General features: G+C 38.7%; 3 protein-coding genes across 4 annotated transcripts; 1 reads left to right on the top strand and 2 right to left on the bottom strand.

Moving 5' to 3' along the window:
• Positions 1-16,053: 16,053 nt before the first annotated feature.
• Positions 16,054-24,425, bottom strand: brms1lb (BRMS1 like transcriptional repressor b). 2 transcript variants are annotated; one of them, XM_038285087.1, is made up of 10 exons: positions 24,131-24,425; positions 23,865-23,955; positions 20,750-20,877; positions 20,596-20,675; positions 20,366-20,462; positions 18,994-19,083; positions 18,848-18,912; positions 18,721-18,760; positions 18,472-18,604; positions 16,054-16,183 (listed from the first exon to the last, which is right to left on the bottom strand). In XM_038285087.1, the coding sequence occupies exons 1-10, from the start codon at positions 24,264-24,266 to the stop codon at positions 16,066-16,068; spliced, it is 978 nt and encodes a 325-aa protein (XP_038141015.1). In that variant the 5' UTR covers positions 24,267-24,425; the 3' UTR covers positions 16,054-16,065. The 2 variants fall into 2 exon arrangements, with proteins under 2 accessions (XP_038141015.1, XP_038141016.1); XM_038285088.1 differs by having other exon boundaries at positions 18,472-18,601; positions 24,131-24,423.
• A 25,513-nt stretch (positions 24,426-49,938) lies between these two features.
• On the top strand, positions 49,939-52,188 carry LOC119783503 (NF-kappa-B inhibitor alpha-like). Its single transcript, XM_038285065.1, has 6 exons — positions 49,939-50,218; positions 50,714-50,819; positions 50,910-51,117; positions 51,217-51,305; positions 51,422-51,676; positions 51,789-52,188. The coding sequence occupies exons 1-6, from the start codon at positions 49,992-49,994 to the stop codon at positions 51,816-51,818; spliced, it is 915 nt and encodes a 304-aa protein (XP_038140993.1). The 5' UTR covers positions 49,939-49,991; the 3' UTR covers positions 51,819-52,188.
• Positions 52,189-53,179: 991 nt separating this feature from the next.
• On the bottom strand, positions 53,180-59,511 carry LOC119783504 (proteasome subunit alpha type-6). Its single transcript, XM_038285066.1, has 7 exons — positions 59,325-59,511; positions 58,612-58,706; positions 58,441-58,522; positions 55,161-55,316; positions 54,893-55,071; positions 54,569-54,663; positions 53,180-53,402 (listed from the first exon to the last, which is right to left on the bottom strand). Exons 1-7 carry the CDS (start codon positions 59,398-59,400, stop codon positions 53,345-53,347), a joined length of 741 nt encoding a protein of 246 aa, XP_038140994.1. The 5' UTR covers positions 59,401-59,511; the 3' UTR covers positions 53,180-53,344.
• Positions 59,512-72,089: the final 12,578 nt, after the last annotated feature.

Here is a 72,089-nt window from a genome sequence, read left to right as displayed (position 1 = left end):
TTAATGTCATCAGTCCCAGCTAATACTGTATTACCTGTAATACTAATACTGGTATTACCTGACCTCCTTCAACAAGAAACTAAGTGCTAACTGAACGGAGTCAATTTACAGGCAAATTGGAAGCTAGGTTGATTCCAACCAAATAGATAAATGGAATTACTGTAAAAGTGCAATGAGTGGTCAGTATGACTGGAAATTTTCTATATCTAAAGGTTCAGTCCTTTAATCCTAACCTCCTTAGCCCAGAAAATGGGATTTATTGGCAATAATTTCATAAATAAATTTCCAAAAATCAGTGTGTTGTTTCTGATTTTTTTTTTATCCAATGGAAACAAACTGTCCATATTTTCAGGTTTAGATGACAAGGAAGTAAATAAACAATCAATTTCTTTCAACCAACCATCCCGACTTGAATGGATTGCAATGGCAGCTTCAGGATGTAGCAATGCTGCAACTAATAGTGTCGACAGAAAATTGTTATAGTATGAATTTGCATTTCTGTAAAAAAAAAAAAACACATCCTGAAGAGCGAGTCTGAGTGTAACCAAAAACAGAGGGCTGCACAATAACCACAGGGAAAACCCCAGTCTACCTGTTAGCACTGCCGGAACTACAGACCAATGCAGAGATGTGAAGGCTGCCTGCTGAGTGTGTGGATGGCTGCCTTTCACATTATGTAAGAGGTATAGAAAAGTATTAGAAACCTTAAATAAGCAGCACATCACTGGCATTTTCTACATATCATATTATTGCATTCACATTTCGGAGCTGGAGAAAGAAAGCTCCCAGCAGGAGGACAGTGATGTAACATCAAAGAGCTGGTTTGAGTGGACTGGAGAACAACAACAGACTGTACTTTAAGAAGTAGGATCATTCCCCGATGGGCCCAACATTCATCTGCTTCTTCTTTGCACTTAGCCCCCCCCCCCCCCCCCCCCCCCCCCCCCCCCCCCCCCGTCCGTTTAAAGGAATTAAGAATGCTTCAGCTGATTTCTAAGGTGTGCCTCCCCCCATGGCTCTTAAACATTTGTCTATTTATTGATGTTTTTTGAGAAATTTCCTTGAAAGAAGCTCAGAGTTCTCATCTTAGGGAACACAACACATCTTAACATTATTTATCACACTTAACTTTCTACTGTACCTTCAATATGCAAACTTAGACAGCAACATGCTTCTCTTGAACTGACTGAAAAGATATTTAGCTGGGCACCAGGAGGAAACAAATGATGGGGCTTCACTCACTAATGCATTCAGATTAAGGTGAATGAATGCATTTTGGACCCACTGAGAATCAATCCCAAAGAGTCTGAAAGTTTTATTTGAGTGTAAAAAGAACAACTAGATATACACTGCCTTGGATACATATTCCTCCCTCTTTACCTTATATGTTGCAGTCACAGCTGCAGGTCTTTTGCCATATCTTTCTTTGCACATCTTGTGAAAACAATTTCCTGTTCGTTTAAGTCATTCTGCCACATGAATATGCAGCTGCATGTTCTGAACCAATCATTCGAAGCACTCATTTTATGTTTAGGGTCGTCTTGCTCAAAGTTGACTCTCCGGCCCTTTGTTTCAAATCTTTTTGGAGCTTTTTTTTACGGAGTTATGCTTTTACTTCGATGACTGATGGCCAGAGGAACCCATCCTCACACCGGGATGCTGCCACCACATCCCACAGGTGTGATCAGGCTGGTTAGGGTTTTTATTTCTTCCAGATCAGCTTCTTTAACATTTGCTGTCTTACATACATATTTTTTCTGTAGTGAATTGGTTAGGGTTTTTCCTTCTTCTCCTCTTACTGTGGAACTCTGCAGCTCCTCAAGAGTAACCATGAGTCAATTGTCTGCTTCTCTGAATAATACCCTCCTTGCCTGTCCAGTTAACTTAAAAAGGATGGACATTTTGACGTTCTGCCAAACCTCTTTTAAAGCTAATTGATCAATTGAACAAGGACCAATTAGATGTCCAGAGCTTTGATTGTTGTTTCATAACCACTTTAAGCTTCTAAGCAACCGTTTTCTGATCTGTCATCTGTGTTCCTTGGTCTTTAAAAAACACTATTATATCTAACAAACCTCTGAGGCCTTCCAAGAAGATCAGGAACCAGATGGTTGGACTAGATTTTATTCATTTGAATACATATGAATATTTCAGTTTGTAAAGAAATCAAAATTTGAAAATAATTAAAACAATGCATCATTCCAAATCAAAATGATGACCTATGCAGATATGCAGGTAGATCATGAACAATTAAAACAAATTACATTAATTGATTTCATGCAAAATCTGAACAAGTTTAATGGGATGAATACTTTTCCAAAGGACTATACATAGATGGCCTTATTCACTCAAAAGCACAACATCTCTTTTATATATTGGTCTAGACCGTTGTTAACCAAAACGCTTCATTACCCTTCCCATACATGGCTGATTGAGTACATCACTTACACACTTCTGGCTGCAAGGCACACGCTGTAATGTAGCCTTACATAAAGTGTACATTATGGGAAGAATCTGAAAGCGGTTTTCAGTTTAGTCCAAGCATTTACGGAAAACAGGACTAGAGACAGAGGCAAAAGGACACTGTAGTGATATTATTGGGAACCATCAAAAAAACACCCAGAGGCAAAATAAAATGGTCTGTATGTGGATCCTTTCCGATCTTAGTCATGTTTCCTGCGCTTCCTCCTAACCTTTCAGATTATCTCTGTCCATCAAATGATCTCCACCACTTTGTTACCTCACGGATTCAAGAATGCTATTATAATGAGTGTTGCTTTTAGATTCCAGCATGACTGTTTTCATCCTGCTAAAGAAGTAGGCTGATGGATGATTAGCAGCTGAAACCTCAATGTGGTCAGAAGTATTTGGAGGCTTCATGTGCAAAACAGTTTAAAGAGTGTTTTTGAATTCAGTGTATTTTTAAGTAAAAAAAATGCTACTCAGAGGGCTTTTATTTCTAAATAGCATTAATCTAAAACAATTTTAACATTCTTTAAATTCTAAAATTTCTTGCCCCTAATTTCAGAATTATTTTTTTTTTTACAAATAGTTAAATATTATGATATATGACTTCATGCAATGTTTATGATTAAAGGAAAATTCCGGTTTTTAACACTTTTAGCCCGTTTTCTGTAGTGTCCAGGATGAAATCGAATGATCGACACCAAAATGTTGACAATTGCTCCTGTCTCTGCTATTTGGCTCATGCAGAATCCCCCCCTGGCTGCTTCAGAATGGCTTCCATTGTGCATGTCTGATAATGTCCTTAAAACAACCTTAAACGCTCTTTTTTTAAAATATGCTACTCACTGGGTCGTCAGCGCTGTTCAATGACGTTCCAAAAAAAGTTTCGTAAAGAAAAAACGTTCCTGTAGTGTTTTATTTAGCATTTTGTAAATCCCATTGAGTTCTGTTGGAATAGTCAATATCCCTCCGCCACCGGAAACGGAAATGGGGCCGGTTTACGCTTAGTTGTAGTAGGGCTGGGCGATATAGAAAAAAAGCTTATCGATAAAAAAAAAATGCATATTGATCGATATCGATAATTATTGAAAAGATTTGAAACCATATTTTATGTGCAGCTCTGCCTGGACTTTTTATAAAATTGCTAAATGATTTAATTTTAATAAAAAATACAAACACAGACTTCGAATTAAATCTTTATTTAACCAACTTTTTTAACCATAACAGAATTGTTTTAAAGAAAAATAACTTAAGAGACCTGAGTTATGTTATTAAATACTGACAAAGAATAAACTAAAGTGACCAAAATAAATATAACAAATAAATAAATGCCCCGCCGCCGCCGCCGCCCCCGTTTCCTGCTTTAACCTGAGTTATTACTTTGAAGTTTCTGGCCCCTCGGCATTTTTATGTCAATTGTTAGAACTACGTGGGAAACTGCCCAGAACTGAAAATATATATATATTTTCCGAAGATTCCTCGGAGGAGAGCCGCACCGGGGCCTGACGACCCGGTGAGTAGCATATTTTAAAAAAAGAACGTTTAAGGTTGTTTTAAGGACATTATCGGACATGCACAATGGAAGCCATTCTGAAGAAGCCAGGGGGGGATTCTGCATGAGCCAAATAGCAGAGACAGGACCAATCGTCAAAATTTTGGTGTCGATCATTCGATTTCATCCTGGACACTACAGAAAATGGGCTAAAAGTGTTAAAAACCGGAATTTTCCTTTAAGCCTCAAAGGTGCATTGTGTAATAATTATAGGGATTTACTGACATAAATGTGATCCACTATCTATATGTATGTTATTTATTATGACCTGTAAATCTGAATGTCTATGTTTGCCTTACCATAGAAATTAATATTATAGGAGACGGTTCCTATTTGTGGAGGCAGACATCTTTGCACTGCATCAGTCAGCTCCGGCTGATGCTGATGCAAACTAGTGGCAATAAAGAATGCCATTATGCTCAACTGGGACAGTTGTATATATATATATATATATATATATATATATATATATATATATATATATATATATATATATATATATATATATATATACATATATATATATATGTATATATATATATTTTTTTATTTTTTATTCATTTCATTTTCATATTCAATTTGCATTTTTTATTAATTATTTATTCATTTCAAAAGTACCTTATCAATCCCAAAGGGAAGTTAAATGTTGCAGTATCTCAATGTGACAACTATGTTCTAAGCTCTCTAAATTACATTTAAAGTCTGACATCACTGTTTTACTAAACTATTATTCAATGACCGGCAAATAATACATTAAGAGTGTGTTTGCAGGGTTCTATGCTGACAAAAGACACACTGCAAAAATGGTTTAAAATTGTGTAAAAATTGTTCTTGAAATATGTGTATTTTACCATAATTTCAGCATTTTTATATAATTATCTGCCAATGAAATGAGTACATTGGTCCCCTGAAATAGGAGCAATATTTACTTTGCACATGTTTTTATTCTAGGTGCAAATTGTGTAAATTAGAGACTTAACTGCAAATAAAAAAAAAATTAAAACATATTTTCTTACTTTTACTTTTTAGCCTATGTTAATGATCATAAACAGCAATATGCTAATTAAGTATTTTTGTCCCTAGAATAAGACAACTGGGTACTTTACAATTGAAAACAGATTGTGGATTTTTTTTTCTTCTATTTTAAACTGAAGTTGACATATTTAATCGGCAAATTGTCTTACCAGCTACCTAAATGCTTAATTTGGGACATTTAAAAAAAAAGGGAAAATGGTCCAAATTATGAACTACTCACAACCAAAACAAGGGACCTAACTGTAATATTTCAGCACAGAGGCACTTCATTAGAGCTGGCCTTTCTCCAACCTCTTTTCTATGTCAATTTTTTCAAAATGCTAACTGGATCCACTTAAGTATTTTTTATTTTTTTTTATTCCTGAAAGTGAGTAGATCAGATTTCTCTGATGCATGTTTTTATAAACCCCAGTGGAAAGAAACAGAGGGAGACCAAAGCTGCCTGTGCCGTGTGCTTTGTCAGCAACCTGTCAACAGACACACTGCCAATTAGGACTGCGGCCAAATGGCTGGCTGATTTTCTCCCTCCACTGATTTCCAAACCAAGCATACTTTTCTGGACGTATGAAGAATGACATAACAGCAACAAAAGCCTGACAAGCAATCAAGTGGAAATACAGCACAAACAGTGCCGTTGCACACGTGTGCTTCAGGTGTAAAATCACAAGATTTAAAGGAGGGAAGCTCCAAGGGGAGTCCTGACTGTGCAGAGCGTCTGCATTCAAGTCGTCCCAAGCGACGGTTGACCATTTGAATGCATTTCCATATTGGATCTGGCAGTGAGCAGATCCTCCCAGGGCTGGATAAGATGAGCCCATCTATCTGTGCAGGGAGATGATGCAGAACTGGATGTAAACTTCATGGAAAATCTCTGACCTGTTGTCTTGGCATCCCCCTTGGAGGCCATTCAGGATGGGAAGTCAGAGAACAGGAAAGGGCACATACTATCCCCTGTTTCTCCTGTCTCCGCCACACAACAGCAGCTCCTGGAATCCCTTTGTATATCAGACCTGACATAATGAGGAGATACTGTTCAGTGTCTGAGGACAGTGGGTGTGGGGCTGGAAGGTGATACTGCTACTACGTCTGGTCAGCTAAACAAGCCTGACTCAGAGGCCTGCCACCCTGTTTGGGAACTCCTCAGATCCAGGCCGTCGATCAAAACCTCAGACAAGAGAGATGGCTGCAACAGACAAGAACCACTTGTCTGAGGAAGGAAACTTGTCTTAAAACGTTTGTTTTCCGGAAACATTCAGTTGGAACTCCTACAAAACTTTTTTATTAATTTTGAACTCTCAAATTCAGTCACATGTCTAAAATAATTTCAAAATCTTATAAATTAATAAAAGCCTTTCCTGCTCTTGTACCCTTTTCAGAATATGTCTCCGCTTTACACACCTAGAGACAGCACCCCTCACCCATTCCTCTTTGCAAAACAGCTTAAGCTCAGTCAGATTTGATGGAGTCTATAAACAGCTATTTCCAATTCTAGCCACACATTGTAAGTTGGATGAAGATCAATACTTTTACTAGGCCAATAAAACATATAGTGTAATATTTTTTGGGGGGAAAAAAGAAACAGATAGAATAAAAAAAACAGATTGAATAAAAATGTCAGTAATTATATCGTTACACACAATTATATAGCTGATATACACCCAAGTAAATAATGGTGTGTAATGGTGGGATTTTCTGAATTGGTTTGGTCATTTCTTTTAAAAATCTATTTTTGCATAATAAAACTCATATACTGACATATGATTAGGTAAAAGTTGATTCTCTAACAGATTGTTTAATTCTTCCAATTTCACTGAAAACCCAATGCCTCATTATATTAGTCTGACATTTAATGCCCACTCATCTGGGGCAAATCATCTGATTAAAGCTGATTAATAACAATGTAATGTGTCACCACATATTTTTGTAAAAAAAAAAAAACATCCATCTTCTCCCACTTATTCTGTTATGGTTGCAGTGGAGCCATTGCCCATCTCCAAGTCTATATGCAAGAGGCGGGTTACACCCCGGACACAGAGACAGACAAAGACTTACAACAGATTGTCAGAGCTTAGAACAGAGAACCCAGTATCCAGACAGACAGTATGATGTCTCAAAAAGTGTTTATTAAAAACAACGTATGTGTAGTGAGCAGCTAGGGCTTCTAAGGCAGGAACCTCTGCAGGAAGAAAACACAGGTTGGTGACCACTTCAATCTGGCGGAGGATCATTACAAACGTCTAAGTCACTAATCTTGTTTTAAAGTTCAGTCTGTCCTCAGAGGAAGATGTAGATTCCAGTCGGTCGACTGTAAACAAGACGCGCGGAGAGTCCCACATCTTGAAGCCCCAATGACTGAAGAACAGGCAGCAGATCAGATCAGAGCAGACAAAGGAAGGCAGGACAATCCTAAGGGCGAAGCCAAAGCCGGTATCGAGGAGGTTCACATGAGTCCAGGCCAGAAGATTTATAGATCCAAAGAGGTACCGAAGGGAAATCCAGGTCAGTGTCAAGAAGCCCTTCCAGGTTCGGTAATCAGGCAGAAACCAGCAGGAGTCTGAAGACAGGTCAGGCAAACTGATCAGAACAGGAACAGGAAGGCTCAGAAGTCCAGAGGCAGAACAGGTCAGGATCAGACAATAAGAAAACACTACTGATCACCAGAAGACTCTCACCAAGAGCTTGAATGGTCTGGCACTGATGACTGGAAGAAGGCTGGTTGAATAGAGACTGGAGCAGGTGAAACAGATGAGAGGTAATGAGAAACTGAAGCTAGGCAGGTAAATGGAATGAGCAATTAAGCCAGTCCTTAGCACCAGGATCATGACAGAGATGCCAATCTTCCTAACATATTTTTTGGACTGTGGAAGGAAGCCAGAGTACCCAGGGAGAACCCACACATGCACCGGGAGAACATGCAAAATCAATACAGAATGACCAGGGGCTCGGAATCAAACCCAGTACCTTCTTCCTACAAGGCAACAGTACTTCAAACTGTTTAACCGTGCAGCCCAGGAAAACAATAGCAATAATAATAAAGAATAATTAAATTGATTAAAAAACAAATATTGTATTGGTAACATGTTGTGACTGTACCTGGAGTCAGTTAAAACACGTGACTCTTTGGGTTCAAATGCAAACTATGAAAATCTGATTTTTTTATAATCTGGTATAAATGATTTTGACTTTTAACAGATACATTAATCCTACTGCTTGGACAAACACAAAAAGAGTTGCAGCCAGCCTTCTGTACAGCCAGTGGTAGAGCCTCAGGGGGTTCTGCTCAGAAGTTGGCCCAGAAAGTGATGCACATCACCCCAAAGCTTACGCATCACGTAGACAAGGCTATTTTGGTTTCCTCTGTCCTGTTGGAGCAAAATTGGAAAAGTCCTGAAACCACATCAGTGTGATCTTACACAACCTTTTGCTGCCTAGTCTCTAAAAAACTGTTTAGGTGGGAAAGAAAGAAAACCCTTGCTCTATGAAATGCTGCCACTGCCTGATGGATAATAGCTGCAGATGTGCCGACTGGAAGTGTAGACTAGGCCGTCTCAGTCTAAATTCAGAGGAGGGTGGTTAAAAATAAACCCCCTCCAAGCCCCTCATGACTAGAGGAGTTCAGTGATGCATACACCTCAGGAGCAGAATGTGACAGACGAGGAAAAAAATAAACACTTTCCTTTTCTTTGAGTTGTTCTGCTCCTAAAAGTGTAGAGGTTTTATCTTGTAGAGAGGATGAAGTGATGAATTCAGACCATATTTTCCAGCCAGACCTCTCAGAGGATCAGTTTGTGTTGTGATTTAGCCTCAGACAGCCTCTCTCAGCTGGAGCGCCAGTCACCCCAGCATGGGGTCAGGTCAGGTCCATGGCCGGGTGCCAAGCGCTCGTATCTGTTCCAAAGCCTGACTGACCCTATAGTGGCAGTGAATATCAACGACTGCTGTGATCCTTCAGAGCTTGGCTAGTATTGGTTTGCCATAAGTGGCCTTGAATCATGCCCACCTTGACCTGAGATCACCTACAACTGCTTGGAGTACTGTCACTTTAATTAAAATCATCCAGCTTTCCATTATAAACCCACTGTGGGTTCTTCCCTCAGGTAGATGTTTGTCTGCTTGACTGGCAGAAGAAGCAGTTTCAAAGTTCAATATGAATATTTTTATCATCAAGATGGATGGAAGACAAAATAATCTTAATCATATGAATCTTAAAAAAAGCAAACTCTGTTTTGTAAAGGTTAGGTTTTTTTTTTTTTTCTTCTATAACCATCAATCCAAACTCTGCTGTTAGGCTGTTCAAATATTATATTACGATCTATGGAAGCATGTTGCAATCACATAGAAAAAAAAAGAAACTGGTCTATTTTTTCTAATTAAACAGATAATTTTTACAGAAAAAAAAATTAATAAAAATGACGCTGCTGTACATTTTATAGAGGGTCTTCTGTTACTGCTGGCATTGGATATTTCTAAACAAGAGACGCATTTCCTTTAGAGAAACTTCAACTTGTCCCATTTGTTGAGTTTAACCTTTTTTTTTATTTCCCTTTTGAGATACTGGAATTTTTTATACATCACTTAGTTATGAAGATTCAATCACTATTAGTTTGTTGATTTTGCAGAGATCTGCATGTTGGGCGCTGCTCATGATATGGTTGTTTCCCTACTTCCTCTTCTTTTTGCAGTTTATCTTGATTCAGAAAAACAGGGTATTTTTATTTACGTTTTATAAAAATCCTCCAAAAAAACTAACATATTTCAATTTTTTCAGGTGAAGATTCTAATGATTTAATTGCATGGTCTGATGCTGCTTCCATTGTGGCCAAGAAGAAAAAAAAATCTCTTATAAAATGCCAACCTGGACAGCTGGAGAGCAAAATCTGTTGTTGAGGGAAGAAAAACTTACTTGGCTGGAAATCTGAAAACTGATTTAATGGATTTCTTAAATTAAGAAGTTGTTTAGGTCTTCTAATACTTAATTTTAGCCAAACTATTATAGGGTAAAATATCTGAAAAAAAGATGAAAATATGAAAAAAAGTAAACAATTTGGATAAAAAAGCAAGAACATGTGACCATAATGGAGTTTTTTTTGTTTTTTACTTTCTTGAAGATTTTTTTTCCTACATCCAACAGCGCTAGTCACTCTAAAGATCAAGGAACTGAGATTAAATCTTCAAGTTTATTTCTGTTCAAACAACTGAAGAGAAGTAAACTTTCTTAGAAAGATTTCCAATGTTCCGTTAACAGGAGGCCAACAAAGGCAGGTTTTTGGATATATTTTCTAGTCACTGTTTCACTTTAAGAATTCAAAAAAAAAAGTTAAAAGCAAACCACTGGACTTTGTTTTTAAAGTTTGAAGATGTTTCACTACCCATCCCAAAAGCTTTCTCAATTAGAAATGTCTGGAAGGGCATGAGGCTCCATGCTTTATGGAGTATCCCAGCAAAGCCTTGTTATGGTTTAGAAAACATGCAAATTGAACCTAAAAATAGGACTTCCCCTTTGTAATGAGGAGATGTAGGCAGAGGACAGAGGTATGGGCCAGTTTCAGGTTAATTTGCAGGCCACCAACTACCTTAACAACTCCCCATTACAAAGGGTTGGATCTATTTTTGGTTAAATTTGCATGTTTTCTAAGCCATAACAAGGCTTTTGTTGGGCTATTCTATAATGCCTGGAGTTCCATGCTACTCCAGACATTTTAAATTGAGAAAGCTTTCCGGATGGGAAAAGCGAAACGTCTTCAAACTTGGAAAAACAAAGACCAGTGGTTTCTTTTGAACATTTTTTTTTTTTTTATTATTATTATGTCCTGGATCACTGACTCTTCACCATTCTTCACTTTAAGAAAACATTTTTTATGGATGATGATATGGTTGATTACAAACCTGTCAATATTCGACTCCTACTCCATAAACCTTCAGTGTACATCTAATCATGTATACAGGTCACATGTGTAGATCCAGCTGTTTATAGGGCATTGAATGTTTGTTAGAGAACATTAGGGGATAAAAAAAGTATCATACATTATCATACAGTGCAAGCCATTTAAAATGGCCCTTCCCAGTCAAACGGCAGCCAAATGGCAGCCCACTTCCCTGCGACTCCAAGCAAAGTCCCCTCCAGCCACTGGCCTTCTTCTTGGAATGCATTTTTAACTCTGACTCCACCCTTTCACTGAACTACAGGGTCTGACCAGGAGATGATGCTTCTCTTTAGATCTTAATCTTAAATCATGACAGAAAGAATATTTTTGTACAAAGATTGATATTTAAAAAACGAATTGTAGGGAAGCAGCCAAGGACCCATCAAGGAAAGTGGGGAAATGTTGAATGACTACTACTGTAGGAACACAGCAAGCATGTTCAGGGGGGGAACTGTATTTCAAAATTAGTGCAATTATCTGGCAGTGCAGTAAGACTTCTTGTTTTGATATACACTATATTGCCAAAAGTATTTGCTCACCCATCCAAATTATTGGAATCAGGTGTTCCAATCACTTCCATGGCCACAGGTGTATAAATTCAAGCACCTAGGCATGCAGACTGTTTTTACAAACATTTGTGAAAGAATGGGTCGCTCTCAGGAGCTCAGTGAATTCCAGCATGGAACTGTGATAGGATGCCACCTGTGCAACAAATCCAGTCGTGAAATTTCCTCGCTCCTAAATATTCCACAGTCAACTGTCAGCTGTATTATAAGAAAATGGAAGTGTTTGGGAACGACAGCAACTCAGCCACGAAGTGGTAGGCCACGTAAACTGACGGAGCGGGGTCAGCGGATGCTGACGCGCATAGTGCGAAGAGGTCGCCAACTTTCTGCAGAGTCAATCACTACAGACCTCCAAACTTCATGTGGCCTTCAGATTAGCTCAAGAACAGTGCGCAGAGAGCTTCATGGAATGGGTTTCCATGGTCGAGCAGCTGCATCCAAGCCATACATCACCAAGTGCAATGCAAAGCGTCGGATGCGGTGGTGTAAAGCACGCCGCCACTGGACTCTAGAGCAGTGGAGACGCGTTCTCTGGAGTGACGAATCGCGCTTCTCCATCTGGCAATCTGATGGACGGGTCTGGGTTTGGCGGTTGCCAGGAGAACGGTACTTGTCTGACTGCATTGTGCCAAGTGTAAAGTTTGTTGGAGGGGGGATTATGGTGTGGGGTTGTTTTTCAGGAGCTGGGCTTGGCCCCTTAGTTCCAGTGAAAGGAACTCTGAATGCTTCAGCATCCCAAGACATTTTGGACAATTCCATGCTCCCAACTTTGTGGGAACAGTTTGGAGCTGGCCCCTTCCTCTTCCAACATGACTGTGCACCAGTGCACAAAGCAAGGTCCATAAAGACATGGATGACAGAGTCTGGTGTGGATGAACTTGACTGGCCTGCACAGAGTCCTGACCTCAACCCGATAGAACACCTTTGGGATGAATTAGAGCGGAGACTGAGAGCCAGGCCTTCTCGTCCAACATCAGTGTGCGACCTCACAAATGCGCTTCTGGAAGAATGGTCAAAAATTCCCATAAACACACTCCTAAACCTTGTGGACAGCCTTCCCAGAAGAGTTGAAGCTGTTCTAGCTGCAAAGGGTGGACCGACGTCATATTGAACCCTATGGATTAGGAACGGGATGTCACTTAAGCTCATATGTGAGTCAAGGCAGGTGAGCAAATACTTTTGGCAATATAGTGTATATCATAATTTCAAGAAGTCTTACCAAGTGCAATGGGCGGTTTGCACTTTTTTCGAGAAAAATCGTCTGAAAAAGAGCTCATTAATTAAACAGCATCTGCTCTTGCTTAGTATATTAATTTCAAAACAAAATCAAAAAGACTTTACGGTTGGATCTAAGACTTGATTAGATGGACAGTTTTTGCCGTGCACATTCTTGAGTGATTGTTGGAATTGAATATGTTCTAAGGGTTTAGCTGGTTCTACTAAATGTTTTTTTTAGGATGTAGTTCAAAGATTCCTTAAAAAAGCTATTTGATGCACCTAAAATAAGAAGTTTCTATTATTGAGTCCCAACAATGAAAGGAAAAAAAACTGCTTAAAAAGGCTCGGAGGAGGCAACAAAAGTTTAGAGGGCAAAAGGATGCAGACAGAGCCCTACGCTGAATACTGAAGCCCTGACAGCCTCACAGAAGTGACTGAGGCCTCGTCTGGCTGCTCGGGATGAACCCAACGTGATGACAGGCAGATCTTCTTATGCTGTTGATGAAAGCTGGTCTCCTCCTCTCCCCTTCAGAGATGGATCAGAGGTTCATGCCTAAGCAAAGTCCTTAGCACATGCAGGGTCTCGCTCGGGATGGAGCCACGCGTGACATCACATGCATCACGCAGAAATAAAGGGGGTATAAGTAATTTAGCACATTGTGACACTTTCACGGTCTAATTAGCCCCATCGTTGCAGTAAACACGCCCCAATGGCCCTGCAGTTCTGGGTGCTCATTAAGTATGGATGGAGCTGAGGATGGCCAGCCTCTCTCATCCGTCAAGATCTGACTCGTCATGGTTGTGGTGTGGGAGGGGGGCTCAGCAGAACTGTCCAGAACCAAACAGAATCTGAATGAAAAACAAGCCCCTTTGTGTGCAGAGTTATAGCAGAATGCAAAGCTGCTTTAGGCCTACAAAGACTGAGGGGAGGCAGGTGCTCTGCTCCTCTCTGCTTCTGCCTTTGACGCGGTGATGGGGATTTTCCTCTCTCTGTTGCAGTAGCAAACGTGGCCAGCGAGCTGTGATCAAACCACGCTTTCATCCCTCCTCTCTTCCTTTTCTTCCCTCATCAGCTGGAAGGCTTCAGCAGCAGGATGCCCCAGATTAACAACCACCTCTCCACCTCCAATCCTGTGCAGAGGCTGCTCACTGTGAGGCTCTACTACCACCTTCTGGCCAAGACTGAGGAACAACCAGAACTCAGAGCTTCAAACCAGTGGAAGCATGTCCACATAAATTAAAGCATACAGAAGTGGAGCTTGATTAATCTCGGCTAATTGCCACAGACTTATGAATTTCCAGCAAGTGACACGTGAGCCCTGATCAATGGCAGAATGTGGTGCTAATTTAGTGAGTGGCCTTCTGGCAGAAAGTAGTGAATGAGGTTGAACAGCACAGCAGAGTAAAGAAGCCATTATCTAACAGGACAGGCTCAGCATTTTTCTTCCAAATAACCTCCCCTTCTATCACAGTGCAGTGTAGCCAGGGTTCAACCCACCCCAGGGGTGACCTGAGACTGTCTCTTTCTGAGCTACAGTATTACATAAGACTGTATCTCAGCTTTTAATGAAGTTAGACATTTATAGCCCCTTTACCTTTAAACTTTAACAGATTAGAACGAACTAAACTGTGTTTACTGGGATTTAAAGTAATATAGCTACATATAAAGGAGGATTGGGTAAAGGAAAAACATTTCTGTACAAACTGAAATCCGAGGAATGTGGAGTTTGTCTGAATGCAGCTCACTCCATGAAAAAGAAGCTGCGAAACAAAATCAATGGCAAATGTATGAGTTGTGTGCTTAAGAAATCTGCAAGTTGCATCTTGGAATAGTAGAAACCAATGATTGTTTTCGCTAATTGTAAAGACATTTAGTGCATGACCTTTGACCAGTGCAATATAAATCAGTTATTACATCTGGACTCAGTTATAAGAACAAAGTTCTTTTTTTCCCATTTCACCTTTATTTATACAGGTTGTCTCACTGAGATCCAAGTTTTCATGTAAGAGACCTGTTTTGATGAAAACAAAAATAAAAGATCCACCTTTAAAGTGATTTTAAACTGATAAAAACACTTCATCAGGCCACCGATAAACACACCTGCCTCATGCTGTCGACAACAAAGCATGTCATATAGAGTCCCTGACGCCGCCTCGGTTTAATCAGGTTTATTGGACACATCAACTCACTGATTGGTTTAAGCTTAGAAGGCTTTAGAAAGTTCGACCAAGCATGGGTAAGATTTCAGGTTTTTATTTTTTGATTGTTTCATGTACAATAAACATAATGCATCAAGTAAAAAAAGCAAAAAAAGATTTAAGATAACAAGTTATTTCTCAAAAAAAGCCCCGCAAGGCTTCCCTTATTGGTACCTCTGAACACAATACTGCTGACTGCTAATACTTGATTTGGACAAAGTTAAAAGTCAGATAAAGCTCTAGAAAGAACACAAACTTGCTGAAATGTAACACATACACAAACAGAATTGTTCTATATTTGTTCAAACATAAAAATAAAAAGATTCTCACCTAAAACAAAGGGCACAACGACAGACATGAGTAGAAGGATGGCACAGCGCATTACACATCAGAGGGCGGCCAAAATACCTCTTTTTAACTCCATGTCTTAGATCCTGAAGGAGGAGGTACCTTTAGCTGTTTGGCAACATTAGAAATCACAGAAAACAATGTTTTTATATACAGATTAGCCCCCCCACCTCAGCTTCTGCTTGGAGTGGGGGGGCCTCTGTGTAGTGCTTAGAAATCAAAGTTACAAAAAATCATCAAGAGATCATGTAGCACAAGTTGATTTGCACATTATGATGTGATATGTTGCTAAGGGAGGGGTTCCCAAAATGGGACTGGAACAGAAAATTCAAGTTCAGAGTGTTTCAAGTCCAAACGTTCTCCTGCTGCCAGTGAATGCAGCGTTGGGTAAGGCTTCGCTGCATTGATAGGTCAACCCTTTCTGCCCGCCTCCTCCCTCTGCGGCCTTCGGCGGAGGCGGCGTCCTGCCTCGGAAAAGGAAAGGCACTCGACTGAGCTGTTCGCCTCACGGTTAGCTCGTCTCCCCCTGCTTTTTTCTCATTAGCAGCACTTTGCGTCGCTCTCCGCTCCAGAGAAGACGACGCTTTGTGGCGGTGGAGCTTTATTTCTCACATTACAGGAAAGATACTCTCATGCAGAAAGCATCAGTAGATATCTGTTAGCGTTTAGACTGAAGAGTTGCAACACAGAACAAGACAGTGGAGATGAGTATGAAAGGGGTGGTGGTGGGGGGGTGATAGTGTTGTTCTAGTCTCCTCTACGAGTGTTTGATGGTGTATTTGCCTTTCTGCAGCTGGGAGATGTACAGCTTGGACTTGGTGCCATCCGCTCGCTTGAACCACACCTCATCGTTGTTTATCGTGGTAATGATGGCACTGCGGGATGAAAACATGCGTTACAACATGACAGAGCCACAGACAGAAGGAGACCGTTTTTGGGAGAAAAGATTTAGAGTTCCCAGAGTAGGAATGAATCTTATAATAAGACTGGTCTTACATGCTGGCATGAATTCGTACTTTTAATTTCTGCAGTGCAGTCTGGGTCTTCCAGCAGCCACGTAGGACCATATATGGACGGAAAGATAAGAGTGATCTCGGCAATCTAAATGGACACGGTGTGTTTATCTAAGGAGGAATGTCGATGAGGAAATGAAGAGCTTTCAGAACGACCACCAGAGATGTGTTTTGTTTCTGTTTATCCAAGACCTCTGAAATTCTCTCTCACATATTAATTTCCTTTGGCTGCAGTGCACGGATGTCCTGCATTAATCTCAAATGTGCCGAATGCATATTTCATCATAGGTTAGGCAGAGAGTAACATCTTGCTCATCTATGGTTTTAGATTTGTCAGCCGTTATAAAATGTTCTACAGGGACATATTAAGCTTCAGTTACTGGCTCTATGAAACCAAAAGCCCACGTTGGTTCAGTTTGATGTTACAGTTTGTGCTGCTAACTGTGGCTGTTGTTCGTCCAGCCCAGCTCCTCTAAAACACGTGGATCTTCTGCTGCTTCCTCTTAAACCCCGGCGTACGCTGTGCCATTTTCGGGGCGATTTTTTAACTACAGATGTTTTATCTACAGACCTCCACCTAATGTTTGCGAGGAAGGACGCATCAATATGACTTACTTACGCATTAATATGACTAGTAGTGGGCAGTTATCGCCATTAACGCCAGACTGTTATTGCGCAATAAAAAAAATATCACCTTTAATCTATTCTCAAAGTTGCTTTGCGAGCTCAGTCTATAGCTATGACTTAGCCTATATATATATATATACATATATGGGTCCTACACACACATATATATCTATATATGTGTGTAGGCCTACCGTTAACACATCAAACATGAGGTGCTAACATGGCTGCAGCTATAAAGCTTAAAGGACAATTTATTTTAATGAACGCCATTCAGCGTTGGTAAAGATGATGAGCTCATTCTCCAGGTGGCCACAGGTGACCTATCTTACACCCTACCTGCGAGGCGAACTATCATGAGAAAGAAGAACACATGACAATAATGCCCCGTAAAAATTTGTGAAAGATGAGAAGTTTGTCGAGCCGACGCGTTTAGCACTGAGGATTTTAAATGATGCACATTGCTCTCACTGCACGCTCAGTTCGGTGGCAAGAAAAATTACGCCATAGATTTTGATCAAAAGAACAATGAAATGCAAAGTTTGCCTGAAAACCGCTGGGATTACCCAAGGTAACATATCCAACCTTCACCTCCTACAGCACAGCCACGCTGTTGAGTTTAAAGATGTGCAAAAATTTGCAAAACATTTTTTGCAATATATTTTCTCCTGTTCAATGAGAAATTGTTGAATGTTTAAATCTGTATGGGTACAACACTTTAATATTTAATTGAAAGTAATATGTAATGCGATATGTTCAAATAACAAATTATAAATAGATCATTTGCATTTCCTGCACATGCCTTTATTTCTGATATAGGAGCTGGAGCATTTATCGTTATCGAGGTAAAACCTGGTATTAATTTGAGGTCATATCACCCTGGCCCCGACAGTGATTGCTGCTAGAAGTTATAGAACAACACATTCTATTTCTAATAAACATCTCCAAAATGTAAATTACGTAAAAACTTTCATTTTTTAATGTACTTGTCAAATTCTATCTTTAGAGTCTTAAAGAAGCAGTAAGAATTTGATTCCTCTTATTACAAATAATCACTAATTATGACAGAAATCTATGTCCCTCTTATAGATTAATAAAAAATGATACTTAAAATAGAACTCCATATTTTGCTGAATTATAAAATAGATTGGGTAATTCGTTAAAGAATTTAGATCGGTGCCTCTCAGCTATTTAAGGTTGTCTCCTTCTTTAATATTAATCATTGCTTTCTGATTACTGATAATGACAAAGCTCCTTCTGTCTGTTTCCAGTGAGATTAGCTTATCTTCATTCAGCTGCTCCACCTGCGCTGCTGTAGAAGACTCAGAAATGCTGGACTGAAAAAGCTTTAGATCAAAAGATCAAAGATGGGGACCAATGGCTGTTTTCTCTTCATCGCTGATAGGATGAGTCTCACCTTTTCTAGAGGAGCTACACCTGAGCCAGATGGAGGCACTGCAGATGTGATTGATTAAGTTAAGGTGGGTTTTTAGTCCAATGAGCCACAAACTTTCCTCCCATCATACCTGGTTGGAAACTCGTCCTTCCTGTTGATGCAGATGGTCTGACCTCGGCAGTACCACTGGTTGTCGTAGAAAAGTCGACCTTCCTCGGAGCGCGCCACGTGGTGATGTCTGTCTGCTTTCACCGCAGGGACTTCTCAGCAGAACAAAAAGGAAAAAAGAGCAGAGTATTGACCCGATCCTTTCAGTTTGGGTCGATGTCTGAGCTCTGCCAGGTATCGACTGTAACCGAGGAAGAGGGAAAACTCTTACCATCCACCTTCACCCGGTGCGGCGCCAAAGAAGCCATCGCCTATCAGGGGTATTGAGAGTTAATCCAACATGAAGGGTCAGACTGAAAACCAACGATGGGAAAAGTTATCTGATTTTAAACCCTTACCTTTCTTATGGCGGTCCAGTCTTCAAGAATATCCAGGTCTTGCAGCATGTAAACAATATAAGGTCGTAGAAAAGGTGAAGCTAAGGAAAGTATCGCTCCGTCTTCAAATGAGAATAACTGATGGAGCGCATGGAGTGAAAGGATATCAGACACGACGACGGGTTTCTTCTTCTTCACAGGACAGAACGGATCTTTTTTCTTGTTCTTCCGAGCCTGCAGTCCATCGTTCCACAACTCTGGAGGACAAAGAGGGCAGAGATAAGAAACTAGCTGAGAGTCGTCTTTCTTCTTTAGATTTTATTTAAGGTTAACCAGTTTTAGGGTAATAAAAGCGCTCATGTTCAGGTTATTTTAAGAAAGAAATACTTTTTCTACACAGCTGCTCAGAACAGAGGCAGTTTCTACTGACTTCAGATCTTTAACATTTTACAGAATCACTGCAAACCAGATCATGTTAGCCGCAGGGACTAGGACTGAAATAATTAATCAGATTAATCCTGATTAATTGATTATTGATTTAATTGTCAACTCCTTTAGTATTGGATTAATCTTTAACTGGAATATAGAGACTGTAAAACATGTCTTTAGTCGACTTTGTCTTTAGCAAGCGACCTTGAGCAGCAGTTATACCAAAACTGTAAAAAAAAATAAAAAATATGTTAACATTTTCCATTTAAGATCTGTCTATATGCTCTATTCAGAACTCCTCAAGTGGAAAAGTTTTAATTTCACCTGGTTTAATTTAACCAAAGTCTTCATTTAGGAACATTTTTCTATCCGATAATTAATCGAAAAAGCAATCAACAGATTAATCGATTTGCACAATAACTGTTAGTTGCAGGCCTAGCAGGGACCCAAACATTTACAGACCAAGGCCAGAAAAAGACCTTTCCAGTTCAAGATCAACTTAAATCAAGCAGCTTTCAGTTGACTATTAGGTTGATCTGTAAAATTTAAAAAGCCTTGAAATTAATTTATTCTTTTATTTCAGCATTATAACCTCAGGCTCCTGAAAAATTCTACCATTAAATCTGAGTTTAATTTTCTATCTATAAAAACAAAAACAAAAAAACAACAAAAACAAATGAGAAATTGTTGTTGTTTTTTAGATAATCATCAGTGGAACAATTATATTATAGTTGGTCTGAGTTTCTAAGGAACCTCTAACAGGTATTTTATGGCTCTCTCCTTTCCTGGGGTATAAACAGAATGTGACACAGGGGGGCGTTTCTTTACATTACTGACCACCAGGATGGACAAATAGCCATTTTTATATTGTTCAGTGAGAAGATTAAAGCTTATTTAGTCCCACTGACTGCTTATAAAGGCTGCAGACTAGAGCCACATCAACACACATTCATCCACACAACGGCAACCAAAGGTCTACAATCAATCATTGCTCAGGGGTTTCAACATGTTGCAGATGGTGCAGTTGAAACTGAATTTGAAACAAAGGTTTAAATCCACTTAGAAATTGTTCACCAGACAACCCTACCCAGGGTTTGCTCCGGCTATTACCTGAGGTAATGTCAATACTATGCCGGTCCTCCTCTAATCTCCGAATCTTCTCCTCCAGCTCACTTTGCACAGTGTCAAAAAGCAGCAACTTCTCACTCTGTAAGACACACAGGGCAGGATTTTATAAATTTTCCCCCAAAAGAACACCATCCAGGCCTGATCCTACCAGGCTATTGACATGTTCTGTTATTTTCCACTTGTTTTCAGTGGGCTTTTTTTTGTCCTCTCACCTCCCAGTGCTGGCAAGCAGCTTGGATTTCACAATCATGTTTGTTCCTCACCGACTCCAGGCACAAATCTTTATAGATCCCTGTTGAGATACAGCGAGAATCTAGTAAGACTGTTTAAGGTATACTTCTGAAGGGAAAACTCCCTTCAACTCACCAGCTACTTTAGTTCTAATCTGCATGTTCTCTTGCAGGTTGGCCAGTGGTTCCAGGTACTCCTGGGCACAGCCAGCCATCACCTCCTGCAGCTTTATCTCCACCTGGCTCAGACGCTCCTTATAAAGCCTGAGAAGCAGAAAACAAGCCGATTTAAAAGTCCAGCCTCCTTGAAATGTCCTCATACCACATGCTTTGTTATTTCACAATCACAAACTCTAGTGTCAGTGCTTGTCAGCCTGGTGCATAACTGGAGGTGAAAGGTGACACAATGTGACTGCAATACACAGGAATTAGCTGGGCTTTTTAGACTTAGGTTTGCAGGTTTTTTATAGGTTTTTATGACAGCATAAATTGAAACAATTAAAAATGGACCTTTATTCATCTCCTCTGCCCCAGCCATCACTTTATTATTTCTTTATAGCAACTTTGCTATTGTAGCCCACTCCAATTTCTTTGGTTCTTATGCCTATATTGGAATATTGGCAGGTTTAGCTTTACAGTGTAGCTGTTTGGGAATCCAGAACCTCCCTATGGCCGTTCCACCCCTGACATCAATGGTTCTGCTCTCTGTCTGCTGATGGGAGCACATGTGACTGAGCCCAAGTCTCTGTTGGAGACAGTATGAAGCTCAGAAACATGCTAGCAGGGCGCCCCACTTGGTTAATGATAGGGGGAAACACTTATCCTAGATATACACACCCAAAAAAAATGACACATGGCTGTACACATTGACTCAAACTCTCCAAACAGACCGTTTTCTCCTGTTTTTAAGTAAATAAACAGTATAGTTTTCAACATAATCTCTGCTGCTGTAATGTTGACTGACAGAAAGCACAGGGTCCTTATTACAGTCATTTTCACATATCTAACGCGCTGTTGGAAACATGCTTCTCTTTCAGGTTCTCCCATCTAGAGAGAAACAAGAATTTAGGGGGGAACTTTGACTAGACCGTTCTAACTATAAACCTGCTTTGATCTAAACTCAATTATGGGATAGTAGCTCTGGCTGTGCATTTATTGTATCCTGCTGGAAGGTGAACACAGCCACCAATCTCAGGTGTTTTAAAGGTTTTCATCCAGGGCGGCACACTCTTTGACTCCAATTCATTTTCCTCTGACTGGCTAGATGGAGGCTTAGGTAATACATGCCAAACTGCCTGATTCACCAGTTAGATCATCAGACTGATCGTATTGATGCTCCTGTATCTGGATGCTGCACAGATCTGTGATGGTGCAGGAAAGGGTATGTTTTTCCATCCCTCCATAAAGGTGATGCAGTATTTGAAGAGTGTCATTTATCTTTGACCTGTTATCTTTTCTGATCCAATTTATTCAGTAAAGGTCTGCAACAAACATCTTAGAACAAAACCAAAATAGTACACAGGGGAGTCTGTTGATGATTGTCTTTTGATGCTATTTATGAGGAAACTAATGTATAAGGACATCAGACTGACTGTTTTTATCCCATCACAGTACAGGTGCTGGTCATAAAATTAGAATATCATGAAAAAGTAGATTGATTTCAGTAATTCCATTTAAAAAGTGAAACTTGTATATTATATTCATACATTACATACAAACTCATATATTTCAGATGTTTATTTTGTTTAATTTTGATGATTACAAATGACAACAAATGAAAATCTCAAATTCATCATATCAGAAAATTAGAATATTGTGAAAAGGTTCAAAATTGATGGCCCCTGGTGCCACACTCTAATCAGCTAATTAACTCAAACCACCTGCAAAAGCCTTTAAATGGTCTTTCAGTCTAGTTCTATAGGCTACACAATCATGGGGAAGACTGCTGACTTGACAGTTGTCCAAAAGACGACCATCGACACCTTGCACAAGGAGGGCAAGACACAAGAGGTCATCGCTAAAGAGGCTGGCTGTTCACAGAGCTCAGTGTCCAAGCACATTAATAGAGAGGCGAAGGGAAGGAAAAGATGTGGTCGAAAAAAGTGTACAAGCAAGAGAGATAACCGCACCCTGGAGAGGATTGTGAAACAAAAACCCCTTCAAAAATGTGGGGGAGATTTACAAAGAGTGGACTGCAGCTGGAGTGAGTGCTTCAAGAACCACCACACACAGACGTATGAAAGACATGGGTTTCTGCTGTCGCATTCCTTGTGCCAAGCCACTCTTGAACCACAGACAGCGTCAGAAGCGTCTAAAGAGAAACAGGACTGGACTGCTGGTGAGTGGTCCAAAGTCATGTTCTCTGATGAAAGTAAATTTTGCATTTCCTTTGGAAATCAAGGTCCCAGAGTCTGGAGGAAAAGAAGAGAGGCACTTCATCCACGTTGCTTGAAGTCCAGTGTAAAGTTTCCACAGTCAGTGATGGTTTGGGGTGCCATGTCATCTGCTGGTGTTGGTCCATTGTGTTTTCTGAGGTCCAGGGTCAACGCAGCCACATACCAGGAAGTTTTAGAGCACTTCATGCTTCCTGCAGCTGACCAACTTTTTGGAGATGCAGATTTCATTTTCCAACAGGACTTGGCACCTGCACACAGTGCCAAAGCTACCAGTACCTGGTTGAAGGACCATGGTATCCCTGTTCTTAATTGGCCAGCAAACTCTCCTGACCTTAACCCCATAGAAAATCTATGGGGTATTGTGAAGAAGATGCAATACACCAGACCCAACAATTCAGAAGAGCTAAAAGCCACTATTAGAGCAACCTGGGCTATCATAACACCTGAGCAGTGCCACAGACTGATCGACTCCATGCCACGCCGCATTGCTGCAGTAATACAGGCCAAAGGATGCCCAACTAAATACTGAGTGCTGTACATGCTCATACTTTTCATGTTCATACTTTTCAGTTGGCCAACATTTCTATAAATCCTTTGTTTTTATTGGTCTTCAGTAATATTCTAATTTTCTGATATGATGAATTTGAGATTTTCATTTGTTGTCATTTGTAATCATCAAAATTAAACAAAATAAACATCTGAAATATATGAGTTTGTATGTAATGTATGAATATAATATACAAGTTTCACTTTTTAAATGGAATTACTGAAATCAATCTACTTTTTCATGATATTCTAATTTTATGACCAGCACCTGTAGGTGAAGGATCTATTTATTAACATGTAATAACTTACTGCTCCTTCAAGTCCGTGAATTGTTTTTCAAGCGTTGTCATCTCATCAAGACACTCCATCCTCCTCCTCTCGCAGTCCTCATCATCCATCTCTGTAAACATAAACGCTTCACAGGTTGGACATCACCTTTATATAAATGTTTTTTTTTTTTATTAAACCCCGCCTAAACCTTATAGTATTTATCCAGCTCCTGCTTTGTTGAGCTATGTCTCCATTTGTCCAACTAATGTCAGTGAATGTTGCTGTTTAGGGCCTGGTTCTCCTACCTGAGCTGTCTCCATCTTCAGACACGGACGAGCTAACCGTGTCCTCCTCGTCTGTGCTGCTGCCGTCTTGCTCGGGAAAGTCCACCTCCATTTCTTCGTGGTTGCTTTCTTTTTTGTCCCGTGAGTGCACCGGCATGGCAGCTATCAGAACAGCCGGGGTGGACGGCGCAGCACGGCCGTATCTTCACGTTTAACCCCCCTCCAAGAAAGAGGGGAAATGCTGGTCAGACTGCTAGCCCCGGGTTAGCCAGCTCCGCTACTCCGCACTCACCAGCTGGACACACAAACATGGCCACCTTCAACCAATCACGACAGACTATTTTACAGAACAGCCAATCAGATGCTAGGATGAAAAATACGCTAGTCTGGTGGAGCAGTCGGGATTTGTAGTTTTATTCCTCTACATAGACAGCAGTTATGTGAACCTCCAATGTTTATTATAATAATAAATAACACATTAAATTGTCTTTATATTAAAGTAAAACCTGTACCAAAATAAATACAATTAAAAAGACACACAAATAAAAACTTTATGTTCTGCTACTAGCAGCTAGCTAATATGGAAATAATGGTATATATTTATATATTTTATTAATATTTACTAAGAAATCCAGTTGTCAGCATCCAAAATGACAACTCTCACAAAAACATCAAAAACATTTGCAAAATAAAGTAATATTAACATATAAACATATACTATGTTTGATTTGTCAAAGAAGTTGGAGAATGTAACTTATTATGACACCCAAGCTGTCCAGTTGTAGGTTGGAAATGGTGAAATTTGCCCTTTGACATGGTGCTATCAAAAATTATCTATGTATGATAACCAAACTGGATACTGAACTCGGTGTTGCTTGGTAAGCTCTGACTTTCCCAATGAAAAGTCCAATTTAAGTGGGAGGTGTTGTTTTTCTGACTAAAAAGTGTGAAACATGGAGAACACAGTGATAGTGGGTTACAAATTCTACTTAGGAACAGGTTACTTTTCAAACACAGGCATGAACACAAATGGGAGAAGTTTAAAGTTCAAACAAAACTTAGATAAATAGATCCATGTCATAAGGTGACCAGATTTCTGCAATCTAATCTGGGGACGTTTCCAGCTCATAGATAAAAATAGATAGATTTTATGAAAATTAAAATAGGAAACAGGGACAGTGATTTTTTTTTAATCCATTTTTACAAATTTAGACAAAAACCCAGTGTGAAATCCAGGAATGCGCTTCTTCCATTTCCTAAAATAAATAATATTAATTCATTAATAGTGTATATTAGAGATATTCAATCTTCTCTCTCTTCTTTCCTTGTGAGCAACATAACACTGTGTTCAGGGACAGAATAGTTTGCATCAATACAGAGTCTGTGGAAATGAATTTTTTATATATATATATATATATATATACAAATTGAAAACAGATTTTTTTTCTTAAAAAAAAAAAAAAATTCTAAACAATGATCACTATAAAATGAAAGTAATGTATCCTGGACAGCTGCAGTGCATTGGGTGGCCTCCAGCAGCCTGGATTAAAATCTGTGTCACTATTTAAAAAAGTTACGTTAGATTTTTATATTCAGATTAAATTACAACCCTTAAAACACATCTATAAATCTGGATCATTCTCATGAGCGGCTTGAAGCAGCCACACCAAAAATAAATGTTGTGTCATTACACGTGTAGATGAATGAAAAATAACCTCAAGGCCTGCATGAAAATAATCTGTCCTTTAATAAAGTTATAGTGAAACCTAATAGGAATATAATTTTTACAATCATAAAGCTATTTTCTATTCATGTGTACATAGATACGGCTGATCTTTTTGTTTTAAATAAGCTGTTATTATTTTAATAGGATGTAAATATATGATCCTAATTATCCCTGCTACAAAAATCCACAAAAAACGATAACGAACCTGATAACGAACCACATTGTCTGTTTTAAAACTGTTGAACTCTGCTCCTCATTTATACGTTAACAGCTGTTTCTGTGTACAGCATGCTTGCATGCTCTTTCTGCCATAATAACAGTTTACATGCAACATTTTCCCCTTCATTCATTAAACGGTAAAATCTGGGACATTTCTGGGGACAGCTTTAGCCGGGGACAGGTGGTCCAAAAGGGGGACTGTCCTCGGAAATTGAGGACGTCTGGTCATCCTACCATATCAACTTGTGTTCCTCAAAATTTTTTTTTACAGCATTCTATTTTTGAAGCTATGAGGTTGGAGCGGGGAATAATGTCATAGTAAAGAAGGTTCAGAATGGCTATGAAGTTTGCTGTGGTGGATTAGCTAGTAGGAACACAAATAAAATATATTGCAGTATATGCCTTTCTTCATGTTTGATGAGTTCAAATAATATGGAAACATACAGCGGGTGAAATAAGTATTGCCACCATTTTTCTGAGTAAATATATTTCTAGATGTGCAATTGACTCCATGCAGTTGAATTCATGCAATCCCAAACCATAGATGTCTGGAAATTAAGTTATGCGTAATAAACTTTTAGACTTAGACTTAGTCAACTTTTATTGTTCCATTTCGTAAAGCCCTCATGACATTTCCATTTCTTAAAGTGATCAAATGTAAACCGTGTGGGAGAAAAAACATGGTGCAAATAAACGCATTATATGGAAGTTCAGAGCATTAAAATATACATGGTGTTGCTGAGTTGCAACTCAGCAAAACAATTGCAGAGCTCAGATAAAAAAAAACCAAAAGCAGCACACTGGTTAATTAAACATATTGGTTCTTAGAATTGCAAATACTTCAACTTGGTTCTAAAAGCCTTTCCTGGTTAAGTTCAAACTTCTGAGACAAACTGATCACACCAGGAAGCACTAGGGAGAACAATTTACCTCATTAGCTAGATGTGACATATTTGATATAAAAGGTTTGAATAGCGACTGAACACAATCTATTTCCCAACTGTCTCACCAGATGTACACACATACAAAGAGATCTGAGAAAATTACCCTACAAATGAAGCTTTTTTTTTTTTCTTACACCTACTTTTTAAGCAGTTTTTCTTTCTTTCTCTGAGACCTGTTAATAATTTCACCGTCTGTGCTGGGGATTACTGACACACTTGTTTTATCTTCACAATCTTACTAAAAATGTCCTTGTTTCTCCATTTATCCACCTTGCATTATGGCATTATTATATTTTCAGATCTTTCTAAAGCTGTCTGCAAGTCCTTCTTCACCTTTTAATGACTCTCCTGTCAAATCGTACCATGGGCTCCTTGCTATGTCTGGTTTATGCTGAGATGCTCTTCTTTTCACTTCTGGATTATGAGTTAAGGCTTAGAAATTCAGCCATACACATGAGGCTTATTTCTCATTGAATTTAATAATCATCAATTTTTTTCCCACAATGCCTTGATAAGATGAACATTTTGTAGGGCACTTAATATCAAAACAAATTGATTAAAATATTTACAGAAAGGCTGTTTAAATACTGACAGATTTTTGGCTTGTTTCTTGCCTTTCTCAGCCACCTTGCAGATCCATTTCTTCATGAGTTCAATTTCCTGTCAGCACAATGTTGCTTCCCAATGTTTCTGCTCTCAACCTGTGAGAAATCTGGTTCATTTACTTCTTAGATCTTATGTTCTGACCTAATGATTTTATCCTATTACGTCTTTTAATTATTGTATTTGTATTTTTTGTGACACAATAACACTAAATGATGCATTTTTTTATGAGATATAATTGTTCCTTATGTTCCTAACAGAGCGCTTTGCTGTCAATCTACAGGTTTACTAGTGCCTCCTAGAATTTTTCTAGAAGTAGAATGGGAGGCAGATCCTTTAGTTATGAGGCTCCTCTCCTGTGGAACAAACTACCAGTTTCAATCTGTTAGGCAGTCATCCTGTCTACTTTAAAGGGTAGGCTTAAAACTTTCCTTTTTGATAAAGCTTATAGTTAGGGTGGCTCAGGTTATCCTGAGCTATCTCTATAGTTATGCTGCTATAGGCTTAGACTTCTGGAGGACCTAGGGACCCCTTTTTCATCATTCTGCATTCTTCTATCTCTATTCTCCCACTCTACAGAATTTGTTAGTTCAATCTCTAGTGTGATGCTCTCTCTGCTTTTTGAAATCATAGTAGCTTCATCTGGTCTGTTCCTGTTTGGCTGTGACGTCATCCTGGAGAGAAATATCAGCTGTGCTGCTGCCATCAACACCTTTGTTTATAGATATTTGAACTTCGCCTATTTTTTAGCATAGTCCTGTTTTTCTGACAGTGGCTAACTGTATGTGCTCTCTTTCATCCTCTGACATATGAGCTGGTTTGGCACTCATCTGCCTGGTTGTGCGTTTCCTGGATGGGGCCACCTGTGGAGCCGATTGACAGTTACCTTTTGTGTCTCTGCTTAATCTCTACTTCTGTCTCCTTGAACCCCGGTTGACCTCAGCAGATGGCCGCTCACACTGAGCCTGGTTCTGCTGGAGGTTTCTTCCTGTTAAAAGGGAGTTTTTCTCTCCACTGTCGCTTCAAGCATGCTTAGTGTGAGGGATTGCCTTTGAGTCAATGAGTCGATGCAATCAGCTAGTTTTCCCTTAGATAGAAAACTTTGAATCAATTTGACTGGATGATCTAGTTGAATTGTCTCCGTAGAGTAGAGCAATACATGGATTCAGAAAGGTTTAAATTAACAAAATTGGCAAATGTGAGGGTGCATAGGCAACAAACCCAATTTTCAGTGTAACCAGAGGAAATTAATCCTTAATATGATTTATAAAGATATTTCTTACACACTACTTACTCTTATTCAGAATAGAAAGCTCTGTTATTTTGTCTTTTTAATTGGTGTTGTAATGGAGTGTAATATATGTAAGTTCATTCTGATGGAAACTAAGGCCCCGTCCACACGAAGTCAAAACGAACACGAAACGCTGATATTTTCCAAAACGTTTGCCGTAAAGACGGAGACGTAAAATAAATGTGATCGTCCACACGAATGCATGAAAACGCTGCAAAATGTATGCCAGGCCTGTAAGTGGCGCTGTGGTGCCAAAGCAAAAATAAGCGACGAAATGTAGGGCATGCGCACTAATATTTATACATGGTTGCCCTGCGGGTCCATTTTCGTGGTTAAGTCAAATTCAGGTGCTGAACTATGTGGTCGATATTGCTCTGTTCTTCCTGGAGATATTCCAGAAGAAGAAGATTCTGTTGTAAGCCCGACAGCAGGGTGAGTAGCATTAGCAACGGCGCCATTGTTGTTGTGATGTGTCGCGCTTGCGTGTTTAGAGGCGACGCTATGACGCATGCGTGTAAAAAAAAAAATGCGGTTAGGGTGTAAAGATGGAAACTCGAAAACGGCGTTTCAGAATCTTCCCACTCTGAAGGCTGAATAAAAAAATGATCGTTTACAGACCCCCGAAACGCCGGCTTCGTGTGGATGGGAGGCTGGTTTGGTGAAAAATTTGTGCGTTTAGGCCAGGGTTCGTCTTCGTGTGGACGGGGCCTAAAAGAAGTGGAGGTGAAAACAAAGGTATTGCACCAATAAGAATAAATCCTGCTAGTCTGGCAGCTGAGTACCAATTGACAGGGGATCTTTATAGTGACCTGTATGCAGGGGTGTTAGAAAGAAGCTGCCTGCTGAGTGGGAGATGGATCAAGCACCGTGGGGTGAAAGCTGTGGCGGTGGCTGACAGACGGACGAGTTAGTGGAAAGTCGAGATGTTGGGAATGTCTTTTAGAAGTAAGGGCAGCTGCAAGCATAAAATAATGTTTAATTTTGATGGGAAAAAATACAAAACAAATAATAATGTTGAGTCAGTAATTTTTTATCCAGATAAAGGAGAATATATTGTACTTTTCAGGTTTTTCCCTCACTTTGATAGAGACTTGTAAAAGAATGAACGTCTCTTAAGCTTTCTCAAGTTGTTTTTTTTAACATTGCACCAGCAAACCTTACTACTTCTGTTTATTTTGTTGTTTGTTTGCCTTTCGTCATAGACCAAAAAAGGTATCGATTTATACAGATGTAAAATGAAAAGGATATTTCTTAAAATAATTTAAGGTAAAATTTCTAAAGCATTCTAACGCACAGAGACGCTTTGATCATTGTCTAATCTTTAAAAGGGTTTCCTGCAGCTGTGTGAATTAAACTTATGCTTACATGATTTCATTCACATAAAGCACACTGGTCTGTTGCTCTAAAATTAATCCTATTCATTTCTGGTTAGAACACAAACTTCAACTCTTCAATCATAGAAAAATGTATTCAGGTCAAAAACACGGAGACATATTTCTAAATTCCATATAATACTTCTGCGTCACATCTGCTAAAGACAGAACAAAAACGCAGCAAATCTCGGTGAGCAGCTGAGAACATGTATTATCAGTACACTAATACATATCTAACATTCAACCACTACATTGGATGTATAAATACATACACGTGTAAACACACTTAAACTAAATTCTTAAAAAAAGAAGAAAAAAAAAGTATGCATCTTAGAGTATGTAAAATACCGCTACTGACCAGATATATCAGCATGAGTCAACCTGATTCATTGTTTAATTTATTATTAAACAATGGGCTACATAAAGCAGGAAAATTTTACACCACTGAATAAAATAAGATAAAAAATCTAGAAGACCAGAATTTTGTGCATGACAGGTTTTTCCCTCATCAACATCTTTTTTGAACAAAGAGTACAGCCACACTGACAAAGTTTTTTGTGCAGTAGAGAAGCAGAAGCTGTTGATGTGGTTACTTCGGCTCTGTGTGTGAAACTCTAAGGTGGACTAAATCGTGGGAAGATGCTTTTGGCAGCAGGCTTGTCACAATAGCAAATTTTGCTTTATGATAAACTGTACCAGAAAATATTGCAATAAATTATAATATTTTCATACGGTTTGAAACCTAAGTGCTCCCACACTGCAGCTGGTATGTTCGGTTTTGAAACCAACTCCATCTCTCTTTTTTTTTTCAAATCTCAGCTAGCATTATTCTGGCTTACTATTCCTTTGTGAAGACTCCCATGCCATGCTAATGAAACTATAAAGGAGGGGTGGGGTGTGACTGATACACTGGAGTAAAACTAAATATGAGGAAAACAAATAAGCATGCAAACATAAATGATTGAACTCATATAAGTCTATCTTAAAAGTGTTTTTTGTGACTGGCTTTGCAGCGTCCTAATATTGGAGATTTTAGATCCATGCTAATAGAATCCAATAGTCTTTATTTTTTAGCTGATACTCACAAAATTCAGTAACTTAAATCACAAGATTGTGTCTTATTATAAATAATTATAGTACAAATGTGAAATAAAATAGATGCAAAAGACAAAAACAAATCATTGCTTTATAATTTTTTTTTTAAAACGTGCTGCCATGTTGCAGTAATCCAAGCAGTGACATCACAGGGTTGGTTGATGTAGTTGCATACACTTAAAAAATTATGTTTGATGGAAGAAGAAACTGAAAGGACACTCAAGCGTCTAAATCAGATGCTTGAGCCCATTTGGGCATGTGACCCGAGCTGTATAGTAAGCTGCTGTTGTGGCTATCCATGCTACACTGAATGTCTTAATGAATACATAAAGAGAGATGGCTGGATTCACCCTATGGGCTCTCTGTGTGTGACATATGACCTAAACCCTTCCATTGTAGCACTAAATATACAGTAGAATCGTTTCCCTGCTGGAAGGTTGACGTCCATCCCTGTACAGACTCTTTCTTCTTGGATTATCTAGTATTTAGATTCATCCATCTTGTTTCCATTCCATTTGTCAGAAGTTGAAATGTCCAGTTTCAAAATTATAAGATGAACTAGAATGGAGTTGAAAGTCTGAATTTTATGTTAGAAAATAAGTGCAGCAGAATAGTCCCAATCTCCCACATTAGAGATGGCTGCCACTGACATCAGCAATAGTTACCTAGTTTGATTGCTTGTAGCAATGTTTTATTAGTTTGCAACATTAAGTCAGTCTTTTAGAGGCAACCTGTAAAAGGTTTGAAGACATACATTTCAGTAATGTTTATATACACCAAATACTTGGTAGAACAGTGTTTTTTCTCGTTGTTATGGTTATAATATATACTATATTATATTATAGCATATCATATTATATTAAGGATTTTGTTCTCTTTTCATGTTTTCATTTATTGTTTAGAGTAATTACAGTAATTTGGAAATCTGATCTAAAAAAATATGTTATCAAGATACAAAATAAAAACAATGAAATCGATATTTTGGTCTTTGGAAGTTTAAATGTTTTTTGTTATTTTTGTGCATTTGGCCTGCAGTTTAGGTGGTAACCACATGAGCGCGATAAAACTCTTTATCTAAGAAAGGTGCCACCAAGGTGTTTCTTTTTATCCTTATGAAGTAAAGTAAATATATGTCACAATTTAAAGATTAATAAAGAAGGAGATAACTTGAAAGCAGAAAATGGTGTTTAATATATCATGTGCTGAAAATGTGAACCCCCATATGCTTATTTTTAGGTTTTTGTTGTGGGGAATAAGAAGTAAGATTTGATTCAGGTAGTTTCGGTCTAATCAGAATGATCAACTCCAGACCCTGGGAATCACTGCTTAATTCCATCTGATACTCACACCTAAACCATCAGATGACATAGAATGGCTACCCGAGTCTTTCAATTTAAAAAAACAAAACCTATGTGAAAATAAATTAAGAACGGGCTCAGTATAGGTTTGTGGTTTGTGTTGTTGCCACAACGTTTCTGTGCCAGTCCCTGTCTATTCTCACACAGCTTGTCAGGAAACTTTGATGCTTTAAATATGTAACCAGGGCACGGCACTGTGATTATAGAGTCTGTGCTTTTTTCACAAAACATCAGAGTACCTTTTCTCCCTCAATCTCATAATATGTATTAGTGATTTTTGTGCAACAGATTAAGAATCACTTTTCTGTTATCATGCATGTCTAAATGACAAAGCTACTGCAACTGAAAAATCTTATATATTATACAAATATAAATATATACAATACATATATTACAAATTTATGCAATTACAATCACAAGTAAGTGCCCATTTACAAACTGAATGAAATTCTGCACCGAAAAGCCAGATATTAAGGTGGAAAAAATACCTTATTGTATATCAAGTAGTAATATTGCTAAATACATTAATAAATGATTCAGTCATTTTCAGTGATTCATGGCTGAGTTTAGGACTCCAACAGCCCACGGATTTCTATTTACAGTCTTATAATCCTCCTTTTTATATCCAGCCTTCTGACAGCTTGGATGAAAATAGATGAAATGTAAAAAGGAGGCATGAGTAATTGATGGTCAGCTGGGTTCTTCTGTTAGTAACTCAGTTAATTCACTAATCTAAAGCTGTGTTCTTATCTTATTTCACCTTTTCTGCCTCTATATTTACACAATAAGCAACAAGAGGGACAAAAGTTGATTAAAAAAAGCCTTCATATCTCTATTAAGCTATTCTTTGATAATTTAATTTAAAACAATATTTGGTGTGGTGTGTCTCCAGGACAGTTAATGTGTTTTAAAATGTTCATTTTGACATGGGCTTGTAAACTTTCCATATCAACAATATATGTGATCAGGTTCAAACTCCTGCAACTTGAGAAGACTTTTCCTGCTCACTGTCCTCTTGAAGTCGAATGATTTGAACTCCTATTAAACATACTTTTCATTAAGGATAATTATCTTCAACTTCTTAGAACTGGAGCACAAAGGGCTTAAGTTACAACCAGATTGCAAAGCTTGTGTTATCAGTCTTTATACTCATTTGTGAGTGTTTGCTGTTATAAGTTATGGATTTCTGTTTTAAAAAGATAAAGGTTTACACATCCAGGAGATATTGTTGTGTCATTGTGTTTATAAGTTAGAGCTTGTAGCTAAGGAACGGTCAGGTTTGACCTGTTCCCTTAGGCAGAAATCAAGAGGAGCCTGTTTTTAACCAGCCTGGCGAGAAGAAGCCTTCCATAGCACAGTAAAAATTAGCAACATCTACAGAAAAAATCACAATATTGGATCAGAGATACCAAGAAACATTGAAGCTTGAGAATATGTGAGATCATCTGTAAAAAAAATGAAAATTGAAACAGAGAAGGACCCTGCGACATAAGTGACTCAACCGGTAACAGTAAATCCAGGACTGGGTGAGAATGAAGAAATGAGACGTCCTGGGCTGAGTCCAACCCCAGACTTTAAACTTATGAAACAACCAGGACCTGCAAGAAACCCCTCAAACAGCTGAAACTGAAAAGTGGGGCAAACCTTCCTCAGACTGACGTCAGAGGAAGGTTTATGACTACAAAAAGCATCCTGTTTAAGTTAGTTCAACCAGTGTGGTTATAATTAGTTGTGGCATGTCCTTTTTTTTGCAACCACTGTCTTTTTCAGAAAAAAAAAAAATGAAACCAGAGATTGATATGTGAAGACTTCTCATAAAAAGGTGCATATTTTTCAATTTAATTGCACATAACTAGAAAGTATTACCTATTGGAGATTTACTCCAGGCAACCTTTTACTCTAACAGGTTAGAATAATTAATAGTTATATGACTAAATTGAAAACATAAGGTGATAATGGATATTCTAAAAGGTGAGGAATGCAAATTTGCAAAAGTGTTTCGATTATCAGATTTCATCAATATCTGCATATCCAGGATATGACTTTTTGGCCTCAAAGCAAGCAGAGGGTTTTCATAATACGTTTTATCTCCACATAATAATTTGCATAAAGATTACCATTTCCACACATTCACCTCTGCCTATTATTGTTTCAGTTTCAGCCACGTTTGTATGGCAGTGAAGGAAGTTACAACTCCTTTTACAACCGATTTAAGTATTCAAGTAGACCGTGTATGAAACTGGGATGAGCCATGAAGTTTTCACTGAAGCTCTATCTAAAACGACGGCAACTTTTTGTGTCTGTGTGTACCTGTGGAAACGCTCAAAGCTTCTAAAACCGTGGGAATGCCATAGGTAAGGACGAAGGGTATTACCCCTTCTCCGAATAACACCCACGCTTCCCCGAAAAAATATGCATTTGCACATTCAGCATGAAACTGAGGCTTCAGAGAGGGAGCATCTTAGAGATTTCTCTTTTCAACCTCACTTTGAAAGTATCAAATCTGTAAGCCAGGTTGTCTCCCATAATGTTTTCAAAAGGTGCACCACAATAAAAAGGAAACTCAGAGAACCCATCATAAAGAAAACATGTACAGAAACCTCTTTGAACTGGATCCTTTAAGTCAACGTCTTGGATTAGAGCTTTTCTTGGTAATTTTTCTCCACAGTTAGGAAAAAAAAACAAAAAAAAAGTTGACAAATGCAGACTCAACACGTACTGTGTATAATGGATGGTCAAATGCTTTAAGATAAGATAATCTGTGCAGAATCAACATGCAAGGGGGGGGAAACAGGGCAACACGCTATGCATATACTTTCCTATATTCATTTGCTTCAGAAAAATGGTAATATTAGCAAAACACAAAAAAAATGTCTGTATGATTTTCTTTGTTGGATTGATGCTTATACTAATACATTGCATTTACATAACCAGACAAGCCTTAACTCACTTTAGCCATTAATTCACTTTTAGAATTTTGAAAGACACTGGATAAAAAAAAAAAAAAAAAAAAACATAAAGCAGCATCAACAGGCTAACTTCCCAACCTGGCCGACAATGGTCGCTACATCCCATCATTTTGCTGTCAAAACAAAAAATTTTGATGCAAACTTTATTTCCTTTTTAATGAAGTATTACGAGAACAGCATGGGCTAAATGTAAAAAAAAACACACACTAGAAAACAGCCCATGTTCAATTTTAAACATCCATCTTTCTGAGAGCTTAAACAATAAAAATAATAATTCCTGATCAAAAGCACAGATGGTTTTCTGCTACTACGGTATTTTATGTGACAGCTGGGCCTGCTTGCTGGAACAGAGCAGCTCAATTCTTGGCTTTAAGTTAGAAACGATCACTCTCAACTCTTAGGAGTCGTGATCTGTGTAGTTTTTAATATATGTATGCAGAAAAAAAGGTGTTTTAGGTCAGATATGTGGATGCAAATGAAAACAGTACCTCAGTTGTATCTTTTGGCAGTGCTGCGTACTTTGTTGCTACTGACAACCAGAACTCTTCCAGCGTGCATGCAGAGAAAGCAGTGTGTAATGTGGGAACAGGGCCTGCTGCAGCTCTGATGACAGGTGGTGTGCGGTTAAGGTGGGGAAAGGCCTATCCAGTTGTTCTTTTATGGCGAGTCATTGTTTGGGCAGCACTTATTGATACTTTCTAGAAGGCTCCTGAGGTCAGATTCCACAATATGCTTCGTAATTTGAATGGTTATGTCATAACTCTCCAAAAAACTCTGGACCCCAAGGTTGAGAATGGCTGCTTTACGGGATCGCTTTGTATGCCACTAGAAAATCTTTTTATCTTCTTTGAATAATTCAACTTTTTATAGGCAAATGCATTCGTGGGTTCAGCTCCAAGATATCTTTGTGGTTTGATAAGGAAATGTTCTTCTTTTAAATCTGCTCCTTTAATCAGAGACAACGTTTGGTGGATGCTTGTCATCAATCTTAAGTGGTTTATATTTATAATCCTCCACTTCTGCTTACATAATGGTAATAGTGTTTGACTTGTTGCAGTTTATTCCAAACAATCTTCTATATTTAATTCACATTTAGAATCTGGAAGTTTTGCCACAGAGTGACCCACCAACACCCCATTCTCAGCTTCTTGGGCATCTCTTATTCAGACAATAACTGCAGTTTTCTGCAGATCCTGGGCATCTGGTTTGTCCTGGTCCATTTCAATAAGCAGGTTAAACAAACTCAGATTCAAATCCTCAACTCTAAATTGATCTAACCTAAGATCAGGAACTCTAAGTTTTAAGTTTATCAATGGTTGCTATGAATTAGTTCAATAAACTCTAAGTAGGTCCACTCAGATTTGAACACGTACACAACAAGTATGAAAAGGCATTATCAGTGGAACCCCGATTCAACGAGTCACCATGACAACAAACCAACAAATATATTTTAGGCTTAGAAAACTTAGAATTTTCAGTAAACCTGCTTCTTGAAACATACCTCTGGAAGTCTTAGGTGTACAGAGTAAAGTGGAATAGTGATAACAAAGTCCCCTGTGGTGCTCCTTTGCTGCTGACTTCCTGATTACACAGCTGACCCTCCAACCCCACAAACTGTGGTCCATTTGTCAGATCATCTTTATCCAGGTAATTGTCGAGGCCTCCTCCCAGAAGTTAGGACATAGCAAATCCAGCTGAATAATTTAAAATGCACTGGAGAAAAAAAAGAACACGATACTCACACTGCTGTCTGAAAATGAGAGTGAGTTTAATGAAGCGGGTAAATAGGGCCATCTTTAACTCTAATTCTCAGATAAAAGGCAAATTGCAGGCGGTAATGATTGTTGCTTCTTTGCTAACTTTTGTGGTTCAAAATAAGCCTCCCCGTAACACTTTCATGTTGTTGGATGTCAGGCCAACAACATGAAGACAATAAGGACTGGTGGTTTTTCTTGTTCCCCGAACCGGGCAGGAGGTCACAGCACAGGAACGGAAAACATCTGACGAAGGTCCTTATTGTCGGGTGTTTTCCACCAGGCCCTAAGACAACAATTAGCAAACCGCTGTCAGAAAATTCAGCTTGGAGAAGCTGATACTGCACAACTAAAGGTCTATTCGATGCTTCCCTTTAACAATAAGATTATTTAAAAAGCTGTGTTTCAGCAGCTACACACCTTCCTAACAATGACCAGCGATGTTACCACACCACAGGGACTGTCCTTGCCACTGGACTGGATGGACACTTCTATCTGTCAGTAGGTAACTTTACTTCAAAGTCCACACAAATCAAATGTGGCGTTCCCCAAGGGTCCGTGTTCTGGCCCCTCACACAGCTGTACCTTACAATGTCAGCAGGTGACTATAAACTCATTCAAGCCATGAGTTTCATAGTAGAAATCAACACATTGATGTGCCAAATTTTTTCTTCCGCTAGATCAAAACAAACTGAAGTAATAGTTTTTGGATCAAAGAAAGAATGTTTAAAGGTAAGCAAACAGCTTCAGCAAGAACAGCTAGAAACCACCAATCAGATTCAACATCTTGGTGTAAAATTTAAGTTGAATTAAATCAACATTAAAACTTTATTTGCTTAAGGTGACCTTGGTCTGTGTTATCTAAACATCATTAGTTTAAGCCTGTAAGCCAATTTCCCTTCATTTTATTTTCGATAAAGTGTATTAATCATTTTTATAATTTATCTATAATCTCAATTATTTTACTCTCTTTATTCTTTTGCACTTATTAATTATTTAGTAACATTTATGCCACTGCAACACACTTTTTCTGTCTTGTTTTGGTTTTTTTCAAGTTTGAATTGTCTTGCTATTAAAATATGCTATAGTAAAATAAATCTGTTTTGCCTTGGAGTTGCTCTGCAGTTAAAAAAGAAAAAGATGAGCAAAGTCCCTCATTTGGCTAGCTGGTTGATAACTTACTAGAAGGTGGGGGCAGCAGCATTGTAGCTATCAATGCATAGCAGGGGTGTGCCCATTTAACTACTCAAAGTGAAATACTCCTTCACTTTGTGTTATCAGCTGGGTGTGAAGTATGTGAAATCGTGGGCGTTGAACTGCTGTGTCACAGCACCCACAGAAAACAATGTACCGGCTTGGGCTGACTGTCAGCGATTACTGTAAGATTGAGGGATAGCTTCCTCCTGGAAGGAGGGAAACTGTCATGAATGACATGCACACATCGGGGAAGCTGAAACTGTTTTTAGCAACACTGAGAAATGTGATAAAAAAATTGTCTTATGTCTCACATAGAGTGACAGCTATATTCTTTGTGATCAAAGCATTACCCCAGTGCAAGTTGTGGGACTATGCAGGTGGAAACATGTCGTCTAGATGGAAAAATCAATGAATAAAACATAATTTGAAGATGCTGACTTGTTTTTGAGCAAAGGATTATCTTGCAGGGTTATTTTAGTTATTACCTTTTCAAGCTAAATTATATTCGATTGTATTTAAATGAATAAAAGGACAAACTTTTGTTGCTTTACTCTATGAAATGTTTGTCTTTTTTAATCATTTACACTATATTGGAATTTAAACACGTTATACAGTGCATTTGGAGTCAAGATTATTTAAAAGTGGTGAAACAGCCCCAGTTTTATTCAGATAGGAATCCCAAAATCCAATGAATCCAAGAAGGGATCATTTTGTGGCACTTTTTCTGTTTTGAATATTGTTTTTAGTGCGTATCTTATTTTGGAGAGTGGCTATTTAAAATCCATCTACCAATCTCTTGTCTTCTACTTATAATCTAACTTCAGTTGTGAAACCATCTCCTTGAGGGGTGTTGAGAATATTTCAAAGTTCTTCCAACAAGTCCTAAACCTGTCCTGGGATCTCTTCTGGTGTTAATGCTCCCATTAAAACTCCTAAAGAATGTTACCCTGAAGGTACGGTCTAGAAGACTCACCTTAGAGAAGAGCAACAGAGGCTTTAATCCGATGTTTGTGTCAGGATCTTGATGTTTTTAGCCATGATCCAATTTTCATGGCCAAGTATGACTTTAATTGGCTGATAGAATCGGGTATAACTGTGACTATTATGCATGTACAGCGATTCCCTGATTCTTTTGAAAATACTTTATACTGCCAAGTTTGAAAAGAAAATATAATTAGATACAGAATAACGTCATGCTGAAATTGTGGAATATACACAAAAGAAGCAATATCCACATCAATGGCATATGTTTTTATCTTTTAGTTATCAAATTGAGATAATGATTAATGAAATGAACTTCAAGCTGCTTTGAAGATCTTAAAAGGCACCACATCAATCACAAGGTTCTTAGGAATGGGTCTGTTTCCTTAATTCTACTAAAGGAAGCAGTGTAATGCATTTTCATGGGGCACATATATTAGTTTAAATCATATCTCTTCATATACTTCAAAGACAGTTGTTGCCAGTGCCAGTGCAGCCATGCCAAAGACCAAAACTTCCTGTAAAACCCGACATAAAAGGAAGCTCTTCAAAGAAAAGAAGCTCTATGATAACATCTCCACCATCCGAATATCACACTAACCATTTCTATTCAAAGTACCCCAGCAATCTGCAAACAATCATTCCTTCTCATATAACTAGTACGCAGTATCAAGGACAGTGATGTACAGCTGGGATGTTTTTCTTATTTCACAAATGTCAACGTATTCCTTGAAGTGACAACAGACAATGCTATCCACATATTACAAATGTTTCAGTTTCACAATCAAACCATGATGCAATAATGTAATTTCAGTATTATAGATATATGTTCACTCCTCCACACACACACAGCCCTCCCACTCAGTTTTACCACCTGTGAAAAAAAGGAAACCAAAGGATTAAAGTGCATCATGATTTTTAGTTATCGCATATAAGCAGCTATCAGCACTCTGAAATGAGTTGGCAAAGAAAACCACATTTTTCCCATTTTTTAGGGCCCTTGGTTCTTGATTTTATAACAGTTGTTTTGTTTTTGTTAACTAACAGGCAAATACAGAGCTTTATAGAATCAACACTTCTACAAAATATAACTTTGATGTACAACAGCATAACCAATGGCAAACCACCCCCCCCCCCCAAAAGAAATACAATTGTGTTTGAAAAAGTCCTGATATAATATTTTATCTTACTTGTATCAATAATAAGGCATGACATCATCTAATGTAAATGTCCGTACTTGGAAACTACATAGATGACTTTCTTCCTATCTTGTGACTTATCAATTAAACAACATAAAAACATCTTATATGAGTTGTAAGGAAGGAAGTGTATTTCAGGACACCAAGTTATAACATACTACTGCATAAGGATGGGGGGGGTGTTCCTTTTTTCATGTCACCTTGTTCTTTTATTTTATTCCATTGTTACAAATCAACTGATCATGTCAATGCTTCATGTAGCCAAGTGATCGAATAGGTATTAATTCAATTAGTCAAAGACAGGTCAACCTGTTATAAATTGGAGCCCCTCAAAGCACTCGGCATCTGAGAAAGACTGACTCTTCATTGATGCAGAGAAAGCACCTGCATAGCTTAACATGATATTAAGTACCGGTAATAGATAGCATAGATTCTTTACTGTTTGAGTAAAGTGTGCTTATAAAGTGTCTGAAAGTTGTGATGCTAATGCTAGAGCAGGACATTATTAGGTTTAATCCAATGAAAGGCTGCCACATTGTACAGCATTAGATGAAAGGTAAGAAAGTGTGCATCATTTTGCCACAATGCTGTGTGCACAGTGCTGGCTTAGTGGTTAGAAAGCAGGGCATTTGTATCCTGAAGATGCCACAATGCTTGTAAACTTGAAACTCAGACAGTCAATGGCTATTCCACAGCTTAAACACTAGTTTGAGGAAAACTTAATATCACTGTGCAGATTAGGTTCTAATAGAGCCACCTTTCTCAAAGTTGAGTAGAAACAATCGCTCTGCTTTTCATCACCGCGTACTGATTGGAGAAAGTTGGCGTGTTTACTGGAGAGGTGTGCCACATTTAAGGTAGGTGCTTCCTGGTGGGGTAAGGCAATAGTAGCTCTACGTAGACCTGCCATGGCCATTTGTTTTTCCAAAATAGTTACAAGCTCAAAAATTTTGATCTTGCATTATATAGGCCCCTTAGCTCAAGCATGTCCTTGTAAGAGTGTGCAGCCCACTGGACTTAAAGGGGAATGCCGGTTTTTATTTTTTTATTTTATGTTTTTACATCGTTCCCTTGATTTTCCATTATTACATCTTGTTCTACTCACCCATATGAGTTTTGTGTCAGTTGGAGCTCTTCTGAAGATATTCCTTTAGGTTATATCCAAGTAAGGTCTTCCTTATGGGAAAGGACTTAAAGGCACAAACTAAACTGTTCATAATTTATCATTGATGGTACGCCAGCATTCATAACATGTAGGCGAATCACTGTCCCCCAGACATCCATGGTTATATTTTTTTGTATTTATATGGGCATAATGTAAAAAACCCGGCATTCCCCTTTAAGTTAAATTATTCTCCCACTATGAGAAAGTTAGGAGTTGTTGTTGTCAAAAGTTATATTGATGTGTTTAGAATAAGGAAATGTGTACTTTCCTAATAAGCTAACAGGAAAGTGAATCCTGAGTATATTTTTGTGTACATATTAATGCCAATATTATAGACTACACTCACAACTGTCATTTAAAATGCCAGAACTAATTATACATCTGGTTTACAAATTTGGTATAAATGCAGCGTAGTCCGAAATGTTTCATACCTTTGGGCAATGTTTAAATGATGTTTTTTTATGAAATAAATCATAATATTGTTTAAGTATGGCCAATTCAGATTGAGAGCTTGACCGGATAGGAGGCAGCCAAATATTATGATGATGGTAAGAAGACCTCAAAGATTTGAATGATATAACTAAATCGATAGTAATCGATAGTAAATAGATTCAAAAATACCAGTGGACAGAAATGAAATGCTGGTCAGAAAATAGAAGAAAATGTCTGACTGCTGTAAGGTCATGAAAGTTTTTTTTTCCCACAGATTATTGTAAAGGTTTGAAATACTTTTTAACAGGCCATTTATCCAATGAACTCTTGTAGAATAGAAATCCCAGAGCTAGATGACAGCCCAACAGATTTGCGTTCACAAGCAGACCATTATTGTGATGATCCTGGCACCTTTAGGCTGTTTTTTTTCTTTGTTGCTCTCCTCTGCTTTGCTCCACCCTGTTCTTATTAGCTCTCATCATATCCACCTGTTCCTGCTGCTATTTAAGCCTCTGGCCCCCAGCCTTTGGCGCCAGATCATTTAAGCTTCTTATCGAGAGTACAGTAACTCTACTGTTACCTGTGTTTAGTTCTGCCAGTTCCTGATCTGTTTCTGCCCTCGGTCTTCTGAGTTTTCGACCGCACCTGTTTGCTCTGTTTGCCTGTTCTGTGTTTTCTGGACTGTTACCTGGATTGTACCTGCTGCCGACCTTGGACCTGTCTTCTTCCCATGCGTGCTCTTGGCTGCTGAAGGAAGCTGCTCCTCTTCTCTCCTGGATGTCTGGCGCCAGCTCAGTAAAAAGCAAAGAAATTCCACTTATATATAGTAACTCCTTGAAGTCTGCTTCCACAGCTGTGTGAGACGAGAGGGTGTAGTGGGAAAAGTGGGAAACTTTTCACCCCAGTTAAATAAATGGAGATCAATGGATTTCACTCAGTTAGGACTTTATTTTATCTTTGCAAAGACAGAATATTTCATCATACGGCCCCTTATTGCATGGTAATCAGCCCTGTTCTGAACTGGGCAGCGTTTGTTCCCCCTTACTTGCAATAATGAAAAGTAGTCAGAGTAAAAACAACTTACAGACACTTTTGTTAAACAGTAACATGTTATGAATAAACATTGAGAAATAATCTGGCTTGTTATGGGAATAAGTATGTCTTTTCTACAAACATCCCTCACTCAGACATTGTGAAACTGACTGAGTAAAAAAAATCTGTAAGTAAATAGCATACATCAATATATGAAATAATTGAAATCTTAATTTAAAATTTAAATCTGACCAAAGAGGGAAAGAAAACAGTAAACATAACAACAGCAGAAAGAAGACAACAGACATTCAAAGTAAACATCAAGAAAAAGCTTCCAGAGCAGAGGGAATCCACATAACATGTAGCTATCCATGTGTGTATGTCGATTAAACAATATTATTCAGGGTGGAATATACAATATCCGAAGCTGACGCTTAGTATTTAGTATTAGTATGTAAACATGAACACATTCTGCCCACTTTATTTCTTGTTGTTGACTTATGAATCTTAACAGAGACAACTAACTCCCTTTGTAGGCCAACCACCCTGTATGGATCATGGCTCTCATTGGATTTGATTTTAGTTCTTCTAAACATCTGTGTCAATGAAAATTTTAAATCACCCAATCGTGAAAAGGTATTCATAAAATAAAAATGTTACTTTGCACTAAGCTTATTTAATTTTTTCTGAAATCAACTTTTGTTATAAAAAGAAGGGAGTCTTACTTTTTCCCAGCCTTACAGATATCATTGCTGGTTATGTATGTACTTTTATTAATTCAAAAAATTCCTCCCAATGAGGCTTGTTTGCCAGATTTAAAGGAGTACCCCATTTTTTTTATTTTTTATTTTGGCCCCTTGATTTTACGTTATTACATCATTTTCTACTCACCAATATGAGTTTTGTGTCATTTGGAGCTGTTCTGAAGATATTTCATTAGATTATATCCAAGTAACGTCTTCCTATGGGCAAGGAGTTGAAGGCACAAACTGAACTGTTCATAATTTATAATTTATGGTACGCCAGCATTCATAACATGTAGGCGAATCACTGTCCCCAAGACATCCGCGGTTATATTTCTTAAATTTATATTTTTAAAAACAAAGCGGAGTGTGTATGACATCATCCGCACACGCCGGCTACCATTCATGCATCCTGTCTGCTGAACTGCAGCTAGTTTTACTCGCATGCCTAGTGCTATTACCACAGATGATCTCGCTCTCCAAATGGAATTAAACGATTCAGATTAGCTAGCTGAATGAATAGAATGGTTAAAGCGTAGCCGCCTGTGGCCCAGGCTGCCTGTCACAACTCCAGTCTGGCGCGCGGATGACGTCATACACACTCCGCTTTTAAAAAAAATATATAAATATAAAAAATATAACCGTGGATGTCTGGGGGACAGTGATTCACCTACATGTTAAGAATGCTGGCGTACCATAAATGATAAATTATGAACAGTTCAGTTTGTGCCTTCAAGTCGTTGCCCATAGGAAGACGTTACATGACACAAAACTCATATGGGTGAGTAGAACATGAATTAATAACGTAAAATCAAGGGCCAAATGTAAAAAAACGGCATTCCCCTTTAAGGTACCATTTAAAAAAATACCAACCTTTAGTCAAAAATGAAACACTTTTTGTTTTTCATTAAGCCCACTGTTATTTGAAAAAATGTCTTAATTATCTGTAACAGGAAAGTTATCATACTTAACAGAAAGAAGTTATAATCTCTACCTCCGTGTAATTAGTCTGTGATGTGTTTTTCAAATTTAATTAAGTCAATGAAGTAAATTACCTTTTTAAAAATCTTGTAATCTATTGAATATGGCTGCATATTGGTTGAAATGCAAGTCTAACAAAGAATATGGGTGTAGATTTCAACAAAAAAAATCATAATTATTAAGAAAAAGATGCAGTGGCAGAAGTCCAGAAAGTACGCAACATTGCTAAAACAACTTGCTCATCTTTTTTAAATCATTAAATCAAAATTTCCAGTCTCTTCCACTGGGACGGCTGTGTAAATTCCTGCATCAATACGTGACACTGCTTCTATAAACATTTGTGAAATAATGGCTCGTCATCAGGAGCTCAGTGAATTCTGCTATTACCCTGACAGGATGCCACCTTTATGATAAGTCCAGTTGTGAATTTCCTCTCTTTTAAATACCTTGCAGTCATTTGTGGGTGTTATTATAAAAAGTACTGTGGGTAAAATCCCAACGCTGGTCAGGAGATAAGGTGAACCATCCTCTAACAATTGCTGAGTCAATAGGCTCCTCCAGCCACCATTTCTATTAGGAACTGACAAAGGTGAGTCACCTCTGACCATTTATACTTCCCAAGTGGATGTTGGGATATTCTGCCCAGCTGTGGGCTTTCCCAAATCAAATGGTGGGGCGTCTTGATGGGGCTTTAACATCAGCATTTCACGCAAATCTTTCAGTGAATAGCACTTAAAAAAAGAAAAAAAAAAAAGAAATATCAGTAAAACCTAGAGAACCATTCGTGTCGTTGGCCGAGAAATGTCCCAAACCCCCCATCTGGTCCCTGTGTCTTTTTCTCAAGTCCTGTAAGTCCTTTAACATCACAGTGAAAAATTAAAGGACTAAGGGGCTGGTTATACTCCTGTTGCAGTGAGCTTGTCGCAGGTATGACGCAGATATTTTTGATTTATGCCCAATTTTGAAGCGTGGTCTGCGCTATGTTACTTCACGACATAACACAAGAAGGACAATCATTAACTACCTGTAGGTCTAGATACGGCCGAGGCAGTGAGGAAGTTGAAAAACGCAAAGGGCAAGTTTGTTCGACAACTGAGGGACATGAGGGCAAACAAAATTGGGGATCCAGGTGGAAAAAAGGTCCCAGCGTTCAAGCGCACCTCGCTCTTCTAGCTGGTCCAACTTCATGTGTCGTTTTTCACAATGGCGGTCATACAAACAAAACAAGCCGGTAAGATACCAAACAGGAAATACACATAGTGTAGAGCAGATGTATAATTGACCAATCAGAGACCTGCTGTCTGCGGTCACCTACAATTTATAAAAGGTGCACCAGAGTCTCTGCAGAAGAGGTGGGGGCATATCTGAGTTAACTGCAACACACACGCAGACGACCTGGTTTTGGGTATAAATCAGCCTTTAGTTTCAGCAATCTTGAGTATGTTAAGTGTTTGGACATGCATCCTTTTATTTAATGCTATGGGTGAAAGGTGGGTTACATCCTGGACAGTCCATCAGTGGGTGAGACCGTAACCATGGACGTACAATGTCACACCTGAGGGCAATTTAGAGATGCCAATCAACCTAGCAGTCATGTTTTTTGGACTGCGGGAGGAAGCTGGAGTATCCAGAGAGAACCCCAGGCATTGAACCTAAACCGCACCACTGTGCAGCCCAAATTTGAAAATGACTCACTTTTATTTTAGCTGTCCAGACTCCAAAGGTTTGGAGAAAAGAAAATGTCCCTTCACTTGCTTTTTTGTCTTTTAGAATCTACCACTTAACTAATAAAATTGTTTGCTTTTGGTTTTTTTGCACGAATTCAAAGTCATGAATTGGACATTTATAAGGCTGATTTACTATCCGCATTTTTATTTGTTAAAAAGCATTTTTTCCCCCCAAGAAACTCCATCTTTAGGGCAACTGTGCTTGTTCTTGGGCAGTTGGAGAAAATAGGAAACTTTTATGACTTTCACTGCATCAGCTGACCCTGCTGATGTGACACAACCTGGAGGCAGATGGGGGGAATGTGCAGCATTAACACCGATTCAGCATCTATGCTCTCGGCAAGTGGTATCCAAGCAACCACAGATGTAAACACAGCAAGTATGGACTGGAACACTTGAAAATGAGGAAAAGAAAAACATTAAAGTGGAAGTTCCACTATTTCCCATGTGGGCCGTATGTATCTGACCTTGTAAACATGCAAGAAACGCTGCAGAGAAAGAACATTATGTCCCAAGATTCCTCATTAAGTCAGGAGCGAAAGAATGTGTGGAATCAACAGAGACAGAGAGGAGACGGCTTGTGCTTACACAAGTGACGTTCATCTGATGTAAGACGCTATCTCAGAGAGCTTCTAGAGAGCGTAACCACAGCGCAGGCTGGGTGTGTATCAGTGTGTGTCTGTTTGGCTTGTGTGGTATAGTCCTTGTAGCTCTGGTGCGACTGCCGTGCAGTTCCATAGATACGGTTGCTATGTTTACACCAAGCCTCACCTTTGGTAATGCAAACAAAAAAGTGATCCTGGGATTTTTAGCACAAATGTCAGGGGTAGCCCAGACAGGTAGCTCTGTCATGCACACAGGCCACCTTATTGTGAAACAACAAGGAATTTCCTTCTGAAGAACAGTGTGACTGAAGAAATAGAAAATTCACATCAGGGACATGTTTGAAATTCCAACTAAAAGAAATCCTTGAGGCATTTTAGGTTTTGTTTTTTTTCTATTTAGTTGTGTAAAGCATGACTATGTGGGTAACTCCAGAAAAGCGCAGTCGGGTTCAGAAGAAGGAAAGTGGAGAATACCCCCACCTCCAATCTGTCCCCTGTTTTCTTTAATGTAAAGATCACCTTGTTACAGTGGAGCTACTGTAAGAGTGATTCTAAAACACCCCTCTCTCCGTTTAATGCTTGAATTTATTGTCTTTCTATAACTAATACTCTTTTTTTTTATAAAGATAGCATAGATTTAAGCAGTTTGTCCTCTAGAGAGACTAATAGATTTTGAGTGTAGGGGCAGCGTCCCTCGCTGTTAACGCCAATATGGACCAATTCATGGTCAACCCTGGTGTTTAAAGCATAATGTTAAATAGAAAAATTCAGAAAAATCTACCCCTTGATTGGAGTACATTTGTTCAGTGGGGAAAACACCCAGATAACGCCCTTTGACAACATTCCATTTGGCACATAAATTAAATCAATACTCAGGGAAATTGCAGAAGTTATCTTCTAGTTCATATTTTTATAAAACTGATGAGTTCATTCTATTAATAATCTATCATCTTCTCTTGTGTATATATACATATGTATATGATAAGATAGAGGGGAGCTTTTTATGACAGAAGTTTGAGCTGAACCAAGACTTCTGTTTGCTTTACTACAAAGCACACAGCCGGGGAAGACAGGAGAAATGTAAACACATGGAGTTTTCTTAAGTCTTCTGGGACTTTAACTGGAAACATACGCTTTGGCTTTGTGACCCACATTAAAAATTTTTTTACCAACTATTTTATTTCAGGTGGTTTTTACCAAATTGTTTGAAAAAAAGCACCTTAAATCCATTGGAGTACTGTGGAGGGTCTGTGATGCTGTGGGTCTTTTTTCCTTTTCCAAAAACCCAGGGAATTTTTGAATCTTAGGCATCCTCAACTTTTTTTAAATTTGAAAATATTAAAAAAAGTATACATATGTTTAATTTCACATGTTTTCTTTGTTCTTTGTCTCCTTTTTTTATCGCATTCAGAAACCAAACTATGCAACCATGGTAAACTGACTGCAAGAGGCACTGCTTCTGCTGTACATATAGCAATTTTCACACACACAAAAAAGAATACATATAGAAAACATACGTTTGTACTAAAAGAAGGTTAATCTGCATGAACACAATGCCAAAAACACGTTTGCGCATTTATATTTTGAACCGCAAAAAAAGGAGGAAAAATTTTTTTTTTGTATTACGTTTCATCACAAAAATACCTGACATTTTTATTTTTTTTGACACTGCTCAAATGATGGATAATGAGCATAAATTGAGAGAAGTTGTGTATCGAAAAGGGAAAAATATCATTTTTAGGAGTTTTTTTTCTATTATCCCAAATATAAAGAGAGAATAAAACCAAATTCAAATTTCTACTCAACTGTTTCAACAACTTTAATTTTCCATCCATTATCTTTTTATTATCAGTAATACATGTTTGGAAAAATCCCTCAATCAAAAGCTACACATGCCATGCATGCAACATGAAGATTACATATTGATTTCAGTAAAAAATTCAAATAAAAAGAAAAATCCACTGTATGATAAAGCATGGTGGGAAATCATGCGGCTGTGGATTATTCCTACTTTGTCTGTGTGAATTTTAAAACGTTCTGCATTTTGTTTGAATGCTTTTAAATTTGGCCAATTAGGAAAAATTATGCTGTGCTGCACTTTGGTCAGCCACTTGAAACACATAATTTCCCCAGAGCACGAAGGGAATTCTTCAATAGTCAGTCAGGGGCTGTCTTTGCCTCTCATTCGTGCCCATTGTGTCTCATTCACTGACATATGGCCCCTGTGCAACACGTAGGACAGGTAAAAAATAGGTGTCTAATAGGAAACTACAGGTTTTCATTCTGAGTCTCTATTGGAGAGTGGGGGGGATTTTTCGCTCAAAAGCACAGCTCCGATGTGATTTCCCTTCTGCTGTTTCTAAGTCAGTCGGAAATCCCCACACAGGCTCCTCCCAAAGCTCACAAAAGGCTGCCTCCGCTCCGCAGACGCACACATCTGCCCTGACCTTCCTGCGCGCAGCACAGACGCACCGCTTTTACAGACATCATGGACATCCACTCTATGCGCGGACAAATGGATTATAATTCTGTTCTCATGGAGCCCAAGCATGGGAAAATGCTGCCCGGACAGGAGGAGCGGCTGGACAGCGGTGTGGATTCGATGCAGGACGACGAGATTTTGAAGGAGTTTGAAGACATGAGCGTGAGCGCTGGGGAGGAGCGCACGGAGGAGTACGAGCGCTGGAGGGAAGCGGTGACCGAGGACGGAGACACGTAAGTGGGATTTGTTCGGATTATTTCATCTGTTATCCCCCCTTCTCTTATTTTTCCTGCAAAACTGCATTTTTTTTTATTTCTTTTTGCAACGTGCATGCATGCTTTTAAAGGAGCTCAGAAATGCAACATTTTCAAAGACGCGCACTAGAGGGTTAAATGTTGCACAGATGTAGAAGTTTTAAAGAACCAAAGCAGAAGTGCATGCAAAGGTGCATTTGAGAGTGTTTGCAGTGCGGCTGTGCGCAGTCTGGGCGGTGCTAAAGTCCGCTCTGCGCATTCAGGAAAGTCCCTGGCCCCCTGCCAGGAACTGATAAAGCATCAGATGTGTCAAGCCACAACTGGTGGAAATAACCCGACAAAACTCCACTGTTGCGAAACGCTCCGCTGCTTAGCCTTTGTTCTCTCTTACATGACTGAAACCACTTCCCCTCTGAGTAGTTTCTTTTTTTAAAAGCTCTATTTTAAAATTTTTTTCCCTCTTTCCCCCTACAGGCTGCTCCACTTGGCTATTATTCATGAAGCTACAGAACAAGCCCTTCACATGATCCAGTTATCCAGAAATCACTCTTATCTCAACAAACAGAACCATCAAAGACAGGTAACAGTCAACATCAAACCCCAGTAACACTAAGATCTAAATCCTCACATGTTTGAAGCATCATCTAAATAAATGTTTCCTCTTGTGTAGACTTCCCTCCACCTGGCCGTGATCACTGAGCAGCCCCAGGTAGTGGACAGGCTCCTGAAGGCCGGCGCTGACCCGCTGCTGGCCGACAACAGCGGCAACACAGCGCTCCACATTGCCTGCAAAAGAGGCTCCCTGGCCTGCTTTGGGGTCATCACTCAGAACTGCCAGCGCCACCTCACCTCCATCCTGTCCATCCCCAACTACAGTGGTAAGCATCATCCGCAGCTCATCCCTGCTTTTCACACACCATCATCATAAATTAAATTCAAAACTGAGATCCTCTCTTTTTTTTTAATTGCTTCCTCAGGACACAACTGTCTCCACTTGGCATCCATTAATGGTTACATTTCACTTGTGGAAAGCCTTGTTCGGCTGGGAGCAAACATCAATGCACAGGTACGTCTCTGACATGAAGCTTAATGATCTAAACCCACAAAAAAATAAAATAAACGCAAAAAGACGCAACAAAACAAAAACCCTAACTGTTTTTTTTTTTTACGGTTTTCCTGTAGGAACCCTGCAGCGGACGGACGGCGCTCCACCTAGCCGTTGATCTCCAGAACCCAAAGCTGGTTCGCTGCCTCCTCGAGCTTGGCGCTGAGGTCAACTGCCAGAACTACGGAGGCTTCACGCCGTACCACCTCACATACGGGCGCCAGAACGACGAGATCCGCTGCCAGCTGTATGAGCGGACGGCGTTTGAGCTCAGAGAGCTGCCCGACAGCGAGTCGGACGACAGCGACATGGAAGAGCTGCTGGAGGACGAGGTAATTATCCCCACCAGAGCGCCGCCAATCCCAACAGTAAAAAAAAAAAAAAAAATGACCTTCCAGGATTAAAGCTTTGTTTCTAACGAATTCTTTCTTTGCCTCTCTTCAGGTGTACGATGACATAAAGTTTGGGAAGTAGACAAAGCGGTTCACTGCTGGTGTGAACATCAAGCGAATGGGTTTGCTGAAGAACGGCTCCCAAGGGGGTAAAGAAGCATGTCATGAACACCCCCCACCACCACGGTTGGCCAACGGTTCGAGCCCGCAGGTGCTGGCCCCGGGACTGCAAACAGGAATGAAGATGGTGTCCAGTGAAGAATACTGGAAAACCACAGCGGCGACACTTCCACCTGCGCCACAATTGTTTAAAAATATAAATATATAAATATATTATTGTGTAAATACAAGATTTGTAACATATTGTAAATACAGAGATCCTATTTTTGTACTGAGTGTGAATTTAAACACTATTATGACAAAGTCAAAAAATAAAAAGTCTATGAATATGAGTGGTTGTGACTCGTGGTTATCCTGCTGAATTACCCTCCACATGAAACATGACTGTTTGATGACCTTTCCAAAACTTTACAACAAGCGTCGTTTCTAACAATGAGGCAGAAGTCGCTTAGTAAAGATGAAATGACAGAACAAAACAGAAAAGACCCGCCAGCCATGGTTGGAACAGTATGGGATTTCCTTTGTTGGGCGAGGTCAGCACGTCTGAGTCACCTCGCTGAAAAGTCCCTGGGCGGCACGCTGGAGGAACACGGCGTGCTCTCATACATTCCACGCTGACTGGCAGGCGAGGAACTGGCACTGCCAGATAGCTGCCCCGTGGAGGAAATGTTCTTTTTCAAATGTGGGAAAGAAAGCTGGGTGGGTTCACTGCTGTATCATAGCAACAGGGAAACTTTGCTCCAGTCTGGGAAGTACAAAGCTTCCTCTTTGAGATAAGCTGGAATTTCTTTAAGAGATGATTCAGTTCGCTGATGTTAGTTGCTTCCTTGTAGGATAGTGTTTCATAACTCCTGTGTAAAAATCCTTTTTTTTCAGGAACCAAATATAACGGGAATAAACCCACCAACTACATGGGAAGAGAAACTGATGTCATGAGGATGACGAAAGTTATCATTTCTGATCAGTGGATGACAGAATAGCTAAAGGAGAAGCTGAGCTTGATGCGTTCATTCACAAGAACCCTGAATCTCGCAGTAAAGAGAAGCCCATGTGTCAGGGCTTTAACTGCGTAGATTTCCTGTAAATAAGCTACTTCTGACATAATGGGGGTATAAAGGAATATAAATAGGTCAAATCAGAGGCGGTGTAGTAAAATAACCTTATTGCAACACCACAATGTAATCTGACCCTAGAGCCACAACAGGAAGCCCACACAGAGGGCTCATGTTTCCATTTCCACTTTCAGAAATGTCAAAAAATAAATATAAGCTATACCTTTGCATGATAAAACATTAAAATAGAGAACAATAAACAGGACAGAGGTTGTTTTTACTCCAAAAACTTGTTTAATTGTTGAATGAAATTGTTGGGGAGGAGGGAAAGAGGGATAAATGTACAGCAAACAAAGATAAACACCAGCCTCCTTCTGGGAACTGCGCTTCCCATCATGCTCTAGGTCAGTCAAACAGGTGGCATCTCTCTGCTCGCTCAGTCCCGCTCTGCCAAGGACATGAGGTGGGTGTCTACTTCAGACTCTGTCAGCATCCTGAAGGAGATATGAAAAGAATGGGAGAGCAGATGATATTTCTGAGAAGTGAACATTGTCTACAGGCTTTCCATACTTCGGACAGTACAGGGAAAAGTCTTCAAAATTCTAAGTTTTCCCTGGTTTTGTATTCAGCCTTCCTGAGTCAAACATCTATGGTTGCAGTTACACTTAATTTAAAGTAGTCCTTCTATCTTTATAATAAAATGTATGGGGAAAAAATTGCATGAAATTTTATTGTGTGTACCACCCTAAAGTCAGAACAGATGCACCTCTGCAAGTGCAGTCATTCATTTTCCCTCAAATAACTACAGAAGGTGCGGGATTATTGATTTGTAAAATAAAATCAAAATATAAAAAAGCACCAAGAGCTGCTAAGATGTTTCTGGCTTATAATCAGAAAAGGCCGTTGCTGTTCCTGCGTTACAGGATAAGAGAGGTAAAGGAAACAAACATTTCTCCACATAAAACGCTGAAGCCTTTTCATCCATTCAATCTGACAATTAGACTCCATTAGATTTATGCCAATAGTGGAGCCCCCCAACCTGTTCCTCAGGGACCCGTCTTGCATGTTCTAAGCTGGGCATACACTGTACGATTTTTTTTGCCATTTTCAGGTCAATTTTCCAGTCATGCAAGAATTTTTGGATGAAGCCGAGTTACAGACCCATCGCGTGTCCTACAAGCTGATCAGCGTCTCGCGACCACCTCCCGATCAGGAATCGTGAGGTGGGAAAAAATCGAATATGTTTGAAATTCGATCGACCATTCTAAGGTATTCCTGAACAAATCTTCTGTTGAAGCAGAGTTACAAGCGTCTACAAGCAGATTTGCCAGAACTCTGAGCACTGCGCATGTCCAAACAAGGGAGTGAACAAGTCTCTCGGCGCTGAACCCGACGAGTGGTTTCTGGACGCACGGTGTGAGCATGCAGATCACATCAGAGCGTCAGGCCGTACAGTGTAAGAACATACATCGTGAGCTGTGAAGTTTTAAACCCTGCAGTTTCGTTGTACAGTTTGAGCTGTAGCTGAGAACAACGATTAAAAATATCATACAGTGTATGCCCACCTGCTGAGGAGGTCATCTAACAGCCTGCACTGGAAGAGACACATCTGGACTTTAACAATCTAATCTTTAACAATCATCTGCTGCAGATGTTTTACCTGAACTTGGGGTCCTGTGTTGTCACAACGCCCACCTCCAGCTCAGAAGGCTTGAAGTCAATGGAAAGGACAGTTGAAAGACAAGAAATGGCCGTCTGCAATGGAGGGAAACATAAAGGTAGTTAAAGGTCAGGGGTCATCATTTTGCATGCAACAATGAGCAGTTATTACATCTGTAGTGCTTATCTGCTTCTTAAATTGGAATATGAGGGTTATATAATATGTTACAAGCAGGCAGGAAACCACCAGAAGTTATGCGGGTTGCTTTCACATTCAGGTTCTTTTCTTATCAAGCTCTGCTACATCAGCAAAACACAGCTTTACCTCAATCGTTTGCTCGAAGGTCCAGTCCAGTTTCTTTTTTACTTTCTTCTCCAGGAAGCTGGTTGCTTCGGTCTGCTTCACTCCGGCAGCAGTGGCCTTAAAACCGCAGTAATAACCAGCCGGGTCGCATTTATACACCTGGGGACCGTACTCCTCGTCTATGCCGATCACAATCATACCTGCAGATAAACGGGGAACCGTGGTCATTTCTCCGTGTAGCTTTGAACCTAAAATCTATTTAAGTGCAATGAGTGAGAAATGGACTCACAGCAGCCTAGCGGTCGCATCTCAGCATTCTGCGTGTAGACTTGTGAGATGTCAGCGATTCTCTTACACAACATGTCCACTGGGATCTCATAACCGTACTTGTACTGCCAGTTGGCTGCCTCGTAGCGAGCTCGCTGGACCTGAGACCTGCTGTCAGCTGTGGATCGCGTACGAGAGGTGGACAGGATAAAAAAAAAAAAAAATCATGCATTTTAAAAAAGGCAAAGAAAAATGCATTTAGTTTTAAGTAAATACAGGTTTTATATAGAAACAGTGAGCGCTAAGAGGTGAAAATATGATAGTTTTGCTCATTCTTTTGTTAAAATAAATGTCTATAAATCAAAATACATTAACAGGACACTTTACATGCTTTAAAGAGAGAAAACAGAGCTTTGCCCAGCTGTGTTGCCCCTCCCCCCAATTTGCTGCTATATATGGTGATGTCAGTGTGATTACCTAAACTGCAAGTCCCCTAAACCTCGTTATTTTCATAAGAAGCTTGGACATCCTTTACAAAGCACTTAAAACATGAACTATATGCATTTGGAATGGAAGCAAATGTCGACAAATGTTTCTGTTGTCTCCGTTATCGTGACAGCAGCGATTTTGTGAACCTCTACAAACTAGTTAAGAGCATCTATATACTTTGTCTGGAACCCGATCATGCCTGCCTACAAAGATGGCGTAAAAAGAAAACCGTTCTAGCTCGGTGTGGAACGGTTCACGAAATCCACGGTTCGGTTCGGTTCATGGTTTCGTGGTCACGGTTTTCGGTTCGGTATATGTTGATTGTTAGCCTGACATGTTGGTCGTGTTGCTGCTAGCATAGAACAAAAGGTGTTGCACAATGCTTGCACACTGTTGCACTTTTATCCACAACTTTCTTTCCGCCTTCATCGTAGGTCACTCTAAATGCAAAGCAATCCCATACAGCAGACCTATAAAGTGCTGCTGGTTATTATATAACCCTCATATTCCAAGTGACCTATAAAGTGCTCCTGGAACAGGAGTCTTCCAACTCCTGTTCTTTCCCACTCGCCATACCCACACAAAACTCCACAACAACTGATTTTTTTCTGCTACACCCGGCTACGCTGTTCGCTTCTTCTTCTTGTTTACTACTGGTGGTTGGATTTGGTCGCAGTACCGCCACCTTCTGCTCTGGAGTGTACACGCTTCGCCTATGAGAAAAAGGAGCAGCGCATGAACCGAACGAAACACACGCGAACCGAACCAAGAGAGTCGAACCGAACGTTCAGACTGTTTTCATAAACCGTTCCATCCCAGTTCTAGCAGAACAAATTTCTTACATCTCTAATGTTTTAATACATTAAACACAAATAAAAACAATACAAGCATTAAATCGGTTTTACCAAAGAAAATAGTACTATTTTATTCTTCTTCTTCCATTTAGAACATTGTGTCACTTTCCTTCTCTGTAGGCCCTTCTTGGGCTGGTTGTGAAGCGAACACAGAATGAAGCATTTTAACCAATTACTTGCAAAGCACATTCCTATTTTAGTAAACAAATCTAAATACGTTAATAACCTAATAAAATTATTTATCCAACACAGGAAATGTTTGAGATCATTTTATCATTTTAATTTAATACAACAAGCATGGGTGATTTATAACTATTACACTGGAAGTCATTTTTTTTTCCCTTACAGGTGTGCAGATAAATAGTTTTAGGATGAGCATACACTGTACAATATTTTTAATCACAGTTCTCAGCTACGGCTCAAACTGTACGATGAAACCTCGGGGTTTAAAAGTTCACAGGTCATGATACGCGTTTTTCAACGAGGCGATCCGATGCTCGCGCTGTACGTTCAAAAGGCACACATCAGGTTCAGCACTGAATTTTCTTTCCACAATTTCCTTTTTTGTGCAAAATTCCCAATCAAGATGAGTCAAATTTTCTTAACATAAGTGCATTTGTTCTTGTATTGAAGAGGAAAGCGAGACATGTTGCCAATGGAACAAGATAATTTACATTTGAAATAAGAAAAAAAATCTATTGAATTGTCTTATTTCAAGTGCATATTATCTAATTATCTTATTTTAAGTGTAAACATGCTCATTCCATTGGCAGATCATCTTATTTATCTACTCAAAGTAAGGGTAAATGCACTTAATTTAAGACATTTTTACTTATTTCTAGATCGTTTTTGCAGCGCAGGGTTGAACTAAATCAGTCAGTAGACTCGTGTAACTGTTTCAAAAGCCGGATAAGCTCACAATTTCCTCACGAGGGCCGACTCAACTTCAATAATACTTGTTTTCATCCAACCCGATTGGAAGGTGCTGGTGAAAGGCTAATGGGCCCTTGTTACCTCCTGTATTCTACCAGACGCCAAGAAGCTTGGCCAGATCCCAAAAAATTCTTGAACTAAAAAGAAATATCGTACAGTGTATGAAAACCTTTCGATGTGGGGTCAGTTACTTGAATTAACATATATAAGATACTAAAATCTTCTTAATATAACATCACTTAGGTCTCAGATAGTTGTAAATTGCACCAGAGAAAGTATAAAAGTAACCTGAGTTTTCTCTGGGTTTATGCAGAAAGGAGTATAAGTGGTATCCCTACCCTACCCTTTTGCTGTTCATTGTTGACCGTCATCATCCCACTTGGGAATTCCTCCACTGACTGAAAGATTTGCCCTTTTGAAAATATTTCTGGTTGCAAATAAAACCTTGGGTCTGACAAGCAGCTGACTAGGCCGCCTGCCTGACCAAACAGCCTGACTAATCAAGCAAATAACATCCCATTTTTAAACTTGTGTCACTATATAAGCTACAGGGAAATTCAGCTGGTGTTTAGTTTGATGTGAAAGCAAAAAGTACGACAAATAGATTTGATTGGTAACAGACAGGAGCCTCAATAATCAATAGATATTTTTTCATTTGGAATAAATAATACATATTTCTTCACAGTCTTAATCAAAACATGTTTTTAAAAAGTATTTCTTCATATGAATATCATAAAGTGACGTACCATTACATGCCCATCTTACTTTTTGCAGACACCTTTGCCTCCAAGTATTAGGGCAATAAGATAAACTATGAAATATGTCTTGGAGATCCAGGCGTATATAGAGAGGGACAAAGGTTTAAAAAGACTATTTACCTTAGCAACTGCTTTAAATAACTCTAAATGTGGTTTTGGCTTTGAAAAGTGTTACCTCACCCCCACCACAACAGTGTTATATTAAAACCTCCCTAAACACTCCCACAATCAGCTGTAATAATTCCCTAACAGTCATCAAACTCCTCACCTGTCATCCCAGACATTACACATCCAATGTTGTCTGTTATTCTGAAGAGGTGGGTCACTGTGGAAGCATCCAAAAGCTTATCCTGAAAAAAGAGGGGGGGAAAGTAAACAGTTATTGCTACCATTTTATCTGTAAATGCATCCCTCTTGCACCTCAAACACCCAAACTCACCGGTACTTTTTTCTGTGTTACGACGACTGCACAGTCCTTCCCTCGGACCGCTACTGATGTGAGACCACCTTGGTTTATAGCTTTAAAAGCATATTCTAAAGAAGATGAAAGGTAAACAAAAGCATACACGTTTATTAGGGAAAAAGCAAACTCCATGTCCAGGATTCAAGGAATTCAATAGTGTCTAACAGCTAGAAAATGTATCATATATATAACCCTATTGATTTCTGAAGGAAAAATTGAGATCTTACATTTTTTCATGAACACTAACTTTTACTGGGAGAAATTTCTGATTAAACTTTAATAATGCATAATAAACGTTCAAAATCAGGAGATTAAAGTAAATACTGAAAGATTAGTGTAAAAGTATCCCTATAAATACTAAAAAGGGACATTAAATTGACTAACAAGCTGCATCTATAATGAATCAGCTATCTTCACTGTAGTGCTAACTAAGCTAACTAGCCCAGCAGCTGCTCTTCTGGTTACATTTGATGTTTTGTTACACAATAGCGTCAGAAAGGGAGACAGAAAAATAGAAACACCGCTATTAAAAGAGTCCGGTTTACATTTATAAGTGACACTACTTTCACATTAGCGGGTGTAATTGTAGAGCCAGAACCGGCCTCAGCCAACCATGACAGAGCATTTAGCTAGCTAGCAAACAGCCGAGCCAGCGAGGCGCTTCTTTCTCAACGGCTCCAAATACTGACCGACTTGATAGAGTCTCCCCTCGGGAGAAAATATGGTGATGTGTCGATCGAACCCTGCACTGGAGCCTCGGGACATTCTGCGAGCTTAATTAGTTGTTTTTTCTGCCGAGAAGTTCGTCCCCAATGAATCTGCTAGTAGACTTCACTTCATGAACAATATTCCCACCCGGAAACTGATATGAAAGGTCGCAAACTTCTTCCGGTGCGAGAAGCCTGTCTCGTTACCATGGTGATTCAATATGTCGGAGTTGTTTAGTGTTTCTTGCAAAGAAAACTACATGATAGCTCACCATGTCTATATCTTTATAACTGAAATAAAGTATTATACTACAGTTGGTCATTATTGGCGTATACCTTATAAATACTCTCTATCTGCTTAGAGAGAGACTGGAAATGCCCTGAACCGGTCCCCAGAAACATAGGAAGGGCAACTCTACACACATCCTCAATTTCACAAAATCTAAATATTACATAAAACCAATAAAAGGGTGTTTTTAATGAAGAAATGCTTATGTTATTGCCTATTCTATCAGAGAAATGACAGCTGTACAACTACTGCATGAGTGAGGCCCTAGAGGTAATTGATCGAATAAACAAGGTGTGAAAATGATAGAAATAGCAGTTTTTGGCGGGTTTAATGGAAAGCTCAATACAGTTTGGAAGAGCTTGAGAAAGCGTGGACTGCAGAAAGAGTCAGAACTAAAAAAGAAAAAAATAAATAAATAACACCACCATACAAACAATGGCTGCAAATTGAACATAATGTATATCAAGTCAGTCCTAAACTAAGATATTTACCAAACTTTTGCTTCATAAACCAAGATCCTCTTTTGAGTTGAACTAAAATTTTCAATATCATTTTCAAATCATGTTTTCATAGTTTGCAGGAAGAACAAAGACATGTACCGTATTTGAAGGTTGCTGATGGTCAATTGTTCAATAATGTCTCTGTCTTCTTCCAGGAGATTTTAGAACTGGATTTAGATTCATGCTTTCTTCTATGGACAAGCTGATTTAATTTCCCAGCATCATGGTACCTGCTCAGGCTGCGAAAATAAGTTTACCTGTTTTAACGATCACTGGGCCGGATCTATCAAAGGTTTGCGTGTATTAAAACGTGAGCTATTTCACTGCGCACGCTAAAAAATGTACAAACTGATCTATCAACAGCGTGCTAAAAGGATTTGGTCTTTAAAACGTGCTAAATAGCGCCTCTTATCCATTTAGTACTTTTTCTGCAATGAATATGCAATATGGGGCGTTTACACGCAAAAGTGCGTCTTGTGGGAGGAGAACATGTAAATATATTAATTTAGCACTCGCAAAGTGATTTATCAAACCTGAAAGCAATTTTGCTAACGGTATCTGACTCTATATTTAACACGTTTCAAAAGAAGGTGCAAATGGTCTGTATGCGTAATTGCGCACACATGGCAGCGGTTATTGTCGCAAGAAGGAGACATGGAAATGAAGCAAGGAGACGCAGAGAACGCATTTTTTCACTCCGTGTGAATATTTCTGGAATGAACGAGGAAACGATCATCAAAACATATCGCTTATCCAGCATTGCCATTTTGGAGCTGTTGGGGGAACTCCGAATGGATTTGGAGCCAGCAACAAGGAGTACCAGATATCACAAAACTCCTTGCAACATTGCACTTTTTTGCATCTGGGATCTCCCAATCTCATTTTTCAGAAGTGCTGTCCGACGTTCTAAATGCCATGTTGCCCTGACGGAGAACCCCGACTTCCCACTTTTTTTTTTTTTTCTTTTTTTTTTTTTTAACTGCAGTGAAGTAGAAATTCAGCCACATACCACCTTAGGGAATAAAGGTTTTGGAGGGGGTGGGGGTGTCACTGTAAGATTAAAATTTCTTAATGCACTAGTTTGCACAAACTACAAACTACTTTGCCGCAAACCACAAAACGCGCAAAACCATCATTTAAATAGGGTGTCTCCAACAGTTTTGCACCTGCCACCAGTTACGCAATCGCTCTTGTTAAATCACCCGCAAACCATGGTTCAGCCCCTCGCGCAAAATTCCAGTTTGCGAGCGCAAATTACTGCACGCAAAATTGGATCTTGATAAATCCGGCCCACTGTGTTACATTTACAGAAGGGTGCAATGCCAGCAAGGTAATTTTGCTATTTTAGTTCCCAGTTTGATAAATTTCTACTAATCGGTTTTTACACCATTTTTAATCAGTTCGCAGTTACCGTAAGTGTTTTTGATGAAATATGAAGATGTATTATCATGAGAATCCTAAATGTCATGCATGATACATTGTTATTTTTACTCTTTGGCTCAGTGTGATCACTGATTATGATTATTCATTAGAACAAGAACGTAGAAAAATGCTGTTATGCTTTTGCTGGTAAAGTAGGATTAAATTGTCCCCAGGATTGGAAGAAAAGTTAGGCCAGACAGCAATGGCGTAACGACACAACTCTACTTTGCTTTGCTTTTCTGGAATCCGCTTAAGTACCTAATTTTGGTATCCATCGTCGCTAACACATTGTACGTAACGGTTATTATTTTAATATATGCTCTGGATTACCCAGAATTCCAAGTTGTATGGTAAAAAACAAAATACTCAAATACACCGTCCTTTTAAGATCTTTATGGCGGGTTGAAAGATATTATATGAGTGTATTTTTTACCAGCCGTCTAATGAACTATACACAGTTATTAGCATAGTAATTAAAAGTATCACTGTCTGCTTTGCTATTGGTGTCGTGTTTAAATGGCTCACCATCATGTTGAAATCTGCCATGTGTTGCGGTATAAATAAGGTTCAGTCAGTAAACTGGTTGGTTTAAGAATAATTTTTCACACCACTACTTCTGCAAAGAGACACCCTGGTTCACAATTGCATAGGGGGCCAACCAGGTGTCAGTGACAGGGCCCCTGAGAGGTCGGGGGGGGGGGGGGGGCATAAGCAACTGCAGTCTCTGCTTACTGATAGTTATGCCATTGCCAGATAGTATAAAATGTGGACAACCTCTTTTAAAGCTCATACCTTCCCAAGGTAAATAAACCAGAACTTCATATGGACATCATTAAAAATTTGTGACAGAAAACTCAGCTGTGGCATTTTTATTCTTTTAAGAATACAGGTGCAGGACAGGTCAATGCATAAGCCAGAACAAGACTTCTGAAGGATTATAATGTTTGCAGATGATATTTTAATCTATTGTTGAAGTGGTACAGTGAGAGTTAAGGAGGACAATAAGAACTTCAAGTAATTAGAGGCAACAACAAAAAAAAAGGGGAGAAATGTGAAGATGAAAGGTTTTAAGGCATGAAAGTGGACACATTTAAATACCTACAGCCAACTACACAAAGAACAAAATAGAATAGCATAGAGTAGAAAATCCTTTTATTGTCCCACAATGGGGAAATTGTGATGTTTACAGCAGCAAAAAGATTATAGGAAAAATGGTCACTCAAATGTGGACCAAATGTATAAGAATAACATAATAGTCAAGAGTTAAAAAAAATAAACAATAAAATACTGTACTGTGTTTTAACAATATAAAAACTGAGCTCCTGGAGAATAAATAAGCAATATACAGCTATGGATATTTTTACAGTAATGGATATTTGAAAATAGCAGCAACATCAGAGATGTGCAAAATGACAGCAGCATGTTATTTAACTGGCTAAGATAAAAACGGAAAAATCAGCATAAATATAACAACTTATTGAGGTTGTTGGTAACAGTGGTGGATATAGAGTCTTACAGCTGCTGGGAGGAGGGATCTTTGATAACTCTCCCTGGTGCATTTAGGTTGCAGCAGTCTGTCACTGAAGGAGCTCTGCTATAGCTTCTGTAACCTTCAGTGCAAATCAGGAATGAAGATGAGCGTGCAGATACCATGGAGTAAATGTAGATTAATGTCACAGGTAGAAGAATAGATGCAAGACTGCTGGGGGAAGTTCTTGAAAAATGTCACTCAGGAATCAAATGGCTGTGAATAGGTTTGATTATCCATCAGTCTCACATCTGGAGACAGTCATGGTGTTTGACAACCCAGTCCCTCATTTGAACAACAGTTGATGTCTTTCCAATGTCAGTAGTCTATGCTCATTGCTGCAGAGGAAACAAAAGTTCCTGAATGTGAGCACCACCACTGAGACTTTTTACCATTTCTTGTCAGAGTGGCTTAGCAAAAAGAGGCAGTGAAAGATAAAGGTCTATAAAAAGCCCCAGTGTTCTTCCAATAAGCACTTAGAGGCCAACCAGTGGAAAAAAACTTAGAGATCACACTTTCTGACATTTGATCTAAACTAACTCTGACTACAAAGGAGTCTGACCTTACAATTACTGCATCTGGTTTAATTGAAGCAAATATCCTTTCAAATGTTATATGTTGAGGCTGCTTGCAATTGCAGGATAAAAAAAAAGTCACTTCTGTGTAAATATTGTGTGTGCTAATATGCAACCATGTATTTGCAAGAGTCTGAGTGGAACCCAAATGAGGAAGCAATGTGTTTTATAATTTCCTGTAAGCGCAGAACATTGAGGTATGGTAATTTTCTTGCAGAGCTACAAAACAGTGCATCATAAAAAACAATTGATTAAGCAATAAGAAATTAATTTTTTTCTCGATTAATTCCTAAAAAAAATTCACTAACAAAATTTAACAAAATGGAAAATTATAGCTAATTGTAAACTATAGCCAGCAGGGGTAAATGTTATCAAAAGGTCATGTGCAAGGAGCAGAAATCACTGTTTCATGCCTTGGTAAAATCCCAAATCCCATTTCCTAGTTCCTTTCTTGTAATGTGTGTGCGATGTTGGGGTTTTCCCTCTGCACACAGGTAGATAACACAGCTGCATAGAGGATGTTGGCTTCCACTTTATAAGTTAGTTACTTATTTAGATGATGACTCATAAGGGAGCTCTGTGAGGTGCAAGGATGTGTGATCAGCAGAAGTGGATTCTGGACTCTGCGATGCACCTGCTGATAATCAGCCCTACATGGTTCTGATTATGACTTCCAGAGAAAAAGCCCCAACCACTGGTTATAGTCTCATGTTCTTGTTTAAACGAATGTGCATTCTGTGACAAAAAAAAAAAAAAAAAAAAAAAAAAAAAAGATTTTTTTGAATGAAATTGCTCAATTATTTCTTAAATCTGAATCAGTATGGAATGGATGCAGTGAATTAGTTTACATGAACTAAAATAATCAGATACTGAATGTCTGTTATGAAACATTTATTTTAAATTTCATAACTGAGGCAGAAAGCCCCCTGCCCCCCCAAATCACTCCTCTATTCTGATACCTCACCTTCCTCCCCCTTTCCTGTCCTCTTTCCCTCCTCCACTCTTTGTCTTTCTTTCCCTCCCTCACTGCTTCTGTTCTTAGTTCACCTCATTCTTAACAGTTCACACTGTACCCCTCACATTCTGAAACCAGAAAGACCCCCACCCACGCTCTATTGAGTAAAAGGTGTAGGAACAATTTCTAGAGTGTTTCTGGTGGGGGGGGGGGGGGGGGGGGGGGGGGGGGGGGGCTCCATCATTTATGAAAATAGTACTGTATCACATTACAAAGCTGCCGCAGTGGCTAATCTTTTCCAAACTCAGAAGTTCATATGTTAGGTAATGAGGGAAAGGTTAAGCTGACTGGGCCCTTAAGTAAGACATGAAACACAGTCATCTTGACTCATTTTTAAAAGCAATTGATATTTTGAAATGTTTACAAAAAAAAAAAAGATGGCTTAGATCTAAACTCTCTGGTTGATTGTATCCAGCTGTTAGTTTAAAACTCTATAAGCCTCTAAAAGATTAGCTTCCAGGTATTTTTTTAATGCTGGTGCAGCTTCCCTCCCCTAATAAAGGATGAAGTGTTCATTTTCATTTTGAATTTTTGCATGCAGGCCAAAAATATAAAGCAGTCGACCTTCTGGCTATGTTGGCTATGTGCCCTAAATAGTTTGTGGTAAACTTCTTCCTTAAACATTTTAAAGCTGATAAGATCAGTACTTTCAGTATTTTATGCATGTAGATTAGAATAGGGTAAGATACTTCGGATAACAAAATATATATTGTTTCATGTTTGTTCACTTGACCTTCAAACTATCCTTGTGTGTCTTTCTGCTAGATTGCCGTTAAAAACAAACTTGTTCTTTTTTAGATTGACCTTACTCATGATGGGTAGATTAGCCAGAAATTTTATAGGAGTAGCGACAATTCATCAACCTCTACACTTTAGCTCCACCAGAGTTACCTCTTTGTAAGACTTTCCTTTTATTTTAAATGATAAGCTGACCTGTCGGTGTTCAAATGTTGGGACTATTTCACTCTTTAATTTCGGAGCATCAGAGTTATAGGAGTTAAAAGAATTGCCGCATGTCAAATGTAAAAAAAAAAAAAAGTAACATTCTGCAAAGCAGATATATCATCAACCTTCCAAATTCAACCTATTTGTTGGTTTTCATGCAAACATCAAGTGTTTCATTTCTAAGAACCTGTGGACTGTCAATAGCTTCTACGAAGAGCTTATCTGCAGGGGACCGAAATGCTGAGCGAAGCCAAGATAATAAATGTAAGGCCACTAAAAGCAGCTCTATGCTGGGCATTGGTTTCCTGTTACTACCGGTGTCTTCCTTAGAATTTGCATCTTGTTCCTTGTAAATAATCTAGTGGCTCGTCATGTTAGAAACACTCAAAGCCTGACGTGTGTTGAAATAGAAAAGATCTGTATTTGGCAGCGATTGGGGGCATTTTACTGATTTGAAATAGCTTAAATAGAAAAAGAAAGAGATTGTTGTCTCCTTTTGGTTCCTGCAGAGCACCTGGGTGTGGACAGGTCTTCTGGCGTAGTGACGCTCAAGCTTAGGACTAAAAAAACCAAGGACTTTACATAGATCTGCATGTACACAGAGCAGATCGGAGAGGTTAGATAAGCCTGTTCTGTGGAACAGAGTTAAAGGTAAAAGTGAAAGTTAGATTTGATCGTACACAAAACAAAACTGGATGCCCTAAATAAAAACAGAAGAACAGTTGTTCAGGGAAACGATTTGCCTGACATAAAATTAGCTACCATCAGGAAGAACCAGGCTTGCAATGATTTGTGCAGGAAGCTTCCTCCTTCCAAGCCCTCTGTGAAGTTAAGAGTTGAGCTGACTGCAACTGGCTATGGAATTAACTGCCTTTATTAATTTCTTCATTGGTACAGCTTTATTTGTATTATGACTAATTTTTCCTCTTTGTTACATTGTCTTTGTAATGTAAAGCTGCAGGAAATTTGGATGTAAACCATAAACACAAAAAAATATCCTGTAAGTGGCCTAAAGCAGAAAACAGGAAACAGCTTTTGCATAGCAATAAAGTAACTTCTTGCCTTTAAACCAAATTAATGCTTTGTTTAAATTGTTCATTTTTACAGGGGGAAATCGTTATACAACACACAAACTTACATTTATTAATAGAAATGAAAAAATACATTGTTTATAATGTCTATTACCAAGATGTGTGACTGTTAAAATATTTAATCTGCATAATTGATGGAGTGGTGGACTAGCGGTTTGAACATAGGGCTTGGAATACTGAGGTTGTGAGTTCGAAACGCACTCCCATGGACTGCCTCTCTGGGTCTCTGAGCAAGACCCTTAACCCCCAATTGCTCTACCGGATGTTGCACAGTTGTGGCCCACTGTTCACCAAGGGGATGGGTTAAATGCAGAGAGTAAATCTTTCCATTGTGAGATCAATAAAGTTCAATTTACTTTTTTTTTTTGAGCTCTCTTCTGGGTATGTATCTGGTTTTCTGAGTATTTTAGAAGTTTTCCTTACAGTCTAATTAAAGAGACTTGAATGTTTTTACCGAAAACTATCTTTACAATAGCCCTCTTAACTGACCCTTACTTTATTTTGCCCTTAATATTACTTTAGGTCGGAGGTTCCACTCTGTTCTGTTGCTTTGGTCATTAAGCGTGTCCATGTTAAATGGGTCAGACCTAGCAAACCATAAACCGCTATATTTAAGATGGATTTTGTGGATACTCAGAAAAGATTGGCATCCAGTTCAACTCAGACAACCATGGCCACTCTGCATGAGGTGAAAAAAAGTTAAAGAAAAAAAAATCTTGTCAAGTACGAGCACGAGCCACGAGCAGAACAATGCTGCAGTTCTGTGTTGTGGACACAGGTGGCAGTATCACAGGAAACCTCCGTAATGCCTCGTTGAATGCCAATCCAAAATCCTAACGCCTTATTATGTCCAGAAAGAGTTTGGCCAGTATTTTAAATGGTGATCCTGTTTGAAGCTTTAATAGATCTATGGCTGTTGATTTTGGTTTAAACTGGAATTTTGGATGGCTGCCTTTTCAATTTTCAATTTTTCCCATGACCACCAACAGCAAACACACCACACAATGATGCTTCCACCACCATGCTTACGGAATGACCTGGTATTTTTAGTTTTGAGTACCTCACAACGAAGAAAGCTTCTTACCTTGTGCCAAAATAGCTCATCTTTGCCTCATCTAACTAAAAAATTATTCCCATTATAGTTTTTGCTTGTGCATGTAGATGCTCCGCAGTTCCAGTTTAAGGCAGACTTAAGATTAGTGTTCAAATGGGATATACAGTAAATGGTCTAAGATTTTTTTGTTTTCATGAGATTTACCTTGAAAGATTACATTTGAAGCAAAAAATGTTTCTTTGTAATTAAATAAAAAAAAAATGAAAAGGGATAGTCATGCTAAATATAAGCTAACATTCATTAGTAGGATTGGAACTTTTCTAATAGAGTTGTATTTTTTTAAAGGCATAGAGATTCACAAATGTGTATGTGTGAATGTTTTACTTGGGACACTACATTTTCCTTTGCTTGTAAACTCCAAAGATCTTTGTTAAAAGAGTATTTATCTAGCATAAAGTCAGGGATATTTTTGTATTTTGGGTGTTTTCAAAGTTGAAATTTGCCCTTTTTTAGGTGGGAAATATATATTTATTTATTTTTAGAGCTTTAAACAAGCACATATTTCCTGTTCTTGGTCCCTTGGGTAAAGTAGTGTTGCTCAGATGATTGAAAAAATGCATGAGAAGCCTCATTATGCAATCCCCCTAACCACCCTGGCTTTTTTTTTATTGTAAATTAGACTGCTATCTCTGTTTTTAGTGAATCATTTAAGAACAGGTATGAACATCAGAGCTGGTGTGGTTGTGGAGAGTTAAGTTGTGGGCGTGTATCCGTGGTTTGCACCCACTTAGATACATGTAGCATGTTTTAAAAATATAAAAAACAGTGGTACATAAAATCCCCAAAAGATCTGAAACATGAGAGAAGCTTTACGGTCAGAGGGGAGGGATTCTACTTATAGAAAATAATAAAAATGAAATATCTTTGTGTGCTGCACCTGGTATGGCTGGTGCAGATAATAAATATGCAAAGGAAACCAGAGATTAACCCTCGCCTCTGTATACTAAGCAAATGATTGAGAATGAACTTTTTCACATTTTGTCACGTTAAACCCCAAACTTGAATGTTTTTAATAAAATCTGATGGACCAACAATCACTATAAAATTCAAGAACTTTTTTTAATAAAGAAATAAAAAAACAAACCTAAAGGTGTGAAACTACCACCTTCCCATCAACTCTGACAAGTTTGCATGATTCCGTCACTGGTGGCTTTTTTTGAGCTGTGCTTTTTATTCAACATGTCAGTCGCTAAAGAACAACTAGTTAGGTAACTTTAGGCCAATTTTTGCACTGAAATTTAATAAAAAAAACAAAACAAATGACAACATCTACTAAATTTATGTAAAACATAATAATTTTCACCCACTCCACAATTCTTTGTGTTTTTCTTTCACAAAATATGCGCAAAATAAATAAATGATTATAATCATAAGATACTCTAACAAGATGCATTGTTTGAGCAAAGAACAAATCCTTAAAATTAAGAAGAACGAATGCTGGACTGGATCTGAGAGGCAAAAAGTAGATTTAACTAATACCAAAAAAAATAAAATAAAAATCAACAAGTTTAACCAAGCTTTCTTTTTAATCAACTAGGAGAGAGTCAACATTCCTCCCTTTGAGCCACAGGGCAGCAGGAAATGAACCAGGTGTATTAAGCATTACCTGTCAGGTTGTTTTTGGAGTGTCAGCCATGTCTCATACCCTGCTTGGCATTAGATAATGCCATGTGATCATGTTGAGCTGCCTCATTATCTGTACTTTTTAAAGCCTTTTATCCTCTAGTTTAAAGACCTGCAGGATATACTCTGGGTATTTCACTAACAGGATGACAGCAACCTTACTCTTCTCCCTCAGGCCTTACAGGGGGCGAGATTGTTTATCAGACGTTAGTAGAAAAAAGCTTTCTGAACAGTATTCTTATACCTAGTTGATTAAAAAAAATTAATAAGAAAGGGATGAACGCAGACTTAAGTGACTTCCAGCATATTATACAAAGGCAACAGTGGCTTAAATAACCGTAGTTCAATCTTGTTCAATTGAAGGAATGAACAAGAGTGGGAGCTTGCCCACTCTTGTTCATTCCTTCAATTGTGCGGTTGCCAGTTGCTTGCCAGGTCTACCAAAACTAATGCTAAATTGTTTTGCTATTGCTTTAATAAATACATATTCTACAGAAGTCTAATGATATTACTTCAAAAAAGAAGCCTCCTCGCAGCTTAGATTAGTTATGGGAGACGCCATGTTGTATCACCATTTTTTGTTCTTAGTAGCTAAAAAGGGGACAAACTGGCAAACCTTACACATTTTACCTGAATCTGGGAATGTTTTGTTGTGGCAGTGGAGATTGAAACAAACGAAAACAACTTTAGATCATTCTACCTTTGACTTCCATTGCAATAGAGGAAAATCTGTACTATCTGTCCAGTAAGAGGAAAGAAAAACAAACAAAAAATTAAAAAAAGTTAAAAAAGTAATAACCGGGAAAAAAGGAGAGTCTATATGAGCAGGTTCTGCAACAGTTTTTTCCCCGCTGTATCAGAATGTTGAAATGTGGAAACTCTAATTAATGACTCTGCATCACACTTGAAAACATCATTTTTGCACCAACGTAGCTGATTTTTTCACAATCCCTTTAAACAGAGTAAAACTCAATGTTCTACTGCATTTTGCACCATATTTACTTATTTTGCACAAATCTGCCCTTTCCATATCGATGCCTTTTGCACCATGACTTTAAACTGGTTTTCCTTTTCTCCTAAATTTACATTCTTGATCCCTGCTACACTTTACAAATGGTAACATTCATTTCACTGTCGTAAGCTGCTCATTCACTGTTGAAAATCTGTATGCATTGAAATGTCATTTTGTATACACTCTTTGCATAGAAAATTACAGGCTAAGTCTAATCAGCGCAGATTTTACTTAGTGGAGACAACTTATGACAGAGCAGAGCTTTGAAAAAAAAAAAAAACGGTTGCAACTCTGCTAGACAGGTAAGCTAATTCAATATAACAATGTTTGTTTTGGCATTGTGTTAGAAACAAGGCAGTGTTGTGCAGCAGCTAATCTTTCCTTTGGCAGAAATGGCTGGTTGGTTTGTTAGCCTACACTGGACGAGCTCCAATGGAGGGAAATTAAAATTTCAGGTCTGTTTTTCTGTGTGTTTCATTCAGCTCTATATGGGGGTAAATCTTACACACTGCAGCTTTAAGACACTGCAGACGCTTGGAATCTTGACCGAAGTTCACCCTCTTTTTGTTTCCTTTTTTCTTATTTTGTCTTGAATTTGAGGAATTTAACACATAGAAGAAGCTATTTCCCTGTACTATTACAGGCCTACTATGATCTGATACAGAATCCTTTTTAAGTCAACACTTAAACAACATATTTTGGACCCATCAAAGTGTAATAAACAAATGTTATCCGATATTTATTGAATAAAACAATCATTTTACTTTGCACAACTCTAGAGTCTTTCTTATATTTTTGATGTTAATCATTTTAATAAAACATTGTAGCCATGTTCTTTAAGTCTGCTCTGAATTACCCTTCCTTTTTTCATCTAAAGTATGTCGCTGAACTTTGCATGATTCTGCTTTTAATTCTTTAATTTCTGTAACTTGGCACAGCAAAGGAGCAACGAACGTTAGACATTCACCTTTTTTAAAGACATTATGATCATGTGCTGGCAATTCCCACAGGCCAAACTATTAATAAAAGAATAGTTAAGCCAAGTAAGGTGTTTTTTTTCACATGGCATTGCTTTTAGTATCTTTTACATCAAATGACTCACGAGGGTGTATCAGAATTTAGCATGATGACAAACTGTGTTGTAAAAATAATCCACTTTATAATTAAAATACACTGAATGGCAAGTTTAACCTGCAAAGAGGTACAAAGTAAGTTCAAGCTTGTCATGTTGTGGTGGAAGGAGCTGTTGAAGGAACACATTCTTGAGTGAAATTTTAAGATGGAAAACATAAGTCTGTTAGCTTGATTTAAACAAATAGCATTTTTCCTAAATGGAGTTTGATTGTAAAGGGTCTTGTACAGGCAGGATTGTAGTGGGAACCCATCTGTACTGGACTTTCGGGAGGCCTGTCTTAGGGCATAAATCTAAAGAAACGCATTTTTTACCCAGAGACGGCCATCCTAAACTGCCAGATTGGGAAAAATCCCAACCTGGCAACAATGCAAGTAAGACGGGAAACATTAGCCTTTAGATGCAAAACCCAATAATGCACCGCAACATATTTGTGCAAAAAGAGGAACATCATAGTTTGGTTTAAAGAAAGGCTTTTAGTTTTATTATATTTTAGTTTGC

Source organism: Cyprinodon tularosa, unplaced genomic scaffold (genome assembly GCF_016077235.1).
Source record: "Cyprinodon tularosa strain WSP-4 unplaced genomic scaffold, ASM1607723v1 ctg206, whole genome shotgun sequence".
Taxonomy (NCBI): domain Eukaryota; kingdom Metazoa; phylum Chordata; class Actinopteri; order Cyprinodontiformes; family Cyprinodontidae; genus Cyprinodon; species Cyprinodon tularosa.
Note: the sequence above shows the minus strand (reverse complement) of the source record. Positions and strands in the feature narration are given on the sequence as shown.

What these genes read in the sequence shown, in the direction of transcription:
- LOC119783504 (XM_038285066.1), bottom strand. Translation starts at nt 59,400, where the DNA reads ATGTCCCGAGGCTCCAGTGCAGGGTTCGATCGACACATCACCATATTT. An exon ending in TGTAATGTCTGGGATGACAG is followed by an intron (nt 55,317 to 58,440) that starts GTGAGGAGTTTG and finishes CGCGATCCACAG; the next exon opens with CTGACAGCAGGTCTCAGGTC. An exon ending in ACACAGGACCCCAAGTTCAG is followed by an intron (nt 53,403 to 54,568) that starts GTAAAACATCTG and finishes TATCTCCTTCAG; the next exon opens with GATGCTGACAGAGTCTGAAG.
- LOC119783503 (XM_038285065.1), top strand. Translation starts at nt 49,992, where the DNA reads ATGGACATCCACTCTATGCGCGGACAAATGGATTATAATTCTGTTCTC. An exon ending in GAGCAAACATCAATGCACAG is followed by an intron (nt 51,306 to 51,421) that starts GTACGTCTCTGA and finishes GTTTTCCTGTAG; the next exon opens with GAACCCTGCAGCGGACGGAC. An exon ending in AAGAGCTGCTGGAGGACGAG is followed by an intron (nt 51,677 to 51,788) that starts GTAATTATCCCC and finishes GCCTCTCTTCAG; the next exon opens with GTGTACGATGACATAAAGTT.
- brms1lb (XM_038285087.1), bottom strand. Translation starts at nt 24,266, where the DNA reads ATGCCGGTGCACTCACGGGACAAAAAAGAAAGCAACCACGAAGAAATG. An exon ending in TGAAGATGGAGACAGCTCAG is followed by an intron (nt 23,956 to 24,130) that starts GTAGGAGAACCA and finishes TTATGTTTACAG; the next exon opens with AGATGGATGATGAGGACTGC. An exon ending in TTCACGGACTTGAAGGAGCA is followed by an intron (nt 20,878 to 23,864) that starts GTAAGTTATTAC and finishes TCTGCTTCTCAG; the next exon opens with GCTTTATAAGGAGCGTCTGA.